This window comes from Ictidomys tridecemlineatus, chromosome 4, assembly GCF_052094955.1.
Source record: "Ictidomys tridecemlineatus isolate mIctTri1 chromosome 4, mIctTri1.hap1, whole genome shotgun sequence".
In the NCBI taxonomy this organism is placed as follows: Eukaryota; Metazoa; Chordata; class Mammalia; order Rodentia; family Sciuridae; genus Ictidomys; species Ictidomys tridecemlineatus.
The window spans coordinates 58,460,464-58,532,552 of record NC_135480.1 but is presented as its reverse complement, the minus strand read 5'-3'; the positions used below and the strand labels follow the sequence as shown (position 1 = coordinate 58,532,552).

The following is a 72,089-nucleotide window of genomic DNA, read 5'->3' as shown; positions in this document are numbered from 1 at the left end:
AATGTTTTATTCTTCTGTCTATATTCTTTAATTATATTCAGAATCATAGTGCATATACCTGCTTTCATTAATGTAGCTTACAGGATTTTTTTGCTGATATGATTTTACTCAGTATATTTCATCAGGATTATATTTGCCTTTTGCAGAGTTTTCCAACAATTTTTCTCATTAAATATGTGTATGTGTGTAATGTATATGTGTGTATAACATAAGAGGAATAAACTCTTAAAATGTGTTGGTTAAAGAAAGGGAAATATCTTGTACTGTAATGTTTTAGATGTGATTGGCAGTATAATTACTCTATAATTATTTATGTCTTCCTTAATTATCACTGAATTTTTGATATATTTATATTTTATTATTTCCCTCAATATATCAAGTGAACCAAGATTTAAATTCATTAATAAGTTATTCCACTATGATTTCAAAAACACCTCTAACCTACTAATATATATAATGTCTTCTCATTTTTTCATTTGATTCCATCTTCCAGAGGTGCATCTGTTTTGAAGACTGTTAAAGGATCACTTTTGAATAGTTTTCTCTCCTATTGATTCACAGTAATTTATTTCTTCCAGATGTTTTCAATCATGTAACAAAGTATTTTATACTTTTTAATGTCTTAAACACTTAATTTCTTAATTTTCTCTCTTTTTATTTATTTATTTTTTTATTTTAGGTCTTAAATAGAAACGCCCAAATCTTAACAGACCATAGAACATATGTGTAAAGAGAACACATCATTGTACCTATTTCATAAGTCTTGTTACATAGTCCTTCCACTTCATTATTTCTTTCATTGCTTGTTAACATACACACATACATAATATAATTTAAATTATAATATAAACTTTTCAAATGTTAATATTATTTAAAAGTTAAATCATTGAATACAGTGTATGTAAGTGAAAAGGCCAGGTGGATAGCGTGTGGTATATAAAATAAATATTACCATGTCTAGTTTTTGGGTGTGTGTCTGATTATCACTAATATTCATTGGATAAAATAATTGTGAGAAAAATCCCTTGCTCATAAAAACTATGTTTGCATTGGTAATAAATAATTTCCTATGTGATGTTTCACTTTAAACAAGATAACAAACATATCATAAAAAATGAGAGACCAATTATGAGAATATTCACTTTTGCAATTAAAAATAAATAAAAGAAACCAGGTATGGTGGCCCACACCTATAATCCCAACAACGCAGGAGGCTAAGGCAGGAGGATGTCAAGAACAAGGTCAGTCTGGAAAACTTAGTGAGCCTCAAGAGAGTACAGTGACAGTGTCTCAAAATTTAAAAGACTGCAGGGTTGGGATGTTACTTAGTGGTTACGCACCCCTGGGTTTAATTCCCAGTGTACCAAGAAAAAAAAAATAAAGGGATCAAGTATTTTTAATAAATTCTAGCCCACTTTACCTTGCAAAACTTTTGGCTTGATTTGAATTATATCCAGGCTTTCATGAAATATCTCATGGCCAGAATCTTAATGGTAAGATAAGTGACAAAAGGATATTAAAAATTCCTTATCAGAACAGACTTGAAAGCAATTTTGGGAAATAATGGCAAACATACCCTTGAACTAGACTTTTCAAATATTTTCTGTTCAAAACTTCCTTCTCAGAAGAATTGTGCAAAGCCTTCGCCGAATCTCTTTGGTTTTGATGGAATAGATGACAGGGTTGAGCATGGGAGGCACAAATAGATAAATAAGGGACATGAGTGTGTGTACATAGGATGGGGCATGCCTCCCATAGCGAGCAGCCATGGACACGCCAACCATGGGCACATAGAAGATGAACACAGCACACATGTGTGACACACACGTGTTGAGCATCTTCAGTCGTTCCTCCCGGGAGGCAATGGCAAGCACAGAACGCAGTATGAGCACATAAGAGAGGAGAATGAGTGCAGAATCCAGGCCAAAGGTAGAGATGACAATAAATAGACCAAAGATATTATTTATGGTGATATCACCACAGGGCAGGCGGATGAGATCTGAATGCAGGCAGTAGGCATGGGAGAGCACATTGGCCTTGCAGAAGGGCAGCCTCAATAGAAGCAAAGGCAGAGGTAAAATCATGCAGAAACTGCGGATAATAGCAGACATGCCCATCTGCACCACACGGGCATCAGTGAGCAATGTAGCATAGCGCAGGGGGTGACAGATGGCCACATAGCGGTCAAAGCTCATGACCAGCAGGATCCCAGACTCAATGAAAGAGAAAAAATGAATAAAAAACATTTGGACCATGCAGGAATTGAAACTGATTTCTCTTATGTGGAAGCAAAATGTGGCCAGTACTGTGGGCAGCGTGGAGAAAGACACACCCAGGTCATTAACTGAGAGCAGGGACAGGAAATAGTACATAGGCTGATGCAAGCTCTGCTCCTCCTTGATAATGAAAAGTATCAGGCTATTTCCCACAATTGAGACAGTGTAGAGGAGTCCAAGGAGCAAAATCATCCAGTGCTGGGAGGCCTCCAGCCCTGGGAGCCCTGTCAAGGTGAAAGGAGGCAACCCTGAGCTGTTGTGGGTGTCTCCTCCCATGCTGCACTCCTGCCTAGATGGTAGGGCCCCTGGCCTGCAAAGAAGAAAACACAGTGTTATGCATGGCCTCTGCCTAGTATTTCTAATCTCTCATACATCATCTAATCCCTCACTTTAGAGCAATAATCACTATTGTTCACTCTAACACTCATCCATGCCTCTCATGGTTACTAAGATTTATGAAATCTGATTTTCCTCAATGTGCCCGGCTGGCAAGACAAGTGAAGTGAGCCTCCTTTATACCTGGGTCTACCACTCTTTCTCAGATTAAAATTATAAACTCTTTTTCTGTTCAATTCATGGATATCATTTTTTGAAGACAAGAAAAACAAACTCTCCCTGTCACTTCTTTCTCAACTCTTATGCCCATTCCAGAGCAAACCTCTTACTCATTAGACCACAACCTTTTCCTCTTCCCCATCATTCATGCTCTCGCACCTCCACTACCACACTATGACTCCGAGCTCCTTAACCACATACTTACTGGTTTCATCCAGATGGAAGATAAATGCACAGGATGATGAATATCCATGGAGTCTAGCAACCAAGTGTTCTTCAAGATGTGCTAGACTTCCATGTTTTCTCCCTCCGCTTTATTCTTCATCCATTTCACTTACAGAATTGCTTTTCTCCCTGAAGAATTAAATTCACTGAATGTAATTTCTTTTTTATTGGTTCTGTATACTTAAACATAACATGAGGATTCATTTTGACATAATTAAAGAAGCATGGAATACAATTTGTCCTAATTCAGTCCCTGGTACTTCCCCTTTCTGCCATTCCTCCCTTCTCCTGTTCCCACCCCTGTTCTGACATTTCTGCTATTTGAAAGTAATTTCTTAAAGTTTATATCATAATTCAATAGTATCTCATTCCTGAAAGCCATTAAATTCATTAAAATTTATGTATATAACAGAATCGGTCTTTCATCTGTTTTCTCTTTCGTGTTATTATGCCCAATGTAAAGACTCAAATTTCTAATATCACTTTGCCTCCTCCTTTTCCTTTGCCAAGTACATTAAACAAGATAACAGTTTATGAAAATGCTGACCCCAAAGTGTCTCTGTTAGCACCTTTCTTCTTTCCTTTCCACACTTCAGACCCAAACTATCACATTATTATACCATAATAAAAGCCTCCTAATAAATTCCTAACCTCACTCTAATTCATCTCCAATTTCAATTACAAGCATTTATTTATTTAATAAATTACACTAGGGATTCTACCCAGGATCACTTTACTACTGAACTCCCCAGTCCTTCTTATTTTTCATTTTGAGGCAGTATTTCAATAACTTTGCTCATGGTTTTGCTAAGTTGCTGAGGTTGCCCTTGAACTCACAATCTTCCTGCACAAAATCAAAGTCACTACGGTTACAGGTGTTTGCCACCATACTTAGTTAGAATGAATATTTTGAATTGTTATTATGACAATGCACTTTTCTAATGAAATCTTTAAGTGGTCTATCATTAACAAATGGTCGCATTTGAATTCATTAGCCTAGAATTAAAGGTTCCTTTGGTCAGTATTAAATCAATATTTCTAGCCTCGGTTCTCAAAATTTTTTTCCTCATACATCTAAATAGATACTCACATATGGCTTCTTGGTGTTATCCAAATCTTAATACACAGCTGCAGCACTTAGTGTTTGTCTGATTTATGTACAAATCTGTTCAAATCATCTTTTTTGTCTGAAGTCCACAGATGCCCTCTTTCATGAATATGTGGCTGATCTATACCAGTAGAGGTAACTCTTCCTACTCCTCATAGACCTAGATATGCATCTCCTACCATGTATACTTCTTTGCGTGACTTGCATTATAACATTGTGAATCTTCTCTCCTCTCTCACCAGCTCCAAAATTCAACCCTGATCCTTACTCATGGTTTCAGTCACTACCAATGCTATACTTAGTGCAAGGGACTGATGAAGAGACATGCTCAGTGAGTCACTCAACCTTCTGAGTTTTAAATCTTTTGTGTCAAAATGGATATGCTAATACTAATAAGTTTACCTAATGTGGTTGTGAAAATCCAAAGTGAAAAATTATGAAAATTCTCAGGAGCAAATAATTTGCAACTCTGGTCTTTAAAACCTCCTTATATCTCAACTCCAGACTTTCATCTGCCTTTGTTCCTGCATCTACATTCAGGATGCCTCTGTCCTTTTATCTCAGAACAAAATTTTGTCATTATTCCACATGTTAAGCCCACTTTGTTTTCCTTACCTGTAAGCTTTCCAGTAAATTTTGGTTTGCCTCTCTGTGCAATAAATAGTCTCCCCCTCCTTTGGAATCTTTTAGAATAAATAGGATTGTTCAACATGACTTCTAACACACCAGGGTCTTTTCATGCATCTTCTGATACCAGATACTTCTGAGATAAGTATGGGATGCTTGTTTACATCAAAACATCCACCTTCAAAATGAAGCCTGATGGGATATTCCTATGAGGAAGTAATGTGTGAATCTGAAACCATGGTGGGATTTCAGAGATCAAGAGCAATGGACAGAAAATATAAAAGTAGGAATAAAATGAAGAGAATTGGCATATAAGAAATAATCAGGGTTGGGATAGACTTTTAATCTTCAGATTGCTATATCTTAGCACTTGGGTTTCTAAGCTAAGGATAGGTGGCTTAAAATCTGAATTTGGAGTTTCTAGAACTTTAACTTACCTACTCAAGAGAGCTCTTGCATTGAAAGGGAGAGCAATACTGGGGGCCCTGCATGTCCTGATCGTAGCCCATAGTTACCTCTGCCAACTAACTGGCCTTGGCAATATATGGCTGCTTCCAGGAAGTCCCTTATGCTGTCATCAGCTCAGGTGTTCATGGACTTCTGGGAATACAGAACATCAGCAGTGCTCCACACCTCCCACCTGGTACTTCATGTCTTATAGTAGTATGCTGGAGCAAGAGTGATCTTAACTAAAAGGAACTTGCAATAAAATTGCATGTGGACCCACATTTTAGCAGTTATTAGCATCTAAGAAGTCAACTATCTCAATTATATGCAGTTTGTTAGTAGCAAAATAATAAATAGTTAAATATCTCCTAATTCTGGGTTTGGCTTTCCTACTTTACATCTATGATCAAATCCACTGAAGTCTGGATACAAAACACAACAACAGCAAAAAACAAACAAACAAACAAAACCCTCTATATTGAGAGTTCATGCCCAATATAAATGAATTTCAGCATTTGAATTTACTAGAATATGTGAAATTCTCACCTAGATCATCTATAAAATTGACCCTCAGCATGATGAAAACTGGGGTGTGCCCTGCCTGACCTATGCAGAATGTAATTATAGATTAAATATGTTCCTTTATATTGTGTTGGTTTTTCACAAATGTTTATTAAATACCTAGTAGGGAGACAGCAAGGGTGATAGGGGCTACTTAATAAAGTTCAGCAACTGATGTGGAGTCAAGATTCAACCACCTGCCTTGAAAAGGTGGACCTGTTTGAGTCCAGATTCCACCACTGGTCTTGACAAAGTCTCTAAACCACAGTTTCATTTTTCACACACAGTTAATAATCTCATATCACAGAATGATTGGAGTGATTAAGGAAGTGACTTGTGGAAAGCAGGAAGCCTACTAGCTGCCATACAGCATCAGTGGAGATTGGTGATTATGTTAAAGTTCCAGAAATTAACTCCTGAGTAAAGTGCCTGAGATAGACACTGACCTCTGTGTTCAGAATAATAAGAATAAATGCTTGGAGTAGTATGAACAACTGAATTCTAGGAAATACCAGCAGATACAGCTGGAAGGAAGAGTGCAGACTTACACTTGAAGCAAACCAGAAGAAAGTTGCTTTTTAGAAAGACCCTCTCTCATACCCAGTGTTAATCTGAGACTAACAAGAAAAAAATGCAGGCACTTTTCAAGAATCTCTCTCATTGACGAATCAGAACACAGGATTCAGTGACTCCTTAGTTAACTCTTAGATGTTCCATAGTCACACCAATCTCATGCACCCAGGTGAGTAACCCACCTGAAAGCTGCTCAGTACACAGGGATTTGGCAGAATTCAGAGACCACTGTTCCTTGTCCAGTGTCTTTCACTTTAACTTTTTCCATGTTAAAAAAAAAAAAAATTCTCAACTGTGACAATGTCAAGTTCCTACCCTCAAGGTCTATGGAATAAAATGTACAAAACACAAATGAGAATAAATCTGGAAATGATATTAGTAATGAAAATGTGTATGTGAATAATACACATTTATATGAATAATGCCTGGGGAAACTTCTAAGGAAACATTATATTTAATTAATGTAATAATGAAGAGCTGCATGAAATTTTTTAGGGCAGAATAGCAGAGAACTTGCAATATTATAAGGCAGTCATTGAAGGTTTCCAGGTCACTTAAAAGTGCTACCATCTCTCAAAAATCAACCAAATATTCTTGAGATTGATCCAACATCAAAATGGACATTGCAGATGCAGTTAAAATTTTACACCTGAAGACTGGATTTTTTTTCTTTTGGATGATTTAGATGGCTATAATTTAGTCACATAAGTCACGTAACAGCACAAAGTTTTTCAAGCTCGAGCCAAGAGAGTGCAGCAAATCACTTAGAGATTCAAAGCATGAGAGGCACTCATTCCATCATTACCTGAAGGACTCAACTAGAAAGCATGAGAAGTAATGTGGGCAAGTCACAGCTGAATCCCTAGCAAAGGAATGGAAACTTCACTATACAACTATAGGGAACAGACATGAACCAAGTTTCAAAGAACATTTTCCCCTAAAGATCTGACCCACAAAAACTATAAGAAATCTTTGTTGTTTTAAGCTGCTAAACAGGTGATTGTTTCTTATGACAACAGTAGGAAACAAATACATTTAGCCTTAGGCTGGAAGAAGAAGAAGGTAAAGAACAAAGAAGAGTCATTCCTCACAGAATGAATAATACAAATGCAGGGATTAACCTTGAAAAGAATGATGGAGGAGGAGGATGGGAGACAGACAGAAGATAGGGATTCTAAGATTTCAGAGTCAGAAATTTGTTGATATTGACCTATGAGGGCAATGAATAGTGATAATGGTGCAGTGATCATTTCTGATTGTCATTTCCTAAAAAGACTGGCTTAAAAGTAGTTGCAATGAGCATGTTCACAAAGGTCCCATGCCTTGCTTAATAATCTTCTATCATCATGAAAGTCTTAATTATTTTTTCTTTGAACACGCATTTTGTAAGATAAGTCTAATGGTACAATGTTGTGAATACACATCCAACATCAGTATTTCCCTCATCATTCACATCAATTTCTCACTATGCCTCAGGGGCACAGAATTCTGATTGATCTACTATGAGTGGGCATTCAAGGAGGCTCACAGAAGAGAATAGGAGAGAAAAGGGTGACAAAGAAAAGAGAGAAAGTAAGAGATCAGAATACAGAATACAATATACCGATAAGATATTTTATTTTTCTCATTCCTTGTGAAGTTACTGGAAATTTTTTTCTGGTTCCTTTCTACATTTATCAACTAATTATCTTCTTTCTCTCCCTCAACAGATATGCTACAGAACAAATCCCTAGAGAAGGCTACCTGAGTTTTCACATCTGAGCATCACAAAGAAGCAATAAATAACCTCACTTACCAAGACTTTTATAAGAGGAAGCTGGAATATGGAGGTGAACTGAATACATATAGTGAGCTCAGAAATCTAAGAACAGGGGTTACTTTCCCTGTCTCTTACCACATCTATCTGAACCTGCAAAGAGACATAGCTCTCACTCACCCAATCAAAACTCCACCTAAGTCATTTTACGATTATATTGTGCTACAGAGATTCCCATGGAGACTGTACATCTTTATTCAGAGCTTCAAACGCAGCCTGCTCCACCTGCAAGTGCTTGTCTCTGATCCACATAAGTTCTTGAAATCATATCCTGCAACAACTGTGTTCAGTAAATAAACTCAGATTTCGTTTACTTCATTGAAGTATAGGACTGACAGTAGAACCTGCTCTTACCCAATCTTTCAGGTCCTCACACCCATAGATTTTGAGAGTACTTTCCAACCCCCATTTGAAATCTTCCATGGATGGAAAGAATAAGCCAAGAAGATAAAATGCACTGACTTCAGCTCTCCTCTGAGTATCCTTCCCCTAGTGTCAGAGGTAAGTATCAAGGCTAAACCCAGAATCATCTGGTGTAAAATTGAGAATCTAATGCAAGTTGGAAGGGGCTTTCTACTTCTCTTTACTTATTTGATGTTTAGATAATGAGTAAAACTATTGCATTTTTAAATAGAAAGAAATCGGTTTCTTTGGAAGCATTATGAATTCAAGTGTTGGTCATACTAATGGATTGTAGGGAAAGATGAAAACACAAAACTCTAAAGCTAGAGATATAAGACGTCATTTCAGTTCCACAAGGAACATGCCTGAATCTAAATTATATCAGTTCAAATCTCTGGACTTTTGGTCTTCCCACTGGTAAGAACTGTAGAATGATATTTTCACACTATTGACTATTCATTGTTAGGAAATAAAGATTATTTTTTAAAGGGAGGAGAATTATTTGGGGAATCCCAACATTTAATCCCATAAATATAAATCTTTGCTCAACTTCTTATGAAGGTGTTAAGCAAGATGAAATATTTGTCAATTTGGAGATAACAAAGTCACAAAAATGTTGAATTTTTTCAATGAGACTTGGTAAACAAAAAAGCTCAAAATGACTATAGAATCATGCCCTTTAATTAGAAAGCTATAGAGAAGAAAGAAATTTGTTCAAGGTGAAACAACAATTCTTGATATAGAATCTGGACTCAAATTTGGGTTTCATGGCATAATTCCGAGAGCCTTTTTAAGTACAAAATATGTTAAGGAGACTATATGCAATACTAATTATTTCTATACAGCCAAAATAGAGTCCTACTCCTGAATGTCTTTGTGGATGTCAAATCTAGAAAACCTACTTTCTCCCTCCATATGTATCTATCAGGATGTAGCACTCTCGGCTGTCCATTACATCCTGAAATTACACTACTAAGTTTGCAGGATGAGCCAACTCTGACATAGATATGTGTATTATCTCCACAGAAAGCAGAGGTGATTTATCTCACGTTTTCTTTTTCTTTTTCTACATAAATGCTCATATCACTAAAGTAGTAAATTAGGAGGTATGTAATCATATCAAGATCATCTACCCTCTTACTAGGCACTTTAGGTGACATATAAAAGTAAGTCTTTGGGCATATATCTGGGAAGATAGATTCAAACAGGAAAAAAAAAATTAAAGCATCATTACATTTTTGCCAAAAAGAAAGGGGCATGTATGTTAGAACTCAGAGTGAAATAATTTTCAGATGCTTGAACAAGTTAAAAAAAAAACATTTTTCACAGTCTAAGTATTATTATTTCACAGAAAAGGCATCATTTCATATGTATCAACCACATGCCTGTTGTTCCAGGGCAGACATACCATTAACCCTTGGAAGGAACCCTTGGAAGGAACCCTTGATTTGCCAGAAGGATGTCAGCCTCCAACATCAGTAATAAGAATCTCCCAGACACTCTCTTCCTGACAGGAATCCCAGGGCTGGAGTTTGCCCATATCTGGATTGCAATTCCATTCTGTGCCATGTACCTGGTAGCACTGCTTGGCAATGCTGCCATCATCCTGGTCATTGTGATGGACAGTGCCTGCATGCTCCCATGTACCTCTTCCTTTGTCTTCTCTCACTCACTGACCTGGCTCTCAGCTCCACCACTGTGCCCAAGACACTTGCCATTTTGTGGCTCCATGAAGGTGAGATTTCCTTTGCTGGATGCCTGACCCAGATGTTTTGTGTCCATGCTATCTATGCTCTGGAGTCCTCAGTTCTCCTGGCCATGGCCTTTGATCGATATGTCGCTATTTGCAACCCACTGAGATACACAGTTATCCTCAACAATACAGTAATAGGCAGTATTGCACTTGTTAGCATACTCCATAGTATAGCTTTTGTCTCCCCAACTATCTACCTGCTGATGCGACTGCCCTATTGTGGCCACTATGTCGTGGCTCACACATACTGTGAGCATATGGGCATCGCTCGGCTGGCCTGTGCCAACATCACTGTCAATATTGTCTATGGGCTGACTGTAGCTCTGCTAGCCATGGGTCTGGATTCCATCCTCATTGCCATCTCCTATGGCTTTATCCTCCATGCTGTCTTTCGTCTGCCATCCCGTGATGCCCAGCACAAGGCTCTGAGTACCTGTGGCTCCCACCTTGGTGTCATCCTCGTTTTCTACATCCCTGCCTTCTTCTCCTTTCTCACCCACCGCTTTGGTCACAACCGAGTTCCCAAGCATGTGCACATCTTCCTGGCGAATCTCTATGTGCTGGTGCCTCCTGTACTCAATCCCATTATCTATGGAGCTAGAACCAAGGAGATTCGGAGTCGACTTCTAAGATTGCTTTACTTGAGGAAGATCTCAATATGAATTCCAGACAGATGAGATAATTGGAGATGAGAAAAATAAATGGGTAGGATCACTTTCCAGATTCATTTGCAAGAATGAGGATCTATGATTTGACAATACTAAGTTTAATCGTCTGGAAACTCTGGGAGGAACAGGATGATCCAGATGACATGGAGGTACTGTTTATCACATTGAACATGTTGCATTCCCACTGTTCCTTGAGGAACTCAGAATAGCCCAGAAAGATGATCATATTTTCACTGCTGTCTGAAAAGTGGCTATGAACTACTAAAGAGCAAGTCAGTCCCTGATCATAAGAGGAGACAGTTTCATGAGAATAACTTCCTGCATGAGTTCAAAGGCAAAGAAAAAGGTGTTTAGAGTGAATTTGCAGCAGAATTCTACTCCTTTGGTTGCAGTTCAGGGCATAGAATGTGAATTCGGAATGCCTAGGTTTGAATCCTGGCTCCTCTTCTTAGCACATTTGTGACCTTAAGCATGGCATTAAATGTCTCTGTGCTGCAGTTTGACCCCTGATATGTGGGTTAATTATAGCATCTAACTCTTCATGTTATGGCAAGGAATACATAAGAAAATAAATGTACTGAACTTAAGAAAATGCCTTACTGTAAATTGTTCAATAAACAAAGAAAAAAAATTGTGTAAACTTTATGGAGCAATTTATTTAACTTTTCTAACACCTTAATTATTGTCTCAGCTCACAGATTATAGTGGTAACCATATTACAGAATAACTCTGTCATATCTAAACAGTGCTTAAAATATTGTCAGTGCTATATGGACCCACAATTTCACCCTTTCTTCCTTTTGTCCCCTGTCCCTTTTCTTTCAGTTTTGAAGTCATCCTTTGTTCAGGGCTCTGGGGAGCTGGTTTTGAATCCATGTCCTCCTCCTTCTTCTTTTTCTTCTTCTTCTCCTCCTCCTCCTCCTCCTCCTTCTTCTTTCTTTTTTTTTTACTATGGGAAATTGAACCCAGGGAGCTTTAACCACTGAGCCCTCTTCTCAGCCTTTTTTATATTTTATTTTGAGATGGAATTTCACTAACTTGCCAAGACTGGTTTGAATTTGTGATCTTTCTGCCTCAGCCTGCTGAGCTCCTGGGATTACAAGAATGAACCACCACACCATTTTCTTTTTTAATAGTCTAATACTTTAGGAATCTCAGTTCTAAAATAGAAAAATCTACCAATACCACTCCCAAATGTTCAACATGATGGTTGTTGTTTTCTTTTTAAATTAATACCCTGCAAATTCAGAGAAACTAATAGTCTGTCCACTCCTTTGATGTAGATAATATCTCATACTTTTTCTAGTCCTGTATTATGAAAATAATATGAAATATAGATTCATATGACTATGAGTTTTAATCCCATCTACCTTACCTACTGGCTGCATGCATTGAGCATTATACCTCTTCTCTAGTCCCAGTAAAGTGCTCACTATATAGTCAGAAACAAAGCAAGCACTCAGTACAGACTGGAAAAGTCAGTAATACTTGGTGAATAATCCTTAAATATACAAAAGCATACTCTATTTCATTATATCTACATGACTTAATCTGTAGCACTTATCTATTTTCTAATTTGTTAATTTTTATTCTAATTATACTACTACAACATAGCAGTATTTTATCTGTGACATTCACATAATTAAAAATTACTCTATCAATATTATAGAAAAGGAGTTATACATCATACTGATGTGTGTCATTTTTTTTTGTTGAATTAACAAACAAAATGGCATCTGCATTATGCCACTGTAGTGTGTAGTGAAAACATGTCTTGCATAGGTGCCTGAAATATAGAAGATATTTAGTGATTTTATTCCAATTTATTTACATTATATTGATACTGTTCAGATGGATGCACAGCCATAAAACTGGGATGAGCTAAGGAAAATAGGTAAAGTAAGTGGAGGAAAAAATTATTACCATGTTCACTGGTGAGACAAGAAGAAAAGTGTCAGCTCTGGCTGCAGGGAGCTCCAAGACCAGGAATAGAGGAAAATCCTTGCACAAAGAGTTGTCCTGGGCCAGGGCCAGTCATGTCTTGGCACAGAGAAACCCAAAGGAGAAAGTTCAGATGTGTGGAGCTCTGAGTGAGATTAGAAGAGGAAGAGGGACAGGACAATGGCTCAGGAAGGAGGAAGCAAGAGAATACTGAGAGAGCTTGAGGCATCCTTGTGAGACTCAAAATCTAGGGAGCTTCAAAATCCAGGCCCACTTCAGAGATATGGTCAGCCTTTAGAAGTTTTATGACTCAGTCTTTATTGAAGCACATAATGGATCAGTCTCAATCACTTAAAAGTGCAGTCTAAAGTAATGTGAAGCTGGTGTTTATTTAGAGAAGGCAAAAGTTCTCAAAGTGACACTTTTCTGACTTCCATAACCCAGTATTCACATAACCTTTCCTTAAAATGGACTAGCATATTGTTATCTGAGGACTTAATGCAAAATTATACTTCGGAGCATAGTCAAAGGTCACCAGTTCTAGAGCATGTGCAATGACTCAGCCTGTTGTCTCTGAACTGATCCTGCCAGGGCCTCAGTCTCCCAGCAGGGCAGTAATGCTCCCACCCTCCTTGGAGGCTCAGCTCCTTAGAACTCCCAAGTTACCCTTGGTTTTGTGTGTGTGTGTGTGTGTGTGTGTGTGTGTGTGTGTGTGATTTTATTTTAAACTTAAAGTGTATGTACTATATATAAATATAAAATATATCTTGCCAACTATCACTGACAAGAAATAATAATAAAATTTCTGTTAATCCTTCTAAATAATTTTCTAAGGAAATGTATAAATATTTAATAATAATGTGCTATGTTAGTATTTTTAGCCAACCAAAATCTCACCACCCAAAAGACTATTTGATAGTATTATAATGGTGATTGAGAGGCAAAGATTGAATAAAACAGAATTTAATTAGATTTATTTGAATTTAGCATGCAATAGCCTATAATACATAGAAGAAATAGCTCATTTCTGTCCCAAGTTTTATGACGGTAAACAAAGAGTCCTGCACAATATTGGTAAATAATATGATTTTTAAGAAATGAACAGTCATTTTTCTCTTATTTTAGGTAGGATGCATATGATCTTACAGACTAAGAAAACATATAGAAAATAAATTGCTTTATTTTATGTAGGATATATTCTTTTTTTCATTTTACCATTTTGAAATCTACTCTTGATTACATGAAATGTTTATTATTACACTCCTTATATGAAGAATCATATTGAGAGATTTCTGAAAAATAACTTCTTTAATTCTATGTAGATTATTCTTTTGTCAGTATTGATTACTTGTATTCACAATTTCTAGTATTCTCACCTTTCTTATCATTAGTGTATGTAGTGTACACGATTTTATGATGTTAAGATATTTTCTATATAGTTCATCAGGATGTTTACCTTTCATATAGCTTCCCAACATTATTATTTAATAAATATAGAATAACAGTAATAATCTCTTTCTTGAACCATTTGGGGAAAAGTTAGGGAAAAAATGTGGACTATAATGCTTATCTGTGAATGGCAGTAATATTGAATAATAATTTTTGTCTTTCTTAATTATCACATATTTCTAAATGTTTATATTTTATTACTTGCCCAAAACATCAATTTAGAAAGATTTTAATTATTTACAGAAAATTCTATCACAATATTTAAAATATATCCATTCCTCCAATATTTGTGATGTCAATATTCCATTGGAATTCATGTTCCAGAGATTCATTTGTTTGTATTCTTCTTAAAGGGTCAGTTTATAGATTGCTTTCTCTCTTTCACATTTACACTGATTTACTTCCTTTAGTGTCTTTGATTATTTTACAAAATAATTTTTTAATGTCTGAAATTGAATGCTTTATTTATTTAATTTTCTTTTTTCTTTTTTGACATAAAAACAGCCCCAAGTGTTACCAGACCATAGATTTAGGAAGAATACATCATTGTTTCATATGTTTTGCTACATATCATCCTTCTTTATTATCTCTTTCTTTGTTAGATACACACATATGTATATTTTTTAGTATAATATAAACTTTACCAAGTATTAATATTACTTTAAATTAGATTATTTAATATAATTTATTTATAATTACATTTATCTTCAGTTCATTGTGTGTGCCATATAAAATAAATAGTAGTAAGCAGTATTTATTGTTTGTGTGTGTGTGTGCACGCGTGCGCATGTTATTTTAATATATCTTAGACATAAATTTGAGAGGGAAAAACCCCTTCCCCAGTATAAAAGTGTTTCTATACTAACAGGTAGTTTACTGTGAATGTTCACCTTAAGAATAATTTCAAGATAATGTGACACAATCAAGGACTGAGAATGAGAATGTTTAATTTTGGATGTAAAAAAAAAAGGAAATGAACAAAAACGCCTCACTAAATTCTGGCACATATAACATGGCCAAAACAAAGCAGTTCACTTAGGGGTTGGGCTTATACTTCAGTGGTAGAGTGCTCACCTAGCATGTGCAAGGCATTGGCTTCAATCCTCAGCACCACATAAAATAAATAAATAAAATAAAGGTATTTTGTCCAACTATAAGTAAAAAAAAAAAAACTATTAAAAAAAAAACAACAGTTAACTTGAGTCTGTCTTACAAATATGGACCATTACCCTATTTATAGACTATTTTGGACTAAGTTTACATGTGACAGAATCTAGTGAAGAATTTTTGCTCCATTATTTTTCTTTTTAAATCCAAAAATATACATTCTCATTCTCACTCCTTAATTTTGTCTCAGGCTATCATGAAATACTAAATTATTTGAGTCTTGCTAAACTGATATTTGGGGAAAATAGGAGGCTGTGCCCCAAAGACAAGATTAATAGAAGGACTAAGATAATTAGAAGATTTAAAAAATGTAAAAATGCAAATCCATTTGCTTGGGGTTCAGTCCAATTAATTAGTATGAACTCAGGAAGTGGCACCATCTTCAGAAAGTAGTGATTGGAAGAAGAGGGTAATGTCCAGGTCCATAAGTATGGCTGACCATCAATCTCATCTTCTGAATACCACAGAGTGGTCTTGTGCCACTCCAAAGAACGAATCTCCAGGTCTGATCAGCTCGGCTAGGAAAACATGACTTTGCTGTTTCAGTGACAGTTGAGCTGGATGAGAAGTGCTCTCCTCCCAGCCATAGTTTTACAAAGCAATAATTAACAGCTGGCCACAGAAAGTTTATCTTCTGAGTGAGGTTAGGTTAAAGCAAGAGCAGTCCTCATGAGGAGAATATCCACTACTCTTTTATCAACTGAACACATTTACTCCTTCTGCCAGAAATATTGATGCCTGTCCTTGAAACAACCCCAGTTGTAAAACAGTGTGGAGAATTTTATTGGGGGAGTGGTAGTAATTCTGGAGGTAAAATACCTTCCTTTTCTACACAAAAGAAGTTGATACACTACAGAAAATATAATTTTAACAATTTGAACAAATATAAATTATCTCAGAAAGAAAAGTGTTCATTTAACCAGTCTCTAAATAGGGCACTGGTCCACAGTTGTAAGGCAGCAGCAAAAGACAGTATATGTTTTTATAGATGCTAGAAATATCTTTTATTGTTACACAAGTGCTCATCCTTCCCATCTGCATGCTTTTGATGTGACTTCTCAAATATGTAGTTGAGACAAAGTTGAACTTTTTCAAAAGCCTAAAAAATTGTGGACTCAGAAATATCTAATTTCAGATACAGAACCTTAAATGGTAGAATATAAAGAGCTATTTTTAAAAAAGGGAAATATCAATTGTCAACATGACTGAGGGATGTGATTCATCTTTGTCCCTGATATTCTTCTTTAATTTTTGCTCATAACTGTGTATAGGTTAGTTTCTTTCCATTTTTGTTCTCATATATAAATCATGAAGATGTTCCAAGATCACTGGGAGGATGGCCTGGAGGGGAAGGGAGTGGCAGAGTAGTTCTCCCAGTGTCTTTGCTGTTATTTTACCTCTGTAGTTGTGCAAACAGCACCCGCCCCTGAGTAGCACCCATCTCTGAGGCCACCTCTGGATGTCAGAGCTGAGTCTTTGGTTGTATGGGTTGTTCTGCCTCCTCCTGGTTCCAGCCTAGAACCCTACAGACTACTTCCAACTTGTGCCCTCAGCTGAAGAAATGTGTGAAGTTGTTGTAGCACTTCCTGTATCTGCTTCTCCTGAGTTCTTCTCCCACACCATCAGAGCTTTCCTTGCCCCTTGCCTGTTCACTTATTTTTGTATGCAGTTTCCTTCAGGTTGAAGCTCTATCCTATTGGAAGAGCTCCTTTGCTGGACATTTCTGAGATTTAAAATGTTTAAAACCATGATCCTCTCATTTCAATGAGCTCTTAAACTCTATAAGGATTGTTCCATTCTCAACAATCAGTCTCAAAGCTGTGTACCCAGTGTTCTGTTGGGATTCAGACTTTCCAAATGAGGACAGTGCTCCTAGGAATTCCTATTACTGAGTTTTGTTGAAGATGTCACTTTTGGTTCAAATTTTGTGTGATTTTTTCTCTCTTGTTTGCTTAATTTGGGAATCAAGAAGGGTATATTGAAAATTCAAGTGCATCCTTCTCTTAAATTTAGAACTTGTTCAGGTTACAAAGTCCATATGACTTTGTGATTCAAGAATTATTTATTGTGAAGAAATAAAGGTAAATGAATATCAATGAAAAATTAACCTTTTGCCCCAATTTTAAATTTTGCAATTGTACCTCAGGTTGAGTTTTGTCATGGTCTGTCCACTGTCCAGTGAAAACTTCACAGTACTGAGCTCATTTCTGCCAAGGGTCCACCAGCCTATGTGGTCTGGGCTGTTTTCTTATCATGAATTTCAGCACATTCTTCCCTTTCCATGGCTGCTAGTCCCTTGAACTTCCTGACATTCTTCAGTGGCTCCCCTCTCTGCTCCAGCATGTGCTGAAATCTCTGGAGTGAGCTGCTGAACCTAGTACAGAAGCCCATTTTTCCATACAATCTACACTGCTACCTAGTGGATGTATTCCACTAATCACCCAACAACTGTGGCTTTCCATTTAGTGTGCTATTTAGCTCCCCAGAGAAAACTGAATCTTCCCTCTACTCATGCAGAAGGGGATTTCAAAAAATACCTTTGAAGATACCTTTCAAAAGACACTTTTCATGCTTAAAACTCCCAATTTCAGAATTGATGTGTCTCATTTTACTTACTAAATGAGAAAAGAATGTGTATTCCATTTTATAGGATGTAAAAATATTCATATTTCAAAATTTATGCTTTTTAAAAAAGTCCTTGTGTATAAATAATTTTGAAAATTAAAGATATTCAAGACTACTAATTCTCCTAACAACTCATCGGTAACCCCTGTGGACTCAAGTCACATACTCCCCAATTATATCATGGTATGTATGTATACCTCTATTTTTAAATATTTAATTAGTTCATTAGTTGCATATAATATAGTAATTCATTTTGATATAATCAACTGTGTATGCAATATAATTTGCTACATTTAAGACCCAATACTTCTATTTTCCCTTCACACTATGCCTGATTCCCATCCTTGAGTGACTATCTTCAATTTTTTTTTGTTTTATAATTATCCAGAAAAGTGAAATTCACTGTTATATATGTACAGATGTATATCATACTCTGTTTATAAATTATTTTTTAGATTTATTTGAAAATATAGAGGTAAATACTATAATATGAAAAAAGGTTAAAATTAAAGACCCTTTTCCATTAAAAATTGTATTTGTGAAACTTATAAGAATTAATTACAAGATACAGAAGCCTGAAGTTTTGAGTTATGGCCTGTAATGGAAACATAATAGAGTTTATGGCCAGTTAATAGCAGACACCCTATTGTCTTTCCATGTTTAGAAGGAAATTGACAATCTCCAAAGAATTAGTCTGATAAACACAAACACAAACAATAGAAAGAGAATCTCCAATATGCATGGATTTTCTAGAACTATTTCCCCAATCAGAGCTGGGGTACAAAAAACATCTTGTGTAGCCTCTTGCGAATCTCCTTAGTCTTAATAGAATAGATAATTGGATTGAGCATTGGAGGCACAAAGAGATAGACCAAGGACATAAACTTGTGCACATACTCAGGGGCATGCTTCCCAAATCGATGAACCATTGATACACTAACCATGGGCACGTAGAAGATGAGCACAGCACAGATATGTGATACACATGTGTTAAGTGTCTTGAGCCTCTCTTCCTGGGAGGCAATGGCCAGCACAGAGTGCAAAATGAGCACATAGGAGAGGAGGATGAGCACTGAATCTACACCAAAGGCAGATATGACAACAAACAGGCCATATATGCTGTTGATGGTGGTATCTCCACAGGGCAGGCGGATCATGTCAGGATGCAAGCAGAAGGGGTGGATCAGGACATTGGCCCTGCAGAAGGGCAGCCTCTTCAGGAGGAAGGGAGATGGAAAGACCATGCAAAAGCTGCGGATGATGATGGATATGCCTATGTAGGCTACACGGGCATCAGTGAGCACTGAGGAATAGCGCAAGGGGTTACAGATGGCCACATAGCGGTCAAAACTCATGGCCAGCAGGATCCCAGATTCTGTCCAGGAGAAAAAATGGATGAAGAACATTTGGGCCAGGCAGGCATCAAAAGCAGTCTCTGGAGCATGAAAACACATAGAAGCCAGGACAGTGGGCAGTGTAGAAAAGGACACCCCCAGGTCAGTGACAGACAGAAGGGACAGGAAGTAGTACATTGGCTGGTGCAAGCTCTGCTCCTCCTTGATGATGAAGAGAATCAGGGTGTTGCCTAGGATGGAGACAGCATAAAGCAGCAGGAGGAGGGCGGCCAGCCAGTGCTCCAGGCTTTCCAACTCTGGGAAGCCCATGAGTATGAAGCTGGTGGTACTTGAGAGGTTAGTCCCCAAACTTCTCATCATGGTTTCTAAATGCCCTTGAGGGAAATAAAACCATAAGGAAGTGGGGACAGACAGTGCAAGAAGTGAAGATCATAAATAGTCTGTATCTTGGGAAACAAGTGACAATGACTCAATTCCAATATCAAAGATGGAGGAAAAGTTGGAAAAGAGCAGATTGTACTTCAGACCCTCTACTGTCTGCAGTACCCCCAGATATGCCATGGGCTCCAACTTGTTCTCCAAAGACATCCTAGTCTCCTTTTGGGGCATTTCCCCCATTCTCCTTGTGTCTGTGTTCTATACAGAAGATCTATGTTTTCCCTAGTGATGGAGAATTATTTTTCTTTTTCTTTCCACTGGTTCCTAACTATCAAATTCTTCAAAAATGAGGTAAAATGTGTCTTAAAACTCTGCACCTAATGACGCCTGCTCTTTCTTGCATCCTCTCAGCCACCTCTCCTCTCCTCCCTGCACACCAGCATCACTCCAGGTCCTCATCTTCTGTTTGTTGCTTGAGCCTCCCACTCATCCACTGGGAATCTATCACTCACCCCTCCACTGCTGATTTCTCCTGGTGTTTCTGTCCTATGTGTTCGCACATTCTTTCTCTCTTTAGATCATAGATTCTCAAATCGTAATGTATGTTAGATTTACTTGAGTAGCTTTTTAAAAACTCCATGTCCCTACCACACCCATACCAATTAAATGTCACTCTGTAGAGAGTACTGAGGAATCAGGTTATTGTTCTGGTTGTCTTTTTCATCCTCCAGTCAATTCCAATAGGTAACCAATGTTTAAAAAAAATAGGTTTTTCAATACTGCTATCAATATTCAAATATGTTCCATTCCCCCTTAACTTCCTGTTCACTGAAAATCAATTTCAAGAGCTATAATATTAGGAAACAACAACAATAACAAACTCATTACCCTCTCTTATCCTGCTGGTAATCACCCGTTTCTATCCTCTCTTTCACAAGTAACATTCCCAAAATTATGTTTAACTCATAATGTACTCCTTAGTATTCATTTGTATATCAATTATCCCAAATTTATGTCTCTACTCCATGCATTTCCTCTAGCTTTGAATTTTATTCATCACTGTCTAAACAATTGTGAAAACTCATTGGTATCTCCAACAAAAAAAGGGGAAGTTTTACTTTATGTTGTCATACTTGACTTTCTTCAATATTTGTCATCTCATTTAATTCCTTATCCATCAATCCACATGCTGCACCTCATAAAGCATATAAAGTCTCATTGACTTCTCTCACCCTCTCCTATGTAGAGATATAATTAATCTACCATTCACTTTTCTAATATATACTTACACCTAACTTCTTGTCTTGATCTCACTTCCAAAGGACACTCATCTCTGCATCTTCAAAACAGGATATTGACACAGCCTTTCTTACTGACCACCTGTGTGAAGGCCAAACCTCTCTTGAATCCATTCTGCACAAAACCAAACAAATTAATTGTTTACAAGTAATAATAAAATAATGTTACTTTCCTGCTGAAAATCTTTCATTGGCTTCCCTCTTTTTGAAGTAAATATTCAAATAAGAATGCAAATCAGTGTCATGGCAAATAGCAAGAGCAGCAGCATTTTCAGAAACTTGTTATTTGCAAACTATGCTAATAATTTATTTCTTCTCATTCTTGCATTCCTTGTTATATATGCTTACATATATATTTTATGTTCTGCTTTGATCATACTTTAAAATTAGAGTGAAATGTATTTGGTTGTCTGTATAGTATCTTTCTCTCTTAATAAGTTGAAAGCTCCCATAATTGTCTGTATTTCTTCTCATTTTATCCTCAATGCATAGATAAGGATAATGGTATAGACAACCTTGAAGTAGAATTCTGGGATGACCAATTCCAGTGTTAATTTTTAAACATATTTATCAAATAAACTTTTTAAGAGAAAGGCATTATTATCTATTGCTGATTGCTATGTAAACCTATTTCTAGTTTAATAGTTTTCAGATAAATAAAATAACTCCTCTAACATCTGCAAACCAAGTTTTATCTCACCTTTGCCATGTTCCAGTTGTGAATTTAATTAACATCCTCGTTGCTTATTTTCACACTTATAAAATAGAAAAAGTAATACACAGTGAAACATTTAAAGTGCATATTCAGGTCGTTGGTCCAACAAACGAGTAATACTGAATAAATGGCAACTGAGAAAATAGCAAAGAAGAAGAAATTTTAGGGGCTGAGATTTCCTGGTGCAGTCTGCAAACTATCTTCCTACTTTCAGTTTTCCCATCAAAGGCTCTCTTTGGAATCAGTTTTTTTATCTATTATTCATGAGACCATTGAAGTATGAGTTCATCATAACTTATACACTCATGCCAAGCAAAAGCTTAGATGTACTTCTAAGCCACTTCTATGCATCCCAGGAAGGACCCACGGTGTAAAGCTGTAGAATAAGCCCTGCACAGTGGTACTGCAGGCACACATGCCTCTAAGCTCATAAATGAGCCACATCTATGCATCCCGGGACCCACAGGGCAAAGCTGTAGAGTTAGGCTAGGACAGTGGGGTTTCAGGTAACAATGAATATGGAGTATGAGTATAAAGATAGAAGTGAGATGCGTGAAAAAAAATCTGTAAAATCACAGACAGCCTACTCACATGAAATTTTTACACTTCTGATGATTTATGATTTTAACGATGTGCATGAGGATTTCCACGATGAAAGAGCTAAAGTACCTCCTTACCTCCTCAGGGTAGATGTGATGGATCTGGGGAGAGAATTAGCCCTAATTCCTGCCTCATCAGCTTCCTGTTCTCAGTACTATAAAGTCCTCTTAAGAGTCCCCTGGGTCTGATAAGCTCAGGGATTTAAAGAGATAGCTGGAGCTGTAGGGAGAATAAAAAATCTTAAGGAAATGATTTCTCTGTGTCCTGTCATTTCTCCCCATTAGAAGTTTCAAATAAAATAAGAGTCAAAATTAGTTAGTGATTAAAATTATTTAATTCCTCTTTTTCTAGAGCTGAGGCCCAGAAAGAATTTATTTAGTAAATCAACAAGAGAACTAATTTGACTTTCCTACCCATGGCTTAACACTGATTCCTACATTAGGACTCTTTCCATTCACCATGCCATAACTCAAATAGATTTTGAGAAATAAAATCACATAATCACACAGACATTTTCTTTCTAGAGTCAGCATATGGGGTGGCCATGTTGCTTTGCTTAGAATATACTGGTTTCAGCACTGATCAACTTGCACCAGGAGAAAATCCTGACTATACACACTACAACAATTTGTCACCATATGGTCAGACCTAGATCCAATTTAGATCCTTTGCTAAGTGAGCACCATTAAGATAATTGTAGATGAATTCTAGATAGAGAAGAGGGAAGGGAGGCAAAAGGAGGAGGCAGGGGATTAGCAAGGATGGTGGAATATGATGGACATCATTATCAAAAGCACATGTATGAAGACACAAATTGGGTATCAATCTACTTTATATATAAACATAGACATGAAAATTGTGGTATATATGTATAATAAGAATTGTAATTTAAAAAAAAAGTATATGTATAAAGACATGAATTGGCATGAACATACTTTATATACAAAGATATGAAAAATTGTGCTGTATATGTGTAATAAGAATTATAATGCATTCAACTGTCATGAATTTAAAAAATAAAATAAATTTAAAAAAAGAAAATTGTTTGATATGTTTAGATATCTAATTCCTCATTTTTTAAGTCACATGGTTCCTCTCTAGATCATCACATCAACATTTCAATTTTGGGTTATGAAGACACCATCTTGACTCATTTCTCCACTTGAATTAGCCCTCTTATCCATTTTCCACAGCTTACATACATATTAAATCAAATTTAGTTACACTTTTTCCATTTCCAGTATGATAATGTCCAAATTCTGATGTCACCTATAGGATGCTGTGACATGACCCCTGCCTTCTTTCCAAATTCTTGTTCAATCCTTTCTCTCTTATCTGTTTCAACCATAATGACTGGCTTCAGGTCATTGAACATGCAAGGTCCAGTGCCACCCGGAAGTCCTCACAAATGCTGTTTCCAGCACCTTGGAAGCCTTTCTCCATGCTCTCTCTCTTTCTCCTGACATTTCATCTGGTTAGGTACTAGCCTCATGGTACCATCTTGCAAAATGATCCACACTTGGAACCTTACATGATTTTTTGCTTTAATAAAACTAGTTTCCAGTCCTAGGCCTTTTTAAAGGTCTAGTATAAAATATCTTAGTTAATTCAATCCCATTGCACTAGCAAGATACTCTGGCCCTATTGTCTATGTTAGATATGCATTTTCTCAGATATTACAAAGAGTAAACATGGTGTCTTTTCTTTTTAAATTGTAAATATTGTCCCCCGATAGTAATATCCATAAATTCTTCCTTTTCCTACATTTTTATCGGTGATTCCTAGTTGTACATATTGATAGGATTTCTTGTTATGTATTCGTAATATACAAAATATAACAATATAATTTGGCTATATCACTTCCCAATGTTTCCCCCTCCCTCCTTAGCCTCCACTCCTTGGTCTCTTTTACCTACTGATCTCCCTTTGATTTTTAGGTGATCCACCCCCACCTTTGTTTTCCTTTTTCCGGTCAAGCTTCCACATATGAGAGAAAATACAGGACACTTTCTGAGTTTGACTTATTTCACTTAACATGATGATCTCTAATTCCATCTATTTTCCTGAAAATGCCATAATTTTATTTTCCTTTATAGCTGAGTAAAATTCCATTGTATATATATATATATATATATATACATATATATATATATATATATATATATATATATATATACCACATTTTCTTTATCCATTCACCCATTGATGGACACCTAGGCTGGCTCCATAGTTGGCTATTGTGAATTGTGTAGCCCTAAATGTGGGTTATAGCATCCAAGCACTTTTTAAAAATTATATCTTGTATTTATTTTTAAAAATCTTATTCAAAATATTAAATAACACAATATCAGATATGTAAATTACTGCAATAAAATAGTTTAGGTGTATTTCCATTGTGCTACCCTTTCTCACTGGGGCAATGAAGAGTAAGGATGAATGCTGCTGCTTCTTCCATCTCTACACAAAGCACATGACTGTGGCACACCTGGGCTTTGATTAACACACAGTAGAGGTGATGCTTTCTGTTAAGTTGTGGTTACACTTGTAAGTCAAACATGGTTCAAATCACTTATTTACATACTGATCAATTGTTTGCCATAGACTCAAAGAAAATATAGTAAATGATTTACTATATTTTTATAACAGTTGTTAAAAAAAAAAGAAAATACAACCATTCCAGGAGAGGAAAAGGTCATTATACACATATCTTTTATGTATACAATTTCACTCAGTTATAATTTTAATTTTAAAGAATGAGATAGTCTTATTTAAGTGATAATGGGCACTAAAATTTACTCATTCTTACTATACAATAAGAACCAAAATGAACAAGTCATATAATTTAAACTCTGCCCAGTGCTTGAAACTTTTGAGGAATCTGTGGTACAATCAACTGCTAATTACAAGTAATTATTTACCTGTTTAACATTTTATCAGTTTCTACCTATAATTTAATTCAGTAATTAAAACCAAAAAAAATGACATCTATATAACATTTTATCTATTTTCACCAAAAATTTAGTCTCTTCTGCCAGAATTTCTAGACACATTTAATATGTTATCTAAAACTGTAGTGGGATTGAACAGTCTCATTACCTTAAACTGTATATTAATTACCTAAAATACACAAAGCAGTTTTCTGTAGAGGAAAAAAAGCATGTTACTTGAATGCAAAATATTATGACATATACCCTTGCACATTTTGTTTTGGGACCACAAAATAATATGTGTTTAAAAAATAGTATCTGGGTGGCAGAGAATTAATCTAAGACAATAGTACTATCTTAGAATTTAGTTATAAGTCTAGGATATTTTAAAAGTAGCATTACTTCCAGAACAAGTACAAAGAATGGAAAATAATAAAAACTACCGGTGTAAATGCAAGGTAATGCTTAACTCACATTTCAGACACCTTATTGGATTCAGCTCTAAAAATGTAGATTTTAAAAATATATACTCGCTGTTTGTGACATTCAATTTCCAAAGCACCAAGGCAAAAGAGTCCGTCTCTCATTTAAGTACCAACTGCCTGTGGCAAACATCTGCACAATATCATATAAAAATTCAAGCAAATAAAATTATATAATGAACAAACTCAAATCACAGTGCTTTAAAATATAATCATTGGTAATCTTTAGAGAAGGGTGGCCTCATTAACCTTCTGGTCTAGATGATGATATTCCACCATTTTGGAACAAAGGCCATCACGCCATTTCCCACTTTGAAGTAGGAGGAAAATCTTCCTTTTGTTGTGCTATGTAACATAAAGAATAGCAATACAGAGAGCAAAAATAGTAAGATGAAAAAAGAAATAGCTGTCTTCCTCTTCTACATTTAAGGATGGGGCCTTAGAAGATTTCACTGACTGTTCCATTTTCCATGTAACCCTCTTTTGCTTCTAAAGTCTCATAGGACTCATCATCCCTGGAGCTAATGGTCCAGTCATGGTCCAGTTCTCCATAAGCTCCATTGCCTAGAGTGTCTTTGGCTGTGGATGGAGAATTATTCAGTGAGAAGATCCTCCTCCTCTATGCTTGGATCTTCATGTTACCAGCTTCTTCTTGGGACAGAGAGGTGATAGAAGGGGAGGGGGGGGTCCTGCAGATGCTCTCCCACTTTTCTCTGTACTGGTTGCAGGAGGGAGAGTGGTACTCTTTGGGGAAATAGAAGATTTGGTCAGGTTTTTTTTTTTGTATTAAAGCATTCATAACACAGTCTGTCTCTCAAATAGAAACTTCTGAGTTTCATACAGTTTGGCCCAGTGAATAGTGATAGAGCAGTGGACATGGCCCATCCATGCATTCTTAATGAGAGTTTTGTGTAGTGATTGACTGTATCATTTCATTTAAACTGCAGAAATGCCTTATAAAAATACAAATATTATCTATATTGTGCATCTGAAGAAATTCAGGTACATTGAGTTAAATTACTTTCTCATACTCACAAAACATGTAAGTGACAGAACTATCATTGAAAACCTAAGGACTCTTAACCAGTATGCTGAATGGTCACAACTGCTAGTTCAGAGGGTAAGTGATAAAAAATTCTTTATTCTCCAAAGATTCTATTTCTGTCTAACAAAGGGTCTGACATGTCATGAGTGTTCAACAAATAGTTCCAGAATGATTGGATGAGTCCCTTTGTGTTTTGCCATCTGTAGGTGTCCAGCCTAAAGGAAAACCATCAGTGTGAGACATGTCTAACTATACAATTCAACAAAAGGACAGACAGGAATTGCAAGTGTTTCCTCAGTGGTGTTACTCCAACCCAGACTAGTCTTGACCTTGAGAGACAGACTGTGCTAATTCATCACCTGCTTCCCCTCCCATAGGCTGTGCTACCCTGAGCAATTCTTTCCATCTGTTCTGTTGCCTCACAGATGTATCTGTAATACAATAAAAATAGTTCTGCTTATCTCATAGACTGGTGATACAAGCTACACATTCTTTTTAAATAATATTAAATAATAACCCTTTAAACTTTACTTGACACATAACAAAAGCCATCAGGAAAATAAGCACGTGTTTATCAAAGGTTATAAAGTTTCAGTTAAGGAGAATGAGTCCTAGGGATATACTGTACCTAACAGTGCCTCTAATTAACAAAAGCTATTTGGAGAATCCATGCTTTACAATTTTCTTTGAGAATAGATGTTTTTGTTTGTTAGTTTTTGTTACATTTTGAAATGTCTCTCTGGAACATGTACTTACCAAAAAAGTCCTCTAACACAATTAATAAGGAGAATGGGAGGAAACTTCAAGAGATAGATAGGTTAGCAGTAGATATGTTTGTAGTATAGATTATGGTGATGGTTTCATGACTGCATATTTATCTTCAAACTCATTAAGTTGTAAATATTAAATATATAGAGTGTTTGTATGTGAATCACACCACAGTCAAGTGGTTAAAATAATAGTATTATTTGTATGAATATTCTGTTGAAGCTTGAAAATTAGCTAGAAATTTCAAATCAATGGTCTAGTTAGCCCAGATTAACAAAGAGAAAACATGGGATTAGTAGTACTGACATCAGGCATGCCATAGATAGATGTTCTGTTGTTTTGTTTTAAACAAATTATCTGAGGTTATTCTTTGATTACAGGGGATACATTCTGGCTAGCACTGCCTTCAGGTGAAGTGGAATGTGAGCAATGAAATGTGATGTGTTGCCAATGTGCACTCAACCCCTGAGTGCCAGGGGAAGAGGATCTTGAAGTCCCCATGGATAGTGGTTGGGCCCTCCACAACACCATGGAAACACCTGGAAGAGAATCACTGTGCTAGCACCAGGAGACACTTGGTCCTTGAGAAGGGCAGAGAGGCACCAGTGTTCAGCAGGACACCAGTGTCCAAAGCCAACCATGAGGCTGAGCTCCTTAGAGCTCCCAAACCACTCTCAATTGACTGTTTCTCAGTGTCTCTCCCTCCCCCCTACCTCTCTCTATCTCCACTCCCTCCCTCTGTCCCTGCCTCATATTACTTCAAACAAAATGTAAATGTATTATACAAAAGTAGAAAATAGACTAAAGTAGAAAATACGTCTTCCAAAATCCACTAACTGCTAAACTAATTTATATTATGTTTATACTATAGTTTATTGCATAGTATAAACTACAGAAAGTTTTAAAAATATTCTGTTCATCCTTCCAATTTTTTCATACAAAAATGTACAAATATTTAACAATAACATATGTCAGTTATTTTTATCCCCCAAAAGTCAGCAGCTATAATACTATTTGATAACTTCCATAGAGGTGATATAGAGGTAAAACAGAATGTATCAAAGTCAATGTAGAATGGCTAGGAGTTAGGGTTCAATTGCAGATATAGCAATAGGTAAAATCACTCATTTCTCTCACAAGTTCTATGATTTGATTCAATAGACCTTCAAAATGGTAAATAAGATAGTTTAAGAAATGGAAAAATTACCTTTATCTTATTTTAGCTAGAAAGTAGATGATCTATCAAATAAAGAAAATAAATAAATCTATTCATTTATTTATTTATTTATTTATTTCGGGGCAGGCAGATCAGAACTGGATGCAGGCAGTAGGCATGGGAGAGCATGTTGGCCTTGCAGAAGGGCAGCCTCAACAGAAGCAAAGGCAGAGGGAAAATTATGCAGAAACTGCGGATAATAGCAGACATGCCCATCTGCACCACACGGGCATCAGTGAGCACTGTAGCATAGCGCAGGGGGTGACAGATGGCCACATAGCGGTCGAAGCTCATGACCAACAGGATCCCAGACTCAATGAAAGAGAAAAAATAAAGAAAGAACATTTGGGCTATGCAGGAATTGAAACTGATTTCTATTATGTGGAACAAAATGTGGCCAGTACTGTGGGCAGTGTGGAGAAAGACACACCCAGGTCATTAACTGAGAGCAGGGACAGGAAATAGTACATAGGCTGATGCAAGCTCTGCTCCTCCTTGATAATGAAAAGGATCAGGCTATTTCCCACAATTGAGACAGTGTAGAGGAGTCCAAGGAGCAAAATCATCCAGTGCTGGGAGGCCTCCAGCCCTGGGAGTCCTGTCAAGGTGAAAGGAGGCAACCCTGAGCTGTTGTGGGTGTCTCCTCCCATGCTGCACTCCTGTCTAGATGGTAGGAAAACTGGCCTGCAAAGAAGACAAATACAGTGTTATGCATGGCCTCTGCTAGTATTTCTAATCTCTCATACATCACCTAGTCCCTCACTTTAGAGCAATAATCACTATTGTTCACTTTAACACTCATCCATGCCTCTCATTGTTACTAAGATTTCTGAAATCTGATTTTCTTGAATGTGCTCGGCTGGCAAGACAAGTAAAGTAACCCTCCTTTATACCTGGGTCTACCACTCTTTCTAAGATTAAAACTATAAACTCTTTTTCTGTTCAATTCATGGATATCATTTTCTCAAGACAAGAAAAACAAACTCTCCTTGTCACTTCTTTCTCAACTCTTATGCCCATTCCAGAGCAAACCTCTTACTCATTAGACCACAGCCTTGTCCTCTTTCCCATCTTTCATGCTCTCTCACCTCCACTACCTCACTATGACTCCCAGCTCCCTAAACACATAGTTACTGGTTTCATCCAGATGGAAGATAAATGCACAGGAAGATGGATATCCATAGAGTCAAGCTTCCAAATGTTCCTCAAGATGTGCTGGACTTCCTGGTTTCTTCCCTCCACTTTATTCTTCATTCTTTAGCTTATGGCATTGCTTTTCTCCCTAAAGAATTGAATTTACTGAATGTAATTTCTTTTTTATTGGTTCTGTATACTTAAACATAACATGAGGATTCATTTTGACATAATTATAGAAGCACTGAATACAATTTCTCCTAATTGAGTCCCTGGTACTTCCCCTTTCTGCCATTCCTCCCTCCTCCTGTTCCCTCCCCTGTACTGATATTTCTGCTATTTGAAAGTAATTTCTTAAAGTTTATATCATAATCCAACAATATCTCATTCCTGAAAGCCATTAAATTCATTAAAATTTATGTATATAACAGAATCGGTTTTTCACCTGTTTTCACGTTGGTGTTATGCCCAATGTAGAGACTGAAATTTCCAATATCACTTTGCCTCCTCCTTTTCCTTTGCCAAGTACTTCAAACAAGATAACAGTTTATGAAAACACTGACCCCAAAGTGTCTCTGTTAGCACCTTTCTTCTTTTCTTTCCACACTTCAGACCCAAACTATCACATTATTATACCATAATAAAAGGCTCCTAATAAATTCCTAACCTCACTCTAATTTGTCTCCAATTTCAACTACAAGCATTTATTTATTTAATTATTTACACTGGGGATTCTACCCAGGATCACTTTACTACTGAATTCCCCAGTCCTTCTTATTTTTCATTTTGAGGCAGTATTTCAATAATTTTGCTCATGGTTTTGCTAGGTTGCTGAGGTTGCCCTAGAACTCACAATCTTCCTACACAAAATCAAAGTCACTAGGGTTACAGGTGTGTGCCACCATACTTGGCTAGAATGAATATTTTGAAATGTTATTATGACAATGAGCTTCTCTAATTAAATCTTTAAGTGGTCTATCATTAACAAATGGTCACATTTGAATTCATTAGCCTAGAATTAAAGGTCCCTTTGATCAGTAGTAAATCAATATTTCTAGTCTCAGTTCTCAAAATTTTCTTCCTCGTATATATAAATAGATACCCACATATGGCTTCTTGGTGTTATCCAAATCTTAATACACTGATGCATACTTATTAGTGTTTGCCTGATATATGTACATATCTGTTCAAATCATCTTCCATAGCTGAAGTCCACAGATTCCCTCTTTCATGAATATGTGGCTGATCTACACCAGTAGAGGTAACTCTCCCTACCCCTCATAACCTAGATATGCATCTCCTATCAAGTATACTTCTTTGCATGACTTGCATTATAACATTGTGAATCTTCTCTCCTCTCTCATCAGCTCTAAAATTGAACCCTGATCCTTACTCATGGTTTCGGTCACTACCAATGCTATGCTTAGTGCAAGGGACAGATGAAGAGAAATGTTCAATGAGTCACTCAAGCTTCTGAATTTTAAGTCTTTTATGTCAAAGTGGAGATGCTAATGCTAATAAGTTTACCTAATGTGGTTGTAAAAATAAAAGTGAAAATTCTCAGGAGCAAATAATTTGCAACTCTGGTCTTTAAAACCTGCTTATATCTCAACTCCAGACTTTCATCTGCCTTTGTTCCTGAACCTGCATTCAGGATTCCTCTGTCCATTTATCTCAGGATACAATTTTGCCATAATTCCACATGGTAAGCTCACTTTGTTTTCCTTACCTGCAAGCTTTCCGATAAATTTTGGTTTGTCTCTCTGTGCAATAAATACACCTCCCCTTCTTTTGGAAGCATTTAACATAAATAGGATCCTTCCACATGACTTCTAACACACCAGGGTCTTTTTATGCATCCTTCAAACTGTAGCCTGATGGGATATTCCTATGAGGAAGTAATGTGTGAATCAGAAACCATGTGGGATTTCAGAGATCAAGAGCATGGATAGAAAATATGAAAGCAAAAAGAAAATGATATAGGCATATAATAAATAATCAGAGTAGTAGACCGTTATTCTTCAGATTGCTATATCTTAGCACTTGGGTTTCTTAGTTAAGGGTGGCTTAAAATCTGAATTTGGAGTTTCTAGAACTTCAACTTACCTACTTGAGAGAGCTCTTGCATTGAAAGGGAGAGCAATACTGGGGGCCCTGCATGCCATGATCATAGCCCACAGTTAACCTCTGCCAATTCACTGGCCTGAGCAATATATGACTGCTTCTAGGAAGTCCCTTATGCTGTCATCAGCTCAGGTGTTCATGGACTTCTGGGAATACAGAACATCAGCAGTGCTCCACACCTCCCAGCTGGTACTTCATGACTTATATTAGTATGCTGGAGCATGAGTGATCTTAACTAAAAGGAACTTGCAATAAAATTGCATGTGAACCCACATTTTAGCAGTTATTGGCATCTAAGAAGTCAACTACCTCAATTATATTCAGTTAGTAGCAAAATAAGAGTTAAATATCTCCTAATTCAGGGTTTGTCGTTTCTACTTTTTACCTATGATCATATCCACTGAAGTCTGGATACAAAACACAACAATTGCAAAAAACAAACAAACAAAATACCCCACTATGCAGAGAATTCATGCTCAATATAAATGAATTTCAGCATTTGCATTTACTAGAACATGTGAAATTCTCACTTGGATCATCCATAAAATTGACCCTCAGCATGATGAAAACACAAGTGTGCCATGCTTGACCAACACAGAATGTGATTATTGATTAAATGTATTCCTTTATTAATGAGGTTTTGAGAATTTAGCACTGTGTTGGATTCTTCACAAATGTTTATTTAATATCTAGTAGGGAGACAGCAAGTGTGATATGGGGCTACAAAGTTCAGCAACTGATGTGGAGTCAAGATTCCACCACTTGCCTTGAGAAAGTGGACTGTGGTTTGAGTTCAGATTCTGACAATGGTCTTAACAAAGCCTCTAAACTACAGTTTCGTTTTTCACCCATAGTTAATAATCTCATATCACAGAATGAGTGAGATGATTAAGGGAGTCACTATGTGGGAAGCAGGAAGCCCACTGGCTGCCATACAGCATCAGTGGAGGTTGGTGAGTATGTTTCAGTTCCAGAAATTAACTCCTGAGTAGAGCACCTGAAGACTGACACTGACCTCTGTGTTCAGAATAATAAGAATAAATGCTTGGGGTAGCATGAACAACTGAATTCTAGGAAGACACCAACAGATACAGCTGGAAGAAAAACAGCAGTCTCATACTGGAAGCAAACCAGTAAGAAAGTTGTTTTTTAGAAAGACCCTCTCACATACCCAGATTTCCTTTGAGACTATCAAGAAGAAAATGCAGGCACTTTTCTAGAATCCCTCCCAAAGATGAATTAGAATACAGGATTCAGCAACTCCTTAGATAACTCTAAGATCTTCCCACACCAGTCTCATGCACGCAGATGAGGAACCCATCTGAAACTTGCTCAGTACACAGGGATTTGGCAGAGTTCAGAGTCCACTGTTCCTTGTCTAGTGTCTTTAACTTTAACTTTTTCCACATTAAAAGAAAAAAAAAACCTTCTCAACTATAACAATGTCAAGTTACTACCCTCAAGGTTTATGGAATAAAATGTACAAAACACAAATGAGAATAAATCTGGAAATGATATTAGTAATGAAAATGTGTATATGAATAAATATACCCATTTGTGGTCTGCCTGGGGAAACTTCTAAGGAAACATCATAATTCAATTAATGTAATAATAAAGAATTGCAGGAAAGATTTTAGGGCAGAATAGCAGAGAACTTGCAATATTATAAGGCAGTCATTGAAGGTTTCCAGGTCACTTTCAAGTGCTATCATCTCTCAAAAATCAAGCAAATATTATTGAGATTGATCCAACATCAAAATGGACTTTGCAGATGCAATTAACACTTTACACCTTAAGATTGGATTTTTTTCTTTTGGATGATTTAGATGGACATAATTTAGTCTCATAAGTCAGGTAACAGCACAGAGTTTTTACGACTAGAGCCACGACAATGCGGCAGATCAGTCAGAGATTCAAAGCATGAGAGGCACTCATTCCATCATTACCTGAAGGTCTCAACTGGAAAGCATGAGAAGTAATGTGGGCAAGCACAGCTGAATCCCTAGCAAAGGAATGGAAACCTCACTCTACAACTATAGGGAACAGACATGAACCAAGTTTCAAAGGACATTTTCCCCTAAAGATCTGACCTACAAAAACTCTAAGAGATCTTTGTTGTTTTAAGCTGCTAAACATGTGATTGTTTCTTAGGACAACAGTAGGAAACAAATACATTTAGCCTTAGGCTAGAAGAATAAGAAGGTAAAGAACAAAGAAGAGTCATTCCTCAAAGACAGGACAATACAAATGCAGGGATCCACCTTGAAAGAGAATGATGGAGGAGGAGGATGGAAGGCAGAAGATAGGGATTCTAAGAGTTCAGAGTCAGAATTTGTTGACATTGACCTATGAGGGCAATGAACAGTGATAATGGTGCAGTGATCATTTCTGATTGTCATTTCCTAAAAAGACTGGCTAATAGTCTGGCTAGTTGCAATGAGCATGCTCAAAAAGGTCCCATGCCTTCCTTAATACTCTTCTATCATTGTCATGAAAGTCTTGATTATTTTTTCTTTGAACACGGATTTTTGTAAGACAAGTCTGATAGTACAATGTTGTGAATATACATCCAACATCAGTATTTGCCTCATCAATCACATCAATTTCTCACTATGCCTCAGGGGCACAGAATTCCGGTTGATCTACCATGAGTGGGAATTTAAGAAGGCCAGGATAGAAAAGGGAGACAAAGAAAAAAGATAGAAAGTAAGAGATCAGAATAGAGAATATAATATGTAGATATTTCATTTCCATATTCCTCATCAAGGTACTGAAAAATTTTCCTGTTTCCTTTCCTCATTTATCAACTAATTATTATCTTTCTCTCCCTCAACAGATTGCCACAGATCAAATCCCTAGAGAAGGCTACCTGAGTTTTCACATCTGAGCATCACAGAGAGAAGCAATAAATAACCTCACTTACCAAGACCTTTGACCAGAGGAAGCTGGAATATGGAGATGAACTGAAAACATATAATTAGCTCAGATCCAAGAACATGGATCACACATTCAGACCCTTCACTGTCTAATAACACATCTATCTGAACCCACAAAGAGATATACCTCTCACTCGCCCAATCAAAACTCCAGCCTAAGTCATTGCACGACTATACTCTGCCACACACCTTCACAAGGAGACTGTACATCTCTTTCTCAGAGCTCCAGACACAGCCTGCTCCACCTGCAAGTGCTTGTCTCTGATCCAGGTAAGTTCTTGAAATAAGATCACCCAACAGCTGGGTTCAATAAATAAACTCAGATTTAGTTTATTAATTGACAGTAGGTCCTGCTCTTACCCAATCTTTCTGATCCTCACACCCATAGATTTGAGAGTACTTTCCAACCCCCATTTGAAATCTTCCATGGATTGAAAGAGTAAGCCAAGAAGATAAAATGCACTGACTTCAGCTCTCCTCTGAGTATCTTTCCACTAGTGTCAGAGGTAAGTATCAAAGCTAAACCCAGAATCATCTGGTGACAAATTGAGAATCTAATGCAAGTTGGAAGGGGCATTCTACCTCTCTTTACTTATTTGATGTTTAGATAATGAGTAAAACTATTGCATTTTTAAATGGAAAGAAATCAATTTCTTTGAAAGCATTATGAATTCAAGTGTTGGTCACACTAATGGATTGTAGGGAAAGATGAAAACACAAAGCTCAGAAGCTAGAGATATAGGACGTCATTTCAGTTCCACAAGTAACATGCCTGAATCTAAATTATGTCAGTTCAAATCTCTGGACTTTTGGTCTTCCCACTGGTAAGAACTGTAGAATGATGTTTTCGCACTATTGACTATTCATTGTTAGGAATTAAAGATTATTTTTTAAGTGAAGGGGAATTATTTGGGGAATCCCAACATTTAATCCCATAAATGTAAATCTTTGCTCAACTTCCTATGAAGGTGTTAAGCAAGATGAAGTCTTTCTCAATGTGGAGATAGCAAAGTCACAAAAATGTTGCACTTTTTCAATGTAACTTGGTAAACAAAAAAGCTCAAAATGACTATGGAATCATGCCCTTTGTAATTAGAAAGCTATAGAGAAGAAAGAAATTTATACAAGGTGACACAACAATTCTTGATATAGAATCTGGACTTAAATTTGGGTTTCATGGCATAATTCTGATGGCCCCTTTAAGTACGAAGTATGTTAAGGAGACTATATGCAATACTAACTATTCCTTTACAGCCAAAATAGAGTCCTACTCCCTAATGTCTTCGTGAATGTCAAATCTAGAAAACCTACTTTCTCCCTCCATATGTATCTATCAGGATGCAGCACTCTCAGCTGTCTCTCACATCCTGCAATTACACTAGTAAGTTTGCAGGATGAGCCAACTCTGACATAGATGTGTGTATTATTTCCGCAGAAAATAGAGCTGATTTATCTCACTTTTTTTTCTTTTCCTACAGAAATGCTCATATCACTAAAATCCTAAATTAGGAGGTATGTAATCATATCAAGACCTACCTTCTTACTAGGCACTTTAAGTGAAATATAAAAGTAAGTTTTGGGGCATATATCTGGGAAGATATATTCAAACAGGAAAAAAAAGATTAATGCATCATTACAAATCTTTGCCAAAAAGAAAAGGGCATGTATGTTAGGACTCAGAGTGAAATACTTTTCAGATGCTTGAACAAGTAAAAAAAGAAAAAGAAAAACATTTTTCACAGTCTAAAACTTATTATTTCACAGAAAAGGCATCATTTCATATGAATCAACTACATGCCTATTGTTCCAGGGTAGACATACCATCAACCCTTGGAAGGAACCCTTGATTTGCCAGAAGGATGTCAGCCTCCAACATCACTGATAAGAGTCTCCCAGACACTCTCTTCCTGACAGGGATTCCAGGGCTGGAGTTTGCCCATATCTGGATTGCAATTCCATTCTGTGTCATGTACCTGGTAGCACTGCTTGGCAATGCTGCCATCATCCTGGTCATTGTGATGGACAGCGCCCTGCATGCTCCCATGTACCTCTTCCTTTGTCTTCTCTCACTCACTGACCTTGCTCTCAGCTCCACCACAGTGCCCAAAATGCTGGCCATTTTGTGGCTCCATGCAGGTGAGATTTCCTTTGCTGGATGCCTGGCCCAGATGTTTTGTGTCCATTCTATCTACACTTTGGAGTCCTCAGTTCTCCTGGCCATGGCCTTTGATCGATATGTGGCTATCTGCAACCCACTGAGATACACAACCATTCTCAACCATATTGTCATAGGCAGAATTAGCATTGTTGGTGTATTCCGGAGTGTAGCTATTGTCTCCCCCTTCATTTTCCTGCTGAGGAGACTGCCCTACTGTGGCCACCATGTCATGGCTCATACATACTGTGAGCATATGGGCATCGCTCGGCTGGCCTGTGCCAACATCACTGTCAATATTGTCTATGGGCTGACTGTAGCTCTGCTGGCCATGGGTCTGGATTCTATCCTCATTGCCATCTCCTATGGCTTTATCCTCCATGCTGTCTTTCGTCTGCCATCCCGTGATGCCCAGCACAAGGCTCTGAGTACCTGTGGCTCCCACCTTGGTGTCATCCTCGTTTTCTACATCCCTGCCTTCTTCTCCTTCCTCACCCACCGCTTTGGTCACAACCGAGTTCCCAAGCATGTGCACATCTTTCTGGCGAATCTCTATGTGCTGGTGCCTCCTGTACTCAATCCCATTATATATGGAGCTAGAACCAAGGAGATTCGGAGTCGACTTCTAAGATTGCTTTACTTGAGGAAGATCTCAATATGAATTCCAGACAGAAGAAATAAGAAAGATAATTGGAGATAAGAAAAATAAATCGGTAGGATGACTTTCCTGATTCATTTGCATGCATGGGGATCTATGACATGACAAGACTAAGTTTAATGGTCTGGAAGCTCTGGGAGGAACAGGATGAGCCAGATGACATGGAGGTACTGTTTATCACATTGAACATGTTGCATTCCCACTGTTCCTTGAGGAACTCAGAATAGCCCAGAAAGATGATCATATTTTCACTGCTGTCTGAAAAGTGGCTATGAACTACTAAGGAGCAAGTCAGTCCCTGATCATAAGAGGAGACAGTTTCATGAGAATAACTTCCTGCATGAGTTCAAAGGCAAAGAAAAAGGTGTTTAGAGTGAATTTGCAGCAGAATTCTACTCCTTTGGTTGCAGTTCAGGGCATAGAATGTGAATTCGGAATGCCTAGGTTTGAATCCTGGCTCCTCTTCTTACCACATTTGTGACCTTAAGCATGGCATTAAATGTGTCTGTTCCTCGGTTTGACCCCTTGATATGTGGGTTAATTATAGCATCTAACTCTTCATGTTATGGTAAGGAATACATATGAAAATAAATGTACCAAACTTAAGAAATTGCCTTACATGTGAAATGTTTTATAAACAAAGAAAAAAGAGAGAAAAAAAAGTCATGTAACCTTTATGGAGCAATTTATTTAACTTTTCTAACGCCTTAATTTTTGTCTCAGCTCACAGATTATACTGGTAATCATATTACAGAGTAACTCTGTCATATTTAAACAGTGCTTAAAATATTGTCAGTGCTAAAGGGACCCACAATTTCACCCTTTCTTCCTTCTGTTCCCTGTGCCTTTTCTATCAGTTTTGAAGCCATCCTTTGTTCAGGGTTCTGGGGAGCTGGTTTTGAATCCATGTCCTCCTCGTACTTATTTTTCTTTTTCTTCTTCCTTTTTTTTTTTTTTTTTTAGTATGAGGAATTGAACCCAGGGAGGCTTAACTACTGAGCCCTCTTCTCAGCCCTTTTTATATTTTATTTTGAGATGGAATCTCGCTAACTTGCCAAGACTGGTTTTGAATTTGTGATCCTTCTGCCTCAGCCTGCTGAGCTCCTGGGATTACAAGAGTGCACCACCACACCATTCTCTTTTTTAGTAGTCTAATACGTTAGGAATCTCAGTTCTAAAACACAAAAATCCACCAGTACCCCTCCCAAATGTTCAACAAGATGGTTGTTGTTTTCATTTTAAATTAATACCCTGCAAATTCAGAGAAACTATAGTCTGTCCACTCCTTTGATGTAGCTAATATCTCATACTTTTTCTAGTCCTGTATTATGAAAATAATATAAAATATAGAGCCATATGACTATGAGCTTTAATCTCATCTACCTTACCTACCAGCTACATGAATTGAGCATTATACCTAACTTCTCCAGTCCTAGTAAAGTGTACACTATATGGTCAGAAAGAAAGCAAGCACTCAGTACAGACTGAAGAAGTCAGTAATACTTGGTGAATAAACCTTAAACATACAAAAGTATACTCTATTTCATTATATCTACATGACTTATTCTGTAGCACTTATCTATTTTCTAATTTGTTAATTTTTATTCTAATTATACTACTACAACATAGCAGTATGTCATCTGTGGCATTCACATAATTAAAAATTATCAATATTATAGAAAAGGAGTTATACATCATACTGATGTGTGTCATATTCTTTGTTGAATTAACAAACAAAATGGCATCTGCATTATGCCACTGTAGTGTGTAGTGAAGACATGTCTTACATAGGTGTATAGTAGATATTTAGTGATTTTATTCCTATTTATTTACATCATATTCATACTGTTCAGATAGATGCACAGCCATAAAACTGGGATGAGCTAAGGAAAATAGGAAAAGTAAGTGGAGAAAAAAATTATTACCATGTCCACTGGTGAGACAAGAAGAAAAGTGTCAGCTCTGGCTGCAGGGAGCTCCAAGACCAGGTATAGAGGCAAATCTTTGCACAAAGAGATGTCCGGGGCCAGGGCCAGTCATGTCTTGGCACAGAGAAACCCAAAGGAGAAAGATCAGATGTGTGGACCTCTGAGTGAGATTAGAAGAAAAAGAGGGACAGGACAATAGCTCAAGAAGAAGGAAGCAGAAAGAATACTGAGAGAGCTTGAGACAACCTGGTGAGGCTCAGATTCTAGGGAGCTTCAAAATCCAGGCCCACTTCAGAGATATGCTCAGCCTTTAGAAGTTTTATGAATCAATCTTTATAGAAGCACATAATTAATCAGTCTCAATCACTTAAAACTGCAGTCTAAAGTAATGTGAAGCTGGTGTTTATTTAGAGAAGGCAAAAGTTCTCAAAGTGACACTTTTCTGACTACCATAATCCAGTATTCACATAACCCTTCCTTCAAATGGAGAAGCATATTGTTATCTGAGGACTTAATACAAAATTCACCTTTGGAGAATAGTCAAAGGTTACCAGTTCTAGAGCATGTGCAATGACTCAGCCTGTTGTCTCTGAACTGATCCTGCCAGGGCCTCCGTCTCCCAGCAGGGCAGTAATGCTCCCACCCTCCTTGGAGGCTCAGCTCCTTCGAACTCCCAAGTTACCTTCGGTTGTGTGTGTGTGTGTAATTTTACTTTAAACATAAAGTGTATGTACTATATATGAATATAAAATATATCTTGCCAAACATATATAGTGTTTGGGCCCTCCACAACACCATGGAAACACCTGGAAGAGAATCACTGTGCTAGGACCAGGAGACACTTGGTCCTTGAGAAGGGCAGAGAGGCACCAGTGTTCAGCAGGACACCAGTGTTCAAAGCCAACTATGAGGCTGAGCTCCTTAGAGCTCCCAAACCACTCTCAGTTGACTGTTTCTCAGTGTCTCTCCCTCCCTGCTACCTCTCTCTATCTCCACTCCCTCCCTCTGTCCCTATCTCATATTACTTCAAACAAAATGTGAATGTATTATACAAAAGTAGAAAATAGAGTAAAGTAGAAAATACATCTTCCAAAATCTCACTAACTGCTAAACTAATCTATATTATGTTTACAGTATAGTTTATTGTATAGTATAAACTACAGAAAGTGCTAAAAATATTCTGTTCATCCTTCCAATTTTTTCATACAAAAATGTACAAATATTTAACAATAACATATGTTAGTTATTTTTACCCCCAAAAAAGTCAGCAGCTATAATACTATTTCATAACTGCCATAGAGGTGATGTGGAGGTAAAACAGAATGTATCAAAGTCAATGTAGAATGGCTAGGAGTTAGGGTTCAATTGCAGATATAGCAATAGATAAAATCACTCATTTCTCTCACAAGTTCTATGACTTTGATCAAAGATACTTTCAAAATGGTAAATAAGATAGTTTAAGAAATGGAAAAATTATTTTTATCTTATTTTAGCTAGAAAGTAGATGATCTATCAAATAAAGAAAATAAATAAATCTATTTATTTATTTATTTATTTGGGAGTGTTGCTGAGGATTGAACTCAGGGGCACTCAACCACTGAACCACATCTCCATCCCTATTTTATATTTTATTTAGAGACAGGATCTCACTGAGATCCTTTGCACTTCACTTTTGCTGAGGCTGGCTTTGAACTCATGGTTCTCCTGCCTCAGCTTCCCGGTCCGCTGGGATTACAAGTGTGTGCCTAAACGGATTTATTTTTATGTAGGATGTATTTTTTTTTCATTTCACCTTTATTGAAATCTGCTATTAGTTACATTTTTCATTATTATCCTCATTAATATGATAAAACATATTGGGAGATTTCTATTATTTTAATTTTAAAATGTTTTATTCTTCTGTCTATATTCTTTAATTGTATTCAGAATCATAGTGCATATACCTGCTTTCATTAATGTAGCTTACAGGATATTTTTGGTGATATGATTTTACTCAGTATACTTCATCAGGATTATATTTGCCTTTTGCAGAGTTTTCCAACAATTTTTCTCATTAAATATGTGTATGTGTGTGTATATGTGTGTAATGTATATGTGTGTATAATATAAGAGGAATAAACTCTTAAAATGTGTTGGTTAAAGAAAGGGAAAGATCTTGTACTGTAATGTTTTAGATGTGATTGGCAGTATAATTACTCTATAATTATTTATTTCTTCCTTAATTATCACTTAATTTTTCATATATTTATATTTTATTATTTCCCTCAATATATCAAGTGAACCAAGATTTAAATTCATTAATAAGTTATTCCACTATGATTTCAAAAACCTCTAACCTACTAATATATATGTCTTCTCATTTTTTTCATTTGATTCCATCTTCCAGAGGTGCATCTGTTTTGAAGACTGTTAAAGGATCACTTTCGAATAGTTTTCTCTCCTATTGATTCACAGCAATTTATTTCTTCCAGATGTTTTCAATCATGTCACAAAGTATTTTATACTTTTTAATGTCTTAAATACATTATTTCTTAATTTTCTCTCTTTTTATTTATTTATTTTTTTATTTTTGGTCTTAAATAGAAACCCCCAAATCTTAACAGACCATAGAGACATATGTATAAAGAGAACACATCATTGTACCTATTTCATAAGTCTTGTTACATAGTCCTTCCAATTCATTATTTCTTTCATTGCTTGTTAACATACACACATACATAATATACTTTAAATTATAATATAAACTTTTCAAATGTTAATATTATTTAAAAGTTAAATCATTGAATAAAGTGCATGTAAGTTAAAAGGCCAGGTGGATAGGGTGTGGTATATAAAATAAATATTACCATGTCTAGTTTTGGGGTGTATGTCTGATTATCACTAATATTGATTGGATAAAATAACTGTGAGAAAAATCCCTTGCTCATCAAAACTATGTTTCCATTGGTAATAAATAATTTCCTATGTGATGTTTCACTTTAAAGAAGATAACAAACATATCATAAAAGATGAGAGATCAATTATGAGATGTTCATTTTTGCAATTAAAAATAAATAAAAGAAACCAGGTATGCTGGCGCACACCTATAATCCCAACAACTCAGGAGGCTAAGGCAGGAGGATCTCAAGAACAAGGTCAGTCTGGAAAACTTAGTGAGCTCCAAGAGAGTACCGTGACAGTGTCTCAAAATTTAAAAGACAGCAGGGTTGGGATGTTACTTAGTGGTTACGCACCCCTGGGTTTAATTCCCAGTGTACCAAGAAAAAAAAAAAGAAAGAGATCAAGTATTTTTAATAAATTCTAGCCCACTTTACCTTGCAAAACTTTTGGCTTGATTTGAATTATTTCCAGGCTTTCATCAAATATCTCATGGCCAGAATCTTAATGGTAAGATAAGTGACAAAAGGATATTAAAAATTCCTCATCAGAACAGACTTGAAAGCAATTTTGTGAAATAATGGCAAACATACCCTTGAACTAGACTTTTCAAATATTTTCTGTTCAAAACTTCCTTCTCAGAAGAATTGTGCAAAGCCTTCGTCAAATCTCTTTGGTTTTGATGGAATAGATGACAGGGTTGAGCATGGGAGGCACAAATAGATAAATAAGAGACATGAGTGTGTGGGCATGCCTCCCATAGCGAGCAGGCATGGACACGCCAACCATGGGCACATAGAAGATGAACACAGCACACATGTGTGACACACACGTGTTGAGCATCTTCAGTTTTTCCTCCCTGGACGCAATGGCAAGCACAGAACGCAGTATGAGCACATAAGAGAGGAGAATGAGTGCAGAATCCAGGCCAAAGGTAGAGATGACAATAAATAGACCAAAGATATTATTGATGGTGATGTCACCACAGGGCAGGCGGATCAGATCTGGATGCAGGCAGTAGGCATGGGAGAGCACGTTGGCCTTGCAGAAGGGCAGCCTCAACAGAAGCAAAGGCAGAGGGAAAATCATGCAGAAACTGCGGATAATAGCAGACATGCCCATCTGCACCACACGGGCATCAGTGAGCACTGTAGCATAGCGCAGGGGGTGACAGATGGCCACATAGCGGTCAAAGCTCATGACCAGCAGGATCCCAGACTCAATGAAAGAGAAAAAATGAATAAAGAACATTTGGGCCATGCAGGAATTGAAACCGATTTCCCTTATGTGGAAGCAAAATGTGGCCAGTACTGTGGGCAGTGTGGAGAAAGACACACCCAGGTCATTAACTGAGAGCAGGGACAGGAAATAGTACATAGGCTGATGCAAGCTCTGCTCCTCCTTGATAATGAAAAGGATCAGGCTATTGCCCACGATTGAGACAGTGTAGAGGAGTCCAAGGAGCAAAATCATCCAGTGCTGGGAGGCCTCCAGCCCTGGGAGCCCTGTCAAGGTGAAAGGAGGCAACCCTGAGCTGTTGTGGGTGTCTCCTCCCATGCTGCACTGCTGCCTAGATGGTAGGGCCCCTGGCCTGCAAAGAAGACAAACACAGTGTTATGCATGGCCTCTGCCTAGTATTTGTAATCTCTCATACATCACCTAATCCCTCACTTTAGAGCAATAATCACTATTGTTCACTCTAACACTCATCCATGCCTCTCATTGTTACTAAGATTTCTTTTTTTTTATTTTATTTTATTTTATTTATTTTTTTATTATTTTTTTATTGTTGGTTGATCAAAACATTACATAGTTCTTGATATATCATATTTCACATTTTGATTCAAGTGGGTTATGAACTCCCATTTTACCCCGTATACAGCTTGCAGAATCACATCAGTTACACTTCCATTGATTTACATATTGATATACTCATGTCTGTTGTATTCTGCTGCCTTTCCTATCCTCTACTATCCCCCCTCCCCTCCCCTCCCCTCCCCTCTTCTCTCTCTCCCCCTACTACTGTAATTCATTCCTCCCCCTTGTATTATTTTTCCCTTTCCCCTCACTTCCTCTTGTATGTAATTTTGTATAACCCTGAGGGTCTCCTTCCATTTCCATGCAATTTCCCTTCTCTCTCCCTTTCCCTCCCACCTCTCCTCCTTGTTTAATGAGGTCTTCTTCTCTTGCTCTTCTTCCCTAGTCTGTTCTTAGTTACTCTCCTTATATCAAAGAAGACATTTGGCATTTGTTTTTTAGGGCTTGGCTAGCTTCGCTTAGCATAATCTGCTCTAATGCCATCCATTTCCCTCCAAATTCTATGATTTTGTCATTTCTTAATGCAGAGTAATACTCCATTGTGTAAATATGCCACATTTTTTTTTATCCATTCGTCTATTGAAGGGCATCTAGGTTGGTTCCACAGTCTTGCTATTGTGAATTGTGCTGCTATGAATATCGATGTAGCAGTGTCCCTGTAGCATGCTCTTTTTAGGTCTTTAGGGAATAGACCGAGAAGGGGGATAGCTGGGTCAAATGGTGGTTCCATTCCCAGCTTTCCCAGGAATCTCCAAACTGCTTTCCAAATTGGCCGCACCAATTTGCAGTCCCACCAACAATGTACAAGTGTACCCTTTTCCCCACATCCTTGCCAGCACTTATTGTTGTTTGACTTCCTAATGGCTGCCAATCTTACTGGAGTGAGATGGTATCTTAGGGTGGTTTTGATTTGCATTTCTCTGACTGCTAGAGATGGTGAGCATTTTTTCATGTACTTGTTAATTGATTGTATGTCCTCCTCTGAGAAGTGTCTGCTCAGGTCCTTGGCCCATTTGTTGATGGGGTTATTTGTTATCTTATTGTCTAATTTTTTGAGTTCTTTATATATTCTGGATATTAGGGCTCTATCTGAAGTGTGAGGAGTAAAGATTTGTTCCCATGATGTAGGCTCCCTATTTACCTCTCTTATGTTTCTTTTGCTGAGAAAAAACTTTTTAGTTTGAGTAAGTCCCATTTGTTGATTCTAGATGTTAACTCTTGTGCTATGGGTGTCCTATTGAGGAATTTGGAGCCCGACCCCACAGCATGTAGGTCATAGCCAACTTTCTCTTCTATCAGATGCCGTGTCTCTGATTTGATATCAAGCTCCTTGATCCATTTTGAGTTAACTTTTGTGCATGGCGAGAGAAAGGGATTCAGTTTCATTTTGTTGCATATGGATTTCCAGCTTTCCCAGCACCATTTGTTGAAGATGCTATTCTTCCTCCATTGCATGCTTTTAGCCCCTTTATCAAATATAAGAAAGTTGTAGTTTTGTGGGTTGGTTTCTGTGTCCTCTATTCTGTACCATTGGTCCACCCGCCTGTTTTGGTACCAGTACCATGCTGTTTTTGTTACTATTACCCTGTAGTATAGTTTGAAATCTGGAATCGCTATCCCACCTGATTCACACTTCCTGCTTAGCATTGTTTTTGCTATTCTGGGTCTTTTATTCTTCCATATGAATTTCATGATTGCTTTCTCTATTTCTACAAGAAATGCCATTGGGATTTTGATTGGCATTGCATTAAACCTATAGAGAACTTTTGGTAATATCGCCATTTTGATGATGTTAGTTCTGCCTATCCATGAACAAGGTATATTTTTCCATCTTCTAAGGTCTTCTTCAATTTCTCTCTTTAGGGTTCTGTAGTTTTCATTGTATAAGTCTTTCACCTCTTTTGTTAGGTTGATTCCCAAGTATTTTATTCTTTTTTGAGGATATTGTGAACGGAGTGGTTGTCCTCGTTTCCATTTCAGAGGATTTGTCGCTGATATACAGGAATGCCTTTGATTTATGCGTGTTGATTTTATAACCTGCCACTTTGCTGAATTCATTTATTAGCTCTAATAGTTTCTTTGTAGACCCTTTTGGGTCTGCTAGGTATAGAATCATGTCACCTGCAAATAGTGATAATTTAAGTTCTTCTTTTCCTATTTTTATGCCTTTAATTTCTTTCGTATGTCTAATTGCTCTGGCCAGTGTTTCGAGAACTATGTTGAACAGGAGTGGTGAGAGAGGGCATCCCTGTCTTGTTCCAGATTTTAGAGGGAATGCCTTCAATTTTTCTCCATTCAGAATGATGCTAGCCTGAGGCTTAGCATAGATTGCTTTTACAATGTTGAGGTATGTTCCTGTTATCCCTAATTTTTCGAGAGTTTTGAACATAAAGGGATGCTGTACTTTGTCGAATGCTTTTTCCGCATCTATCGAGATGATCATATGGTTCTTATTTTTAAGTCTATTGATGTGGTGAATAACATTTATTGATTTCCGTATATTGAACCAGCCTTGCATACCAGGGATGAATCCTACTTGATCATGGTGCACAATTTTTTTTATATGTTTTTTATCCGATTTGCCAGAATTTTATTGAGGATTTTTGCATCTAGGTTCATTAGAGATATTGGTCTGTAGTTTTCTTTCTTTGAAGTGTCTTTGTCTGGTTTCGGAATCAGGGTGATGTTGGCCTCATAGAATGAATTTGGAAGTTCTCCCTCTTTTTCTATTTCCTGAAATAGCTTGAAAAGTATTGGTATTAGTTCCTCTTTAAAGGTTTTGTAAATCTCTGCTGTATACCCATCTGGTCCTGGGCTTTTCTTAGATGGCAATCTTTTGATGGTTTCTTCTATTTCCTCAATTGATATTGGTCTGTTTAGGTTGTCTATATCCTCCTGACTCAATCTGGGCAGATTAGATGACTTAAGAAATTTATCGATGCCTTCACTATCTTCTATTTTATTGGAGTATAAGGATTCAAAATAATTTCTGATTATCTTCTGTATTTCTGAAGTGTCTGTCGTGATCTTGCCTTTTTCATCCCGTATGCTAGTAATTTGAGTTCTCTCTCTTCTTCTCTTCACTAGCATGGCTAAGGGTCTGTCAATTTTATTTATCTTTTCAAAGAACCAACTTTTCGTTTTGTCAATTTTTTCAATTGTTTCTTTTGTTTTGATTTCATTAATTTCAGCTCTGATTTCAATTATTTCTTGCCTTCTACTTCTTTTGCTGTTGTTTTGCTCTTCTTTTTCTAGGATTTTGAGATGAAGTATGAGATCATTTATTTGTTGGTTTTTTCTTTTTTTAAGGAATGAACTGCAAGCAATGAATTTTCCTCTTAGAACTGCTTTCAATGTGTCCCATAGATTCCGATATGTTGTGTCCGTGTTTTCATTAAACTCTAAGAATTTTTTAATTTCCTCCTTGATGTCTTCTAAAACCCATTGATCATTCAGTAACCTATTGTTCATTCTCCAAATGATGCATGATTTTTCCTTGCTTCTTTTATCGTTGATTTTTAGTTTCATTCCATTATGATCAGATAAGATGCATGGTATTATCTACGCTCCTTTATATTGTCTAAGAGTTGCCCTGTGACATAATATATGATCTATTTTTGAGAAGGTTCCATGTGCTGCTGAGAAAAAAGTGTAGCTGCTTGATGTTGGGTGGTATATTCTATATATGTCAATTAAGTCGAGGTTGTTAATTGTGTTATTGAGTTCTATAGTTTCCTTATTCAACTTTTGTTTGGAAGACCTGTCCAGTGGTGAGAGAGGTGTGTTGAAGTCTCCCATGATTATTGTATGGTGGTCTATTAGACTCTTGAACTTGAGAAGAGTTTGCTTGATGAACATAGCAGCACGGTTGTTTGGGGCATATATATTTATGATTGTTATGTCTTCTTGGTGTATGGTTCCCTTGAGCAGTATGTAGTGTCCCTCTTTATCCCTTTTGATTAACTTTGGTTTGAAATCTATTTTATTTGACATGAGTATGGACACTCCTGCTTGTTTCTGCAGTCCATATGAGTGATATGATTTTTCCCAACCTTTCACCTTCAGTCTATGTATATCTTTTCCTATCAAATGCATCTCCTGTAGGCATCACATTGTTGGGCCTTGTTTTGTGATCCATTCAACTAGCCTGTGTCTCTTAATTGGTGAGTTTAAGCCATTAACATTTAGAGTTATTTGTTACTAAGATTTCTGAAATCTGATTTTCCTCAATGTGCCCGGCTGGCAAGACAAGTGAAGTGACCCTCCTTTATACCTGGGTCTAGCACTCTTTCTCAGATTAAAATTATAAACTCTTTTTCTGTTCAATTCATGGATATCATTTTTTCAAGACAAGAAACAAACTCTCCCTGTCACTTCTTTCTCAACTCTTATGCCCATTCCAGAGCAAACCTCTTACTCATTAGACTACAACCTTTTCCTCTTCCCCATCTTTCATGCTCTCGTACCTCCACTACCTCACTATGACTCCCAGCTCCTTAACCATATTCTTACTGATTTCATCCAGATGGAAGATAAATGCACAGGATAATGAATATCCATGGAGTCGAGCTTCCAAGTGTTCTTCAAGATGTGCTGGACTTCCATGTTTCCTCCCTCTGCTTTATTCTTCATCGATTTCACTTATAGAATTGCTTTTCTCCCTGAAGAATTAAATTCACTAAATGTAATTTCTTTTTTATTGGTTCTGTATACTTAAACATAACATGAGGATTCATTTTGACATAATTATAGAAGCATGGAATACAATTTGTCCTAATTCAGTCCCTGGTACTTCCCCTTTCTGCCATTCCTCTCTTCTCCTGTTCGCTCTCCTGTACTGCCATTTCTGCTATTTGAAAGTAATTTCTTAAAGTTTATATCATAATCCAATAGTATCTCATTCCTGAAAGCCATTAAATTCATTAAAATTTATGTATATAACAGAATCGGTCTTTCATCTGTTTTCTCTTTTGTGTTATTATGCCCAATGTAAAGACTCAAATTTCCAATATCACTTTGCCTCTTCCTTTTCCTTTACCAAGTATGTTAAACAAAATAACAGTTTATGAAAACACTGACCCCAAAGTGTCTCTGTTAGCACCTTTCTTCTTTTCTTTCCACACTTCAGACCCAAACTATCACATTATTAAACCATAATAAAAGCCTCCTAATAAATTCCTAACCTCACTCTAATTCGCCTCCAATTTCAACTACAAGCATTTATTTATTTAATTATTTACAATGGGGATTCTACCCAGGATCACTTTACTACTGAACTCCCCATTCCTTCTTATTTTTTCATTTTGAGACAGTATTTCAATAACTTTGCTCATGGTTTTGCTAAGTTGCTGAGGTTGCCCTTGAACTCACAAACTTCCTGCACAAAATCAAAGTCACTAGGGTTACAGGTGTGTGCCACCATACTTGGCTAGAATGAATATTTTGAATTGTTATTATGACAATGCACTTTTCTAATTAAATCTTTAAGTGGTCTATCATTAACAAATGGTCGAATTTGAATTCATTAGCCTAGAATTAAAGGTCCCTTTGGTCAGTATTAAATCAATATTTCTAGCCTGGGTTCTCAAAATTTTCTTCCTCATATATCTAAATAGATACTCACATATGGCTTCTTGGTGTTATCCAAATCTTAATACACAGCTGCAGCACTTAGTGTTTGTCTGATTTATGTACAAATCTGTTCAAATCATCTTCCTTGTCTGAAGTCCACAGATGCCCTCTTTCATGAATATGTGGCTGATCTATACCAGTAGAGATAACTCTCCCTACTCCTCAGAGACCTAGACATGCTTCTCCTATCATGTATACTTCTTTACGTGACTTGCATTATAACATTGTGAATCTTCTCTCTGACCAGCTCCAAAATTCAACCCTGATCCTTACTCATGGTTTCAGTCACTACCAATGCTATACTTAGTGCAAGGGACTGATGAAGAGACATGCTCAGTGAGTCACTCAACCTTCTGAGTTTTAAATCTTTTGTGTCAAAATGGAGATGCTAATACTAATAAGTTTACCTAATGTGGTTGTGAAAATCCAAAGTGAAAAATTATGAAAATTCTCAGGAGCAAATAATTTGCAACTCTGGTCTTTACAACCTGCTTATATCTCAACTCCAGACTTTCATCTGCCTTTGTTCCTGCATCTGCATTCAGGATTCCTCTCTTCTTTTATCTCAGAACAAAATTTTGTCATTATTCCACATGTTAAGCCCACTTTGTTTTCCTTACCTGTAAGCTTTCCAGTAAATTTTGGTTTGCCTCTCTGTGCAATAAATAGACTCTCCCTTCCTTTGGAACCTTTTAAAATAAATAGGATTCATTCCACATGACTTTTAACACACCAGGGTCTTTTCATGTATCTTCTGATACCAGATACTTCTGAGGTAAGTATGGGATGCTTGTTTACATCAAAACATCCACCTTCAAAATGAAGCCTGATGGGATATTCCTATGAGGAAGTAATGTGTGAATCAGAAACCATGGTGGAATTTCAGAGATCAAGAGCAATGGACAGAAAATAGAAAAGCAGGAATAAAATGAAGAGAATTGGCATATAATAAATAATCAGGGTAGGGATAGACTTTTAATCTTCAGATTGCTATATCTTAGCACTTGGGTTTCTAAGCTAAGGATAGGTGGCTTAAAATCTGAATTTGGAGTTTCTAGAACTTCAACTGACCTACTTGAGAGAGCTCTTGCATTGAAAGGGAGAGCAATACTGGGGGCCCTGCATGCCATGATCATAGCCCACAGTTAACCTCTACCAATTCACTGGCCTTAGCAATATATGGCTGCTTCCAGAAAGTCCCTTATGCTGTCATCAGCTCAGGTGTTCATGGACTTCTGGGAATACAGAGCATCAGCAGTGCTCCACACCTCCCAGCTGGTACTTCATGTCTTATAGTAGTATGCTGGAGCAAGAGTGATCTTAACTAAAAGGATCTTGCAATAAAATTGCATGTGGCCCCACATTTTAGCAGTTATTAGCATCTAAGAAGTCAATTATCTCAATTATATGCAGTTTATTCGTAGCAAAATAATAAATAGTTAAATATCTCCTAATTCTGGGTTTGGCTTTCCTACTTTACATCTATGATCAAGTCCACTGAAGTCTTGATACAAAACACAACAACAGCAAAAAACAAACAAACAAACAAACAAAAGCCTCTATATTGAGAGTTCATGCCCAATATAAATGAATTTCAGCATTTGAATTTACTAGAATATGTGAAATTCTCACCTAGATCATCTATAAAATTGACCCTCAGCATGATGAAAACTGGGGTGTGCCCTGCCTGACCAATGCAGAATGTAATTATAGATTAAATATGTTCCTTTATATTGTGTTGGGTTTTCACAAATGTTTATTAAATAGCTAGTAGGGAGACAGCAAGGGTGATAGGGGCTACTTAATAAAGTTCAGCAATTGATGTGGAGTCAAGATTCAACCACCTGCCTTGAAAAGGTGGACCTGTTTGAGTCCAGATTCCACCACTGCTCTTGACAAAGTCTCTAAACCACAGTTTCATTTTTCACACACAGTTAATAATCTCATATCACAGAATGATTGGAGTGATTAAGGAAGTGACTTGTGGGAAGCAGGAAGCCTACTAGCTGCCATACAGCATCAGTGGAGATTGGTGATTATGTTAAAGTTCCAGAAATTAACTCCTGAGTAAAGTGCCTGAGATTGACACTGACCTCTGTGTTCAGAATAATAAGAATAAATGCTTGGAGTAGTATGAACAACTGAATTCTAGGAAATACCAGCAGATACAGCTGGAAGGAAGAGTGCAGACTTACACTTGAAGCAAACCAGAAGAAAGTTGCTTTTTAGAAAGACCCTCTCACATACCCAGTATTCCTCTGAGACTAACAAGAAAAAAATGCAGGCACTTTTCAAGAATCCCTCTCATTGACGAATCAGAACACAGGATTCAGTGACTCCTTAGTTAACTCTTAGATGTTCCATAGTCACACCAATCTCATGCACCCAGGTCAGTAACCCACCTGAAAGCTGCTCAGTACACAGGGATTTGGCAGAATTCAGAGACCACTGTTCCTTGTCCAGTGTCTTTCACTTTAACTTTTTCCATGTTAAAAAAAAAAAAAAATTCTCAACTGTGACAATGTCAAGTTCCTACCCTCAAGGTCTATGGAATAAAATGTACAAAACACAAATGAGAATAAATCTGGAAATGATATTAGTAATGAAAATGTGTATGTGAATAATACACATTTATATGAATAATGCCTGGGGAAATTTCTAAGGAAACATTATATTCAATTAATGTAATAATGAAGAGCTGCATGAAATTTTTTAGGGCAGAATAGCAGAGAACTTGCAATATTATAAGGCAGTCATTGAAGGTTTCCAGGTCACTTAAAAGTGCTACCATCTCTCAAAAATCAACCAAATATTCTTGAGATTGATCCAACATCAAAATGGACATTGCAGATGCAGTTAAATTTTTACACCTGAAGACTGGATTTTTTTTCTTTTGGATGATTTAGATGGCTATAATTTAGTCACATAAGTCACGTAACAGCACAAAGTTTTTCAAGCTCGAGCCAAGAGAGTGCAGCAAATCACTTAGAGATTCAAAGCATGAGAGGCACTCATTCCATCATTACCTGAAGGTCTCAACTGGAAAGCATGAGAAGTAATGTGGGCAAGTCACAGCTGAATCCCTAGCAAATGAATGGAAACTTCACTATACAACTATAGGGAACAGACATGAACCAAGTTTGAAAGCACATTTTCCCCTAAAGATCTGACCTAAAAAAACTATAAGAAATCTTTGTTGTTTTAAGCTGCTAAACAGATGATTGTTTCTTAGGACAACAATAGGAAACAAATACATTTAGTCATTCCTCACAGAATGAATAATACAAATGCAGGGATTAACCTTGAAAAGAATGATGGAGGAGGAGGATGGGAGACAGACAGAAGATAGGGATTCTAAGACTTCAGAGTCAGAAATTTGTTGATATTGACCTATGAGGGCAATGAATAGTGATAATGGTGCAGTGATCATTTCTGATTGTCATTTCCTAAAAAGACTGGCTTAAAAGTAGTTGCAATGAGCATGTTCACAAAGGTCCCATCCCTTGCTTAATAATCTTCTATCATCATGAAAGTCTTAATTATTTTTTTCTTTGAACACACATTTTGTAAGATAAGTCTAATGGTACAATGTTGTGAATACACATCCAACATCAGTATTTCCCTCATCATTCACATCAATTTCTCACTATGCCTCAGGGGCACAGAATTCTGATTGATCTACTATGAGTGGGCATTCAAGGAGGCTCATAGAAGAGAATAGGAGAGAAAAGGGTGACAAAGAAAAGAGAGAAAGTAAGAGATCAGAACAGAGAATACAATATACCGATAAGATATTTTATTTTTCTCATTCCTTGTGAAGTTACTGGAAATTTTTTTCTGGTTCCTTTCTACATTTATCAACTAATCTTCTTTCTCTCCCTCAACAGATATGCTACAGAACAAATCCCTAGAGAAGGCTACCTGAGTTTTCACATCTGAGCATCACAAAGAAGCAATAAATAACCTCACTTACCAAGACCTTTGATAAGAGGAAGCTGGAATATGGAGATGAACTGAATACATATAGTGAGCTCAGAAATCCAAGAACAGGGGTTACTTTTCCTGTCTCTTACCACATCTATCTGAACCTGCAAAGAGACAGCTCTCACTCACCCAATCAAAACTCCACCTAAGTCATTTCACGATTATATTGTGCCACAGAGATTCCCATGGAGACTGTACATCTTTATTCAGAGCTTCAAACGCAGCCTGCTCCACCTGCAAGTGCTTGTCTCTGATCCACATAAGTTCTTGAAATCATATCCTGCAACAACTGTGTTCAGTAAATAAACTCAGATTTCGTTTACTTCATTGAAGTATAGGAATGACAGTAGGACCTGCTCTTACCCAATCTTTCTGGTCCTCACACCCATAGATTTTGAGAGTACTTTCCAACACCCATTTGAAATCTTCCATGGATGGAAAGAATAAGCCAAGAAGATAAAATGCACTGACTTCAGCTTTCCTCTGAGTATCCTTCCCCTAGTGTCAGAGGTAAGTATCAAGGCTAAACCCAGAATCATCTGGTGTAAAATTGAGAATCTAATGCAAGTTGGAAGGGGCTTTCTACTTCTCTTTGCTTATTTGATGTTTAGATAATGAGTAAAACTATTGCATTTTTAAATGGAAAGAAATCAGTTTCTTTGGAAGAATCATGAATTCAAGTATTGGTCATACTAATGGATTGTAGGGAAAGATAAAAACACAAAACTCTAAAGCTAGAGATATAAGACGTCATTTCAGTTCCACAAGGAACATGCCTGAATCTAAATTATATCAGTTCAAATCTCTGGACTTTTGGTCTTCCCACTGGTAAGAACTGTAGAATGATATTTTCACACTATTGACTATTCATTGTTAGGAAATAAAGATTATTTTTTAAAGGGAGGGGAATTATTTGGGGAATCTCAACATTTAATCCCATAAATATAAATCTTTGCTCAACTTCTTATTAAGGAGTTAAGAAAGAAGAAATCTTTGTCAATTTGGAGATAGCAAAGTCACAAAAATGTTGAATTTTTCCAGTGAGACTTGGTAAACAAAAAAGCACAAAATGTCTATAGAATCATGCCCTTTGTAATTAGAAAGCTATAGAGAAGAAAGAAATTTGTTCAAGGTGACAAAACAATTCTTGATATAGAATCTGGACTCAAATTTGGGTTTCATGGCATAATTCTGAAGTCCTTTTAAGTACAAAATATGGTAAAGGAGACTATATGCAATACTAATAATTCCTTTACAGCCAAAATAGAGTCCTACTCCTGAATGTCTTTGTGGATGTCAAATCTAGAAAACCTACTTTCTCCCTCCAGGATGTAGCACTCTCGGCTGTCCCTCACATCCTGAAATTACACTAGTAAGTTTGCAGGATGAGCCAACTCTGACATAGCTGTGTGTATTATCTCAGCATAAAGCAGAGCTGATTTATCTAACTTTTTTTTCCCTACAGAAATGCTCATATCACTAAAGTACTAAATTAGGAGGTATGTAATCATATCAAGATCATCTACCTTCTTACTAGGCACTTTAGGTGAAATATAAAAGTAAGTCTTTGGGCATATATCTGGGAAGATAGATTCAAACAGGAAAAAAAAGATTAATGCATCATTACATTTTTGCCAAAAAGAAAAGGGCATGTATGTTAGGACTCAGAGTAAAATACTTTTCAGATGCTTGAACAATTAAAAAAAAACATTTTTCACAGTCTAAAACTTATTATTTCACAGAAAAGGCATCATTTCATATGAATCAACTACATGCCTATTGTTCCAGGGTAGACATACCATCAACCCTTGGAAGGAACCCTTGATTTGCCAGAAGGATGTCAGCCTCCAACATCACTGATAAGAGTCTCCCAGACACTCTCTTCCTGACAGGGATTCCAGGGCTGGAGTTTGCCCATATCTGGATTGCAATTCCATTCTGTGTCATGTACCTGGTAGCACTGCTTGGCAATGCTGCCATCATCCTGGTCATTGTGATGGACAGCGCCCTGCATGCTCCCATGTACCTCTTCCTTTGTCTTCTCTCACTCACTGACCTTGCTCTCAGCTCCACCATAGTGCCCAAAATGCTGGCCATTTTGTGGCTCCATGCAGGTGAGATTTCCTTTGCTGGATGCCTGGCCCAGATGTTTTGTGTCCATTCTATCTACACTTTGGAGTCCTCAGTTCTCCTGGCCATGGCCTTTGATCGATATGTGGCTATCTGCAACCCACTGAGATACACAACCATTCTCAACCATATTGTCATAGGCAGAATTAGCATTGTTGGTGTATTCCGGAGTGTAGCTATTGTCTCCCCCTTCATTTTCCTGCTGAGGAGACTGCCCTACTGTGGCCACCATGTCATGGCTCATACATACTGTGAGCATATGGGCATCGCTCGGCTGGCCTGTGCCAACATCACTGTCAATATTGTCTATGGGCTGACTGTAGCTCTGCTGGCCATGGGTCTGGATTCCATCCTCATTGCCATCTCCTATGGCTTTATCCTCCATGCTGTCTTTCGTCTGCCATCCCGTGATGCCCAGCACAAGGCTCTGAGTACCTGTGGCTCCCACCTTGGTGTCATCCTCATTTTCTACATCCCTGCCTTCTTCTCCTTCCTCACCCACCGCTTTGGTCACAACCGAGTTCCCAAGCATGTGCACATCTTTCTGGCAAATCTCTATGTGCTGGTGCCTCCTGTACTCAATCCCATTATCTATGGAGCTAGAACCAAGGAGATTCGGAGTCGACTTCTAAGATTGCTTTACTTGAGGAAGATCTCAATATGAATTCCAGACAGAAGAAATAAGAAAGATAATTGGAGATAAGAAAAATAAATGGGTAGGATCACTTTCCAGATTCATTTGCATGCATGGGGATCTATGACATGACAAGACTAAGTTTAATTGTCTGGAAGCTCTGGGAGGAACAGGATGATCCAGATGACATGGAGGTACTGTTTATCACATTGAACATGTTGCATTCCCACTGTTCCTTGAGGAACTCAGAATATTCCAGAAAGATGATCATATTTTCACTGCTGTCTCGAAAGTGGCTATGAACTACTAAAGAGCAAGTCAGTCTCTGATCATAAGAGGAGACAGTTTCATGAGAATAACTTCCTGCATGAGTTCAAAGGCAAAGAAAAAGGTGTTTAGAGTGAATTTGCAGCAGAATTCTACTCCTTTGGTTGAAGTTCAGGGCATAGAATGTGAATTTAAAATGCCTAGGTTTGAATCCTGGCTCCTCTTCTTATCACATTTGTGACCCTAAGCATGGCTTTAAATATCTCTGTTCCTCGGTTTGACCCCCTGATGTGTAGGAATAATGATAGCATCTAACTCTTCATGTTATGGTAAGGAATACATAAGAAAATAAATGTACTGAACTTAAGAAAATGCCTTACTGTAAATTGTTCAATAAACAAAGAAAAAAAGAGAGAGAGAAAAGTCATGTAACCTTTCTGAAGCAATTTATTTAAGTTTTCTAACACCTTAATTTTTGCCTAAACTCACAAATTATAGTGGTAACCATATTATAGAATATCTCTGTTATATTTAAACAGTGTTTAAAATATTGTCAGTGCTAAATGGACCCACAATTTCACCCTTTCTTCCTTCTGTCTTCTTTGCCATTTCTTTCAGTTTTGAAGTCATCCTTTCTTCAGGGTTCTGGGGAGCTGGTTTTGAATCCATGTCATCGTCGTCCTCTTCCTCCTCCTCCTCCTCCTCCTCCTCCTTCTTCTTCTTCTTCTTTAGTATGGGGAATTGAACTCAAGGATGTTTTTAACCACTGAGCTCTGTTCTTAGCCCTTTTTGTATTCTATTTTGAGATGGAATCTTGCTAAATTGCCAAGACTGGTTTTGAACTTGTGATCCTCCTGTCTCAGTCTTCCAAGCTCCTAGGATTACAAGAGTGCACCACCACACCATATTCTTTTTTAATAGTTCAACAGTATTTTAGTAATCTCAGTTCTAAAATGGAAAAATCTACCAATATCCCTGCCAAATGTTCAACATGATGAATGTTGTTGTTTTCATTTTAAATTAATACCCTGCAAATTCAGAGAAACTAATAGTCTGTCCACTCCTTTGATGTAGACAATAACTCATACATTTTTCTAGTCCTATGAAATATTCATCCATACGACTACGAGCTTCAATCTCATCTACCTTACCTACCAGCTGCTTGGATTGAGCATCATAGCTAACTTCTCCAGTCCCAGTAAAGTGCTCACTATAGAGTCTGAGACAAAGAAAGCACTCAATACAGACTGGAGAAGTCAGTAGTACTTGATGAATAATCCTTAAATATACAAAAGCATACTCTATTTCATTATATATACTGACTTAATCTGCAGCATTTATCTATTTGCTAACTTGTTAATTTTTATTCTAATTATACTACTACAACATAGCAGTTGTAGTAGTATACATCAATGTGACATTCACATAATTAAAAATTACTCTATCAATATTATAAAAAATGTTTTATAGATCATACTGGTGTGTGTCATATTCTTTGTTGAATTAACAAACAAAATGGCATCTGCATTATGCCACTGTAGTGAGTAGTGAAAACATGACTTGCATAGGTGCCTGAAATATAGTAGAAATTTAGTGATTTTATTCCTATTCACTACATTATATTGATACTGTTCAGATGGAGGTACAGCCATTAAATTGGAATGAGCTAAGGAAAGTAGGAAAAGTAAGTGGAGGAAAAAATAATTACCATGTTCACTGGTGAGACAAGAAGAAAAGTGTCAGCTCTGGCTGCAGGGAGCTCCAAGACCAGGAATAGAGGAAAATCCTTGCACAAAGAGTTGTCCTGGGCCAGGGCCAGTCATATCTTGGCACAGAGAAACCCAAAGGAGAAAGTTCAGATGTGTAGAGCTCTGAGTGAGATTAGAAGAGGAAGAGGGACAGGACAATGGCTCAGGAAGGAGGAAGCAGAGAGAATACTAAGAGAGCTTGAGGCAGCCTGCTGAGACTCAAATTCTAGGGAGCTTCAAAATCTAGGCCCACTTCAGAGATATGGTCAGCCTTTAGAAGTTTTATGACTCAATCTTTATTGAAGCACATGATGGATCAGTCTCAATCACTTGTAGTCTAAAGTAATGTGAAGCTGGTGTTTATTTAGAGAAGGCAAAAGTTCTCAAAGTGACACTTTTCTGACTTCCATAACCCAGTATTCACATAACCCTTCCTTAAAAAGGAGTAGCATATTGTTATCTGAGGACTTAATAGAAATTCAACTTTTGAGAATAGACAAAGATCACCAGTTTTAGAGTATGTGCCAGTGACTCAGCCTGTTGTCTGTGAACTGATCCTTCCAGGGCCTTAAGTACCCAGCCCTTCTTCTGAATCTCCCAGCAGGGCAGCAATGCTCACACCCTTCTTGGAGTATCAGCTCCTTAGAACTCCCAAGTCACCCTCAGTTGTGTGTGTGTTTGTGTATGTGTGTGTGTGTGTGTGTGTGTAATTTTACTTTAAACATAAAATGCATGTACTATAGATAGATATAAAATATATCTTGCCAAATATCACTGACAGAAACAATAATAAAATTTCTGTTAATCCTTTCAAATAATTTTCTAGAGAAATGTATAAATATTTAACAGTAATGTGCTATGTTAATATTTCTATCCAACCAAAATCTCACTCAAAAGACTATTTGGTAGTATTAAAAATGGTGATTAAGAGGCAAAGACTGAATAAAACAGAATTAGAATTGTTTGAATTTAGCGTGCAATTGCCTATAATAATAGGAGAAATAGCTCATTTCTGTCCCAAGTTTTATGATGGTGGCCAAAGAGTCCTTCACAATATTGGTAAACAAAATGAGTTTTAAGAAATGGAAAATCATTTTCCTCTTATTTTAGTTAGGATGCATATGATCTTACAGACTAAGAAAATATACAGAAAATAAATTGCTTTATTTTTATGTAGGACTTGTTTTTTTTTTCATTTTACCATTTTGAAATCTACTCTTGATAACATTAAATGTTTTTTTATTACACTCCTTATATGAAGAATCATATTGAGATATTTCTGAAAGATAACTTCTTTAATTCTATGTATATTATTCTTTTTTCAGTATTGATTAGTTGTATTCATAACTTCTAGTATTCACACCTTTTTTGTCATTAGTGTATGTAGTGTACACGATTTTATCACATTAAGATTTTTTTCTATATAGTTCATAAGGATTATATTTACCTTTTATATACCTTCCCAACATTATTATTTAATAAATATAGCATATTTATTATTTATATATTATATTATTTAATAAACATATCAATTTTTAATAAAAATAGTAATAATCTCTTTCTTGAACCATTTGGGGGAAAGTTAGGGGAAAAACTGTGTATTATACTGCTTATCTGTGAGTGGCAGTAATATTGTTTAATAATTTTCATATCTTCCTTAATTATCACATATTTCTAAACGTTTATATTTTATTATTTTTCCAAAACATCAATTTAGAAAGATTTAAATTATATACAGAAAATTCTATCAGAATATTTAAAATATCTTCACCCTCCAATATTTGTGATGTCAATATTTTATTTTCTATTGGAATCCATGTTCCAAAGTTCATTTGTTTTGCAATCTTCTTAAAGGGTCAGTTTATAGATTACTTTCTCTCTTTCACATTTACAATGATTTACTTCCTTTAGTGTCTTCCATCATTTTACAAAATTATTTTTTTAATGTCTTAAATTGAATGTTTTATTTTTTTAACTTTCTTTTTCTTTTTTTTTTTTTTTGAGACATAAAAACAGCCTCAAGTGATACCAGACCATAGATTAGGAAGAATACATCATTTTTTTCGTATGTTTTGTTAAACATCAATCTACTTTATTATCTTCTTCTTTGTTAGATACACACATAAGTATATTTTGAAGTATAATATAAACTTTACCAAGTACTAATATCACTTTATTAGATCATTTAACATAATTTATTAACAATTACATTTATCTTCGATTCATTGCATGTGGTATATAAAATAAATAGTGGTAAGCAGTATTTATTGTGTGAGTGTGTGTGTGTGTGCATGCGTGCATGTGCACACATATTATTTTAACATATCTTAGACATAAATTTGTGAGGGAAACCTCCTTCCCCAATATGAAAGTATTTCTATAATAATAAACAGTTTGCTGTGATAGTTCACCTTAAGAATAGTAGCAAGATATTGGGACACAATCAAGGACTGAGAATGAGAATGTTTAATTTTGGAAGTAAAAAAAGAGAAAATGAGCAAAAACTCCTCACTAAATTCTGGCACATATAAACATGGCCAAAACACAGCAGTTAACTTGAGGACTGGGGTTGTACCTCAGTGATAGAGTGCTCACCTAGCACTTCCAGGCACTGGCTTCAATCCTCAGCACCACATAAAATAAAGGTATTTTGTCCAACTATAATTTTTAAAAACTATTTTTAAAAAAATCAACAGTTAACTTGCTGTTGTCTTACAAATATGGACCATTACTCTATATATAGTCTCAAGTTAACTGTTTTGGCCTAAGTTTACATGTGCCAGAATCTAGTGAAGAATTTTTGCTCCATTTTTTCTTTTTAAATCCAAAAATATACATTCTCATTCTCAGTCCTTAATTTTGTCTCAGGCTATCATGAAACTCTAAATTATTTGAGTTTTGCTAAACTGATATTTGGGTAAAATAGGAGGCTGTGTCCCAAAGTCAAGATTAATAGAAGGACTAAGATAACTAGAACATATTTAAAAAATGGAAAAATGCAAATCCATTTGCTTGGGGTTCAGTCCAATTAATTAGTATGACCTCAGGAAGTGGAACCATCTTCAGAAAGTAGTGATTGGAAGAAGAAGGTAATGTCCAGGTCCATAAGTATGGCTGATCATCAATCTTCTGAATACCACAGAGTGGTCTTGGCCACTCCAAAGAACTAATCTCCAGGTCTGATCAGCTCTGCTAGGAAAACATGACTTTGCTGCTTCAGTGACAGTTGAGCTAGATGAGAAGTGCTCTCCTCCCAGCCATGGTTTTACAAAGCAGTAATTAACAGCTGGCCACAGAAAGTTTATCTTCTGAGTGAGGTTAGGTTAAAGCAAGAGCAGTCCTCATGAGGAGAATATCCACTACTCTTTTATCAACTGAACACAGTTGCTCCTTCTGCCAGAAATATTGATGACTGTCCTTGAAACAACCCCAGTTGTAAAATAGTATGGAGAATTTTATTGGGGGAGTGGTAGTAATTCTGGAAGTAAAGTACATTCCTTTTCTACCTCCAAAGAAGTTAACACACTACAGCAAATATGATTTTAACAATTTGAACAAATATAAATTATCTCAGAGAGAAAAATGTTCATTTAACCAGTCTCTAAATATGATACCGGTTCATATTTGTAAGGCAGCAGCAAAAGACAGTATATGTTTTTATAGATGCTAGAAATATCTTTTATTGTTACACAAGTGCTCATCCTTCCCATCTGCATGCTTTTGATGTGACTTCTCAAATATGTAGTTGAGACAAAGTTGAACTTTTTCAAAAGCCTAAAAAGTAATGGACTGAGAAGTATCTCTCTAATTTCAGATACAGATCTTTAAATGGTAGAATATAAAGAGCTATTTAAAAGAAGAAGGAGGACCACCCTAAGATACCATCTCACTCCAGTAAGATTGGCAGCCACTATGAAGTCAAACAACAAGTGCTGGCGAGGATGTGGAGAAAAGGGTACTCTTGTACATTGCTGGTGGGACTGCAAATTGGTGCGGCCAATTTGGAAAGCAGTTTGGAGATTCCTGGGAAAGCTAGGAATGGAACCACCATTTGACCCTGCTATTGCCCTTCTCGGACTATTCCCTGAAGACCTTAAAGAGCATGCTACAGGGATGCTGCCATATCGATGTTTATAGCAGCACAATTCACAATAGCTAGACTGTGGAACCAACCCAGATGCCCTTCAATAGATGAATGGATAAAAAAAATGTGGCATCTATACACAATGGAGTACTATGCAGCAATAAAAAATGACAAAATCATAGAATTTGCAGGGAAATGGATGGCACTAGAGCAGATTATGCTTAGTGAAGCTAGTGAATCCCTAAAAAACAAATACCAAATGTCTTCTTTGATATAATGAGAGCAACTATGAACAGAGCAGGGAGGAAGAGCAGGAAGAAAAGACTAAAATTAAACAGAGACATGAGGTGGGAGGGAAAGGGAGAGAAAAGGGAAATTGCATGGAAATGAAGGGAGACCTTCATTGCTATACAAAATTACATATAAGAGGTTGTGAGGGGAATGGGAAAATAAACAAGGAGAGTAATGAATTACAATAGATGGGGTAGAGAGAGAAGATGGGAGGGGAGGGGAGGGGGGATATTAAGGGATAGGAAAGGTAGCAGAATACAACAATTACTAATTGGGCATTATGTAAAATTGTGGATGTGTAACCGACGTGATTCTGCAATCTGCATTTGGGGTAAAATTGGGAGTTCATAACCCACTTCAATCTAATGTATGAAATATGATATGTCAAGAGCTTTGTAATGTTGTGAACAACCAATAAAAAAAATAAAAATTAAAAAAAAGAAGAAGGAGGAGGAGGAGGAGGAGGAGGAGGAGGAAGAGGAGGAGAAGGGAGATATCAATTGTCAACATGTCTGAGGGATGTGATTCATCTTTGTTCCTGATATTCTTCTTTAATTTTTGCTCATAACTGTGTATAAGCTAGTTTCTTTCCATTTTTGTCCTAATATATAAATCATGAAGATCTTCCAAGATCACTGGGAGGATGGCCTAGAGGGGAAGGGAGTGGCAGAGTAGTTCTCCCAGTGTCTTTGCTGTTAATTTACCTCTGTAGTTGTGCAAACAGCACCTGCCCCTGAGTAGCACCCATCTCTGAGGCCACCTGAGTCTTTGTTGTAAGGGTTGTTTTGCCCAGTCCTGGTTCCAGACTAGAACCCTACAGATTGCTTCCAAGTTGTGCCCTCAGCCTGAGAAATGTGTTGAATTGTTGTAGCACTTCCTATGTCTGCTTCTTCTGAGTTCTTCTCCCACACCATCAGAGCTTTCTTTGGCCCTTGCCTGTTCACTAATTTTTGCATTCAGTTTCCTTCAAACTGAATCTATCCTATTGGAAGAGCTCATTTGCTGGACATTTTTGAGATTTCCCATGCTTAGGACCATGATCCTCTCATATCTATGAGCTCTTAAACTCTGTAAGGATTGTTCCATTCTCATCAATCAGTCTCAAAACTGTGTACCCAGTGTTCTGTTGGGATTCAGTCCTTCCAAATAGGAATTCCTATTACTGAGTTTTGTTGAAGATGTCACTTTTGGTTCAAATTTTGTGTGATTTTTATCTCTTGTTGCTTAATTTGGGAATCAAGAAGGGTATTTTGAAAATTCAAGTGCATTCTTCTCTTAAATTTAGAATTTGTTCACGTTACAAAGTCCATATGACTTTGTGATTCAAGAATTATTTCTTGTGAAGAAATAAAGGTAAATGAATATTAATGAAAAATTAACCTTTTGCCCCAATTCTACTTTTCTCAATTGCTCTCAGGTTGAGTTTTGTCATGGTCTGTCCACTGCCCAGTGAAAACCTCATAGCACTGAGCTCATTTCTGCCAAGGGTCCACCAGCCTATGTGGTCTGGGATGTTTCCTTAACGTGGATTTCAGCACATTCTTCCCTTTCCATGGCTGCTAGTCCCTTGAACTTCCTGACATTCTTCAGTGGCTCCCCTCTCTGCTCCAGCATGTGCTGAAATCTCTGGAGTGAGCTGCTCAACCTAGGACAAAAGCCCATTTTTCCAGGCAAGCTGCACTGCCACCTAGTGGATTTGTATTCCACTGATCACCCAACAACTTTGGCTTTCCATTTAGTGTGCTATTTAGCTCCCCAGAGAAAACTGAAACTTCCCTCTACTCATGCAGGAGGGATGACAGCATATGCCTCTTTTAAAAGATATTTTTCATGCTTAAAACTTCTAAATTTCAAAATTAATGTGTCTCATTTTACTTAGTAAATGAGAAAAGAATGTGTATTCCATTTTATAGGATGTAGAAATATTCATATTTCAAAATTTATACTTTTTTTAAAAGTCCCTCTGTACAAATAATTTTGAAGATTAAAGATATTCAAGACTACTAATTCTCTTAACAACTCATCGGTGACCCCTGTGGACTCAAGTCACATACTCCCCAATTATATCATGATATGTATGTATACCTCTATTTTTAAATATTTTATTAGTTCATTAGTTGCATATAATATAGTAATTCATTTTGATATAATCATCTGTGTATGCAATATAATTTGCTACATTTAAGTCCCCAATACTTCTACTTTCCCTTCACGCTATTCCTGATTCCCAACCTTGACTGACTTTCTTCTATTTATTTTTTCTTTTATAATTATCCAAAAAAGTGAAATTCACTGTTATATATGTATAGGTATATATCATACTCTGTTTATACCATTATTTTTTAGATTTATTTGAAAATATAGAGGTTAATACTATAATATGAAAAAAGGTTAGAATTAAAGACCCTTTTTCATTAAAAAATGTATTTGTGAAACTTATAAGAATTAATTACAAGATAGAGCAGCCTGAAGTTTTGAGGTATGGCCTGTAATGGAAACATAATATAGTTTATGGCCAGATAATATCAGACACCCTATTATCTTTCCATGTTTAGGAGGAAATTGACAATCTCCAAAGAATTAGTCTGATAAACCCAAACACAGATAATAGAAAGAATCTCCAGTATGCATGGATTTTCTAGAACTATTTCCCCAATCAGAGCTTGGGTATAAAAAACATCTTGTGTAGTCTCTTACGAATCTCCTTAGTTTTGATGGAATAGATAATTGGATTGAGCATTGGAGGCACAAAGAGATAGACCAAGGACATAAACTTGTGCACATACTCAGGGGCATGCTTCCCATATCGATGAACCATTGATACACTAACCATGGGCACATAGAAGATGAGCACAGCACAGATATGTGATACACATGTGTTAAGTGTCTTGAGCCTCTCTTCCTTGGAGGCAATGGCCAGCACAGAGTGCAAAATGAGCACATAGGAGAGAAGAATGAGCACTGAATCTACACTAAAGGTAGAGATGACAACAAACAGGCCATATATGTTGTTGATGGTGGTATCTCCACAGGGCAGGCGGATCATGTCAGGATGCAAGCAGAAGGGGTGGATCAGGACATTGGCCCTGCAGAAGGGCAGCCTCTTCAGGAGGAAGGGAGATGGAAAGACCGTGCAAAAGCTTCGGATGATGATGGATATGCCTATGTAGGCTACACGGGCATCAGTGAGCACTGAGGAATAGCGCAAAGGGTTACAGATGGCCACATAGCGGTCAAAACTCATGGCCAGCAGGATCCCAGATTCTGTCCAGGAGAAAAAATGGATGAAGAACATTTGGGCCAGGCAGGCATCAAAAGCAGTCTCTGGAGCATGAAAACACATAGAAGCCAGGACAGTGGGCAGTGTAGAAAAGGACGCCCCCAGGTCAGTGACAGACAGAAGGGACAGGAAGTAGTACATTGGCTGGTGCAAGCTCTGCTCCTCCTTGATGATGAAGAGAATCAGGGTGTTGCCTAGGATGGAGACAGCATAAAGCAGCAGGAGGAGGGCGGCCAGGCAGTGCTCCAGGCTTCCCAACTCTGGGAAGCCCATGAGTATGAAGCTGGTGGTACTTGAGAGGTTAGTCCCCAAACTTCTCATCTTAGTTTCTGAATGCCCTTGAGGGAAATAAAACCATAAGGAAGTGGGGACACATGGTGGAAAAAGTAACAATCAGAATCAACTAGTGTCTTAGAGAAAAAGGGACAATGACATGTAGATTCCAATACCGTGGACTGTGGGAAAGCCAGAAAGAAGCAAATTGCATTTCAGACCTCTACTCTCTGCAGGATCCCTATGTCTGCCATGGGTTCCAGCTTGTTCTCCAAAGAAATCCTTAGTCTCTTTTTTGAACATTGTCCCTGCTCTCCCTGTGTCTGTACTCTTTACACAGGATCTAATCTTTCCCTAACGATGGAGAATGACTTTTTCTTTCTACTTGTTCCTAGCTATCAGACTCTTCAGTAAACGAGGCACAATGCCTCTGAATCCTGTGCACCTAATGACTCCTGCTCTTTCTTCCATCTTCTCAGCTGCCTCTCCCCTCCTGCCTGCACACCACCATCTCTCCAGGACCTCATCTTCTCTTCGTTGCTTGAGCCTCCCACTCATCCACCAAGTCCATCACCTCATACCCTTCCACTGCTGATTGCTCCTGGTGTTTCTGATCTATGTCACCACATGTTCTTTCTCTCTGTTCAGATCGAAGATTATCAAATTGTAATCTATGTTAGATTTACTTGAGTAGGTTTTTTTTATGGGTTCTTCTTACACACACATAACGGCAGACATTCTATGCTTGGTATAATTATACAACTATAGAATGTCTCTTACTCTAGTTACCATCCCATTCTTATGAATGTGCATGATGGTGGGATTCACTGTGTTGTTATCATATATGTGCATAAGGAAATCATGTCAGATTCATTCTACTGTCTTTCCTTTTCCTACCCACCTCCATTTTCCATTGTCTAATCTACTGAACTTGCATTCTTTTCCTCACTCTGCCTCCCTTATTTTGTGTTAGCTTTCTCATACCAGAAAAAACATTTGACCTTTAGTTTTCAGGGTCTGGCTTATTTCACTTAGCATAATAGTCTCCAGATCTATATATTTGCTGGCAATTATCACAAATCATTCTTCTTTATGGTTGAGTGATACTCCATTGTGTATAGATACCACATTTTCTTTATCCTTTCACCTACCGAATGGCATATAGGTTGGATCCGAAATTTTGTTACTTAAAACCTCTTTCCTCATATCATACCCATACCAATTATATGTTTATGTGTGTTGTTCTCTTCACTCTCCCAAACAATTCCAATAGGAAGTTGTTCTTCATCACTAAAGATCAATTTTCACAACTACAATCAAAGGAAAGAACAGCAATAGCAATCTTATTTTCTTTTTGTATCCCCCTAATAATCACCCATTTTTATGCTGTCTCTCAGAATTAATATTCTCAAGTTATTTTCAACTTATAATCTCCATCTATTTATTCATCTGTGTGTCAATGATCCCAAATGTATGATTCTAGTTCAGGCATTTATTCTAGCTATTAATTCATGCATCAATTATCAATAAATTGTGAGAGTTTACTGTACATTGGTGTCTCAAACATAAAATAGGCAATATTTAACTCATTGCTGTCATACTTGATCGTCTTCAATATTTATCATCTCATAATTTTCTTACCGATCTATCCACCGAGTCCATGTTATAAAAAAAAAACATTTTAGGTATGTTTTTTCTCCTACAGAGAAAATCTCTTGTCACTTTTATAATACATACTTAAACCTAGCTTCTCATCTCCATCTCACTTTCAATGGAAACTCGTCCCTCTGCATCATTAAAACAGGATATTGGCAGAGCCTTCCTTCTTGACCCCATGGCTTAAAACCAAACCCCTCTCTCAAATCGATTGTGCACAAAGTAGACAAGTTACTTGTTTACAAATAATAAATTAAATGATGCTACAGCCCTGCTGAAAACTTTTCAGTGGCTTTACTTACCTTTTGAAGTAAATATTCAAATAACAATCTAAATCAGTACCATGGCTAACAGCAGGAGCAGCAGCCTCAGAGCCAGGAACTCATTACCTGCCAACTTTCCTAATCAGACACCAATGGCTACAGGTAGAGTATGAGTGAAGTAATAGAAGTAAAATTCAGAAAACACGTTCTCTAAAATCAGTTTCTTCTTCAACTCTTTGCATTACAGGGTGTTTGTGAATTTGATAATAAGAATGAGGCTTCTGAGTATCATGGTGAGGAAAGACCTGAATGAAGTTCCTTCCTTACCTCCACAGGGTGGCTCTTGTGAATGGTAGTAGATAAGTAGCTAAGGTACTCAACAAGGGGAGACACACACAAAGGACTTCACGTACTGTGTACACAGCCCTGCACAGAGCCCCACTGCCAGCCTCATCAGCTCCCTGCTCTGAGCTCTATAAAGCCACCTCTTAAGGGTCCCCTGAGTCTGATAAATCCAGGGCAAAAAGAAGTGGCTGGGGCTCCAGGGAGTAGGAAATATCTTGAGTGGATGATTCTTATGTGCCCTGTTATTTCTCCCCCTTAGATGTTTCAAAGAAATTAAGATTCAAACTGGTTTATCCTAAAGTGATCAACATTATTCAACTCTTCATCTTCAAGAGATGAGGCCCAGACAGAATTTATTCAGTAAATCAACAACAGAGCTAGTTTGAATCTCCTACCCATGGATTCTCACTGATTCCCAGATTATGGATCTTTTCATTTACTATGCCACAACTCAAATAGATTTCAAGAAGTAAAATCACTTAACCATACAAAATCTCACCTTGAGTCAGCAGATGGGGTGGCCATGTTGCTTTGCCTGGAATGCACTAGTTTTAGCACTGAACATCTCACACCAGGGAAAATCCTCAGACTAGGTACAATGCAACAATTTGTCACCTTATAGTCTGACCTACATCAAAACCCAGCTCCTTCGTTAAGAGCATTATTAGTAAAATTGTTTGACATGTTCAAATTTCAAACTCTTCAGTTTTAAATAGAATACCAGTTCCTACACATATGGGCAAATGTGATTCAACATCACATAAAAAAGTACTTATGAAACAAAACCTATTGCAAAGACTTGCTAACTGTTCATGTGTCAGAGAGCAACTTGAATAAAAGGTAAGAAGTTCTTTTGGCTTTCAGGGCTTTCAATTGCCAGACTTATTTTCCAAATACTAATTTAAGGATCATAAAACTAGAATAGCATGCACCATGTTGTTTACTATCCATACTTGGAATGGAGAAATGGAAACAAAAAGGTTTAAAAGCTTATTGATGTGCACAGAAAAAGCATTCACAGAGTCATTATTTAATCATAATTATCCTGTTGCAGACCATAGTTATCCCCACTATCCATGCTATCTCTTATCACAAGGACTGTAGAATGAATAGGAGAAAGACAGACTATACTGAGTATCAACCAAGTGCCTGGGTAGGAGCAAACCTTATGAATTTCTTTCATTGTATCTGAATTATATACTGATTATTCAATAGGCAAGATGAGTAAAAACATTAGAATATAAAGACTTAATGTATACCTTTATATCTTAGATTGTACCTAAAATTAGTATTTTTTAAAACATCAAAGTTTCCCTTGCAGGAAGTCTAAAACATTTTTGAATTTCTTTCCACTTGTTCTAGAGTTTAATTTTTAAATGTTTTAAAATTTATATGGAGGAAAACTGAAGCTATTCAGCACTTAGAGCCTCTAAAGGCTTTCATTAGTGTCTGCTTGTGGGTTCTGTGTTTGCATTGTTGTGTGTGTGAATGGTTGTAAATGTGTGTATGAAGGTTGGGGAGGGCAAGGAAGTGGTTCCAATTACTTGAAAATGAAACAAAACAAGTCTTTCTTCTTAAATTAATTAGCATACATCACCAGAGGTCACAGCACAGATTATAAAGAAACTCTTATAAAAATATCATGATTCTGAAATATTTAAGGTTTGAATCATTTAGTCATACTACAAAGATAGGATATGCAGAACAGTAACCATTGACTGACAACCTGCTACATGACATAAGTTGACTAGAATCTTCACATACATTATTTAATATTCATACAAACCTTAAATCAGGATTTCTACCTGCCCTTTATTGATAAAATTCCTGAGATTCAAGAGATTATAAAAACTTCCATAAGATAAAATCATTGGTAAATCAAGATTCTGATCCATGATGAAAAACCATGGCAGTGCACTGATACCACAGACGGACACACTCACACACACCACACACACACACACACACACACACCAATCACCAATTGGAAGAGAGAACCCCATTGAAGGCAGTATGGGACACAACAGTGATCAAGAGAAACCTCCTCTCCACTCCCACAGTAATCAGCACATCAAGAAAAACAATTGGTATCATGCATTGATTTGCTTCAGAGTTGAGCTTTAGGGAGTTATAAATAAAAACCACTTTAAAGGGAGAAACTTGGAGTAATTTGGAAGTTTAGTGTGGGATTGAGAACTGAAGGATGAATCAGAAATAGCCAAGGGAGGTGAGAACCCAGTAAATTAATGTTGGACTTATAAACTCTACTTGCAGAAATATTATTATGTCTTCTCAATTCTACCTCCTGTGTGTCTTCTTGTTAGTAACTGACTCTTTTGAAGTCTCACAGTTCCTCTCTAGACCATCACATCAACATTTCAACCTTGGGTTATAACAACAGTGTCTTGACTCATTTCCCCCACATTACTTAGCCCTCTTCTGATCCCTTTTGCACACATTGAAGAAATACTAAATCAAATTCAGTCACATTTTTTCTATTTCCATTATGATAATTTCCAAGCTCCAGTGTCACCTATAGGGCATTGTGACATGTCCCCTACATTCCTTTCCAAATTCATGTTGAGTTTTTTTCCCTCTTGCTCTTTCTGTTACAGCCATAATGACTATTTTCAGGTCCTTGAATGTGCAAGGTCCACTGCTACCTGAAGGCCTTCCCCAATGTTGTTCTGGCAACTTGGTAGCTTTTCTTTGTTCTATCATTTTATCTGATAGATATTGGCCTCAGAGTACCATCTTGCAAAATGATCCACACTTGGGACCTCACTTGACTTTTCACTTTAATGAAACTAGTTCCCTTGTTTGGGCTTCACCAATCCTCAGCTTAACCGTTATTGCCCTATGGAGGATTCCCCTCACTCTCTGGCCTAGGTGACAT

General features: G+C 37.0%; 7 protein-coding genes and 2 pseudogenes across 7 annotated transcripts; 3 read left to right on the top strand and 6 right to left on the bottom strand.

Annotated features, from left to right (window-relative positions):
- Positions 1 to 1,607: 1,607 nt before the first annotated feature.
- LOC144376832 (olfactory receptor 51I2-like) lies at positions 1,608 to 2,552 on the bottom strand. Its single transcript, XM_078045108.1, has one exon. The coding sequence runs from the start codon at positions 2,550 to 2,552 to the stop codon at positions 1,608 to 1,610; it is 945 nt and encodes a 314-aa protein (XP_077901234.1).
- A 7,497-nt stretch (positions 2,553 to 10,049) lies between these two features.
- Positions 10,050 to 11,005, top strand: LOC101971018 (olfactory receptor 52D1). The gene is given in 2 exon segments (XM_040283753.2): positions 10,050 to 10,212; positions 10,215 to 11,005. Coding segments are annotated over 2 exon segments (954 nt in total).
- Positions 11,006 to 18,960: 7,955 nt separating this feature from the next.
- LOC144376831 (olfactory receptor 51I2-like) lies at positions 18,961 to 19,905 on the bottom strand. The gene has a single exon (XM_078045107.1). It carries the CDS (start codon positions 19,903 to 19,905, stop codon positions 18,961 to 18,963), a length of 945 nt encoding a protein of 314 aa, XP_077901233.1.
- Positions 19,906 to 26,117: 6,212 nt separating this feature from the next.
- LOC144376678 (keratinocyte-associated transmembrane protein 2 pseudogene) lies at positions 26,118 to 26,722 on the bottom strand (annotated as a pseudogene).
- A 2,324-nt stretch (positions 26,723 to 29,046) lies between these two features.
- LOC144376677 (olfactory receptor 51I1-like) lies at positions 29,047 to 29,627 on the bottom strand (annotated as a pseudogene).
- A 7,403-nt stretch (positions 29,628 to 37,030) lies between these two features.
- Positions 37,031 to 37,987, top strand: LOC144376829 (olfactory receptor 52D1). Its single transcript, XM_078045105.1, has one exon. The coding sequence runs from the start codon at positions 37,031 to 37,033 to the stop codon at positions 37,985 to 37,987; it is 957 nt and encodes a 318-aa protein (XP_077901231.1).
- Positions 37,988 to 43,452: 5,465 nt separating this feature from the next.
- LOC144376830 (olfactory receptor 51I2-like) lies at positions 43,453 to 44,346 on the bottom strand. The gene has a single exon (XM_078045106.1). It carries the CDS (start codon positions 44,344 to 44,346, stop codon positions 43,453 to 43,455), a length of 894 nt encoding a protein of 297 aa, XP_077901232.1.
- An 11,713-nt stretch (positions 44,347 to 56,059) lies between these two features.
- On the top strand, positions 56,060 to 57,016 carry LOC144376828 (olfactory receptor 52D1-like). The gene has a single exon (XM_078045104.1). The coding sequence runs from the start codon at positions 56,060 to 56,062 to the stop codon at positions 57,014 to 57,016; it is 957 nt and encodes a 318-aa protein (XP_077901230.1).
- Positions 57,017 to 66,032: 9,016 nt separating this feature from the next.
- On the bottom strand, positions 66,033 to 66,977 carry LOC101970908 (olfactory receptor 51I2). Its single transcript, XM_013366280.2, has one exon. The coding sequence runs from the start codon at positions 66,975 to 66,977 to the stop codon at positions 66,033 to 66,035; it is 945 nt and encodes a 314-aa protein (XP_013221734.2).
- Between the last annotated feature and the right edge of the window lie 5,112 nt (positions 66,978 to 72,089).

Excerpts from the sequence above, each read along its gene's own strand:
- LOC144376831 (XM_078045107.1), bottom strand. The coding sequence starts at position 19,905 with ATGAGAAGTTTGGGGACTAACCTCTCAAGTACCACCAGCTTCATACTC.
- LOC144376832 (XM_078045108.1), bottom strand. The coding sequence starts at position 2,552 with ATGGGAGGAGACACCCACAACAGCTCAGGGTTGCCTCCTTTCACCTTG.
- LOC144376830 (XM_078045106.1), bottom strand. The coding sequence starts at position 44,346 with ATGGGAGGAGACACCCACAACAGCTCAGGGTTGCCTCCTTTCACCTTG.
- LOC101970908 (XM_013366280.2), bottom strand. The coding sequence starts at position 66,977 with ATGAGAAGTTTGGGGACTAACCTCTCAAGTACCACCAGCTTCATACTC.
- LOC144376829 (XM_078045105.1), top strand. The coding sequence starts at position 37,031 with ATGTCAGCCTCCAACATCACTGATAAGAGTCTCCCAGACACTCTCTTC.
- LOC144376828 (XM_078045104.1), top strand. The coding sequence starts at position 56,060 with ATGTCAGCCTCCAACATCACTGATAAGAGTCTCCCAGACACTCTCTTC.